The sequence below is a fragment of the Schistocerca serialis genome, chromosome 1, assembly GCF_023864345.2.
Source record: "Schistocerca serialis cubense isolate TAMUIC-IGC-003099 chromosome 1, iqSchSeri2.2, whole genome shotgun sequence".
NCBI lineage: Eukaryota > Metazoa > Arthropoda > Insecta > Orthoptera > Acrididae > Schistocerca > Schistocerca serialis.
In genome coordinates this window covers 358,949,227-359,021,315 of record NC_064638.1, presented here as the reverse complement: position 1 = coordinate 359,021,315, position 72,089 = coordinate 358,949,227, and positions in this window count along the sequence as shown.

Here is a 72,089-nt window from a genome sequence, read left to right as displayed (position 1 = left end):
TTAAATGGAATGTTGCATCGTCACTAAACACTAAGTGTGGAAGCTAGCCCCAGCCTAGTTAACCCCTAATACGTAGTATCGGTGTGTCTCCAGAATGTCATTCGCTGTATCAGTCACTGACATACCGTTTGAAAGAGCTCAAATTTTGAGGCCTGATTTGACCAGCACCTGCATTTTCGGGCGGTGCAGCAGGATTAGTATTCAATGTGAGATCAGCTTTGCGAAGTACGACAACTTTTAACTCTGCATCGCCGATCTTGTGATGACTTATTTCGTAATTATGCCCTTTCGTTTCAGTCGTATTATGTAGGGCAGATTACTTTAATCTTTTATAAGTCTGGAGTTTGGAATGTAATGACTTATACAATGTTGAATCAAATATACTTTTTGCTGGACAATGTTGTCATTTACGGAATCTTTGAGATTCGCGAAAAACGTTGTCTTAGTACACTGTGTGTGGCAGAACATTGTTGCATTAGTGAGCAGTCACAGCCAAAGCAGGAAATTGAACGTAAACAGCAGCATTTACAGAGCGAGGTGGCGCAGTGGTTATCACACTGGACTCGCACTCGGGAGGACGACGATTCAAACCCGCGTCCAGCCATCTGGATTTAGGTTTTTCCCGATTTCCCTTAATAGCTTCAGGCAAATACCGGGATGGTTTCTTTGAAAGGTCATGGCCGACTTCCTTCCCTAATACGATGGGACCGATGATCTCGCTGTTTGGTCCCTCTCCCAAATCAACCAACCAGCCAACACTAACGTTATTTCAGGACTGCGAAAGATATTGCAGGAGGAGGGAGCTACGACCCAGTCCGAAAAGGACCAAACAGAACAACTCCTTCACCTTGTGGTAGCCTCTGAATCACACATTTCCCGACAGACTGTGTACATTTTGGGGCATTGTTCTGAATGCTAACTCGTCAGATGCATTCCTCTCACACAAATGCAGTGCATAGCGTCACGAATGTGGTATGTTGCCCACTGTTGACGTTGGCGTAGTCTTCTGTTTATGTATATATCGTAGTTTAAGATGAATGAACTATTCATGTCATCTGTTCGTCTGGCACATCCGTATGGCGTGTTACAATCCTACCAGTAATGTGAAATGGGACCTACGTACTGATACTACTGTTCTCGCCTTCAGCAGCATTTTATCAGCAGCACATATGGCATTACATAAAATAGCTGTGCGGCTGCAGTATATAGGGTGGATTGCCTAATTAGGGACAAACGGCATGAAACTATCCCTGAGAGGATAAGGAGCAATAGGGGTCATATGGACATGTGGCTGGAAATGCTTTCCAGGCGAGATACACCCACTGCACAGTGGAGATAAAAGATATTTGACAGTGCAGCATTCAGTGACTGAAAGCGTGCATCAGAATACGTCAAGTAGCTGGAAATGTTCTGCCTGTACTAAACTGAAGCGACAAGGAAACTGGTATAGGCATGCGTATTCAAATACAGAGATATGTAAATAGGCAGGATATGGCGCTGCGGTCGACAACGCCTACACAAGACAAGTGTCTGGTGCAGCTGTAAGATCACTTACTGCTGCAACCATGGCAGGTTATCAAGGTTTAAGTGAGTTTGAACGTGGTGTTATTGTCGGCGCACGAGCGATGGGACACAGCATCTCCGAGTAGCAATGAGGTGGGGATTTTCCCTCACGACCATTTCACGAGTATACCGTGAATATCAGAAATCCGGTAAAACATCAAATCTCCGACGTCGCTGCGGATGGAAAAAGACCCGGCAAGAATAGAACTAGCGATGACTGAAGGGAATCGTTCAGCGTGACAGAAGTGCAACCCTACCGCAAATTGCTGCAGATTTCAATGCTGGGCCATCAACAAGTGTCAGCGTGCAAACCATTCAACGAAACATCGTCGATATGGGCTTTCGGAGCCGAAGGCCCATTCATGTACCATTGATGACCGCACGACACAAAACTTTACACCTTGCCTGTGGGACCGTCAACACCGACACTGGAGTGTTGATGACTCAAAACATGTTGCCTGGTCGGAATAGTCTCGTTTCAAATTGTATCGAGCGGATGGACGCGTGCGAGTATGGAGACAACCTCATGAATCCAACTTGAACAGTCCCCTGCATGTTAGCAGGGCACCGTTTGGGCTGGTGGAGGCTCTGTAATTGTGTGGGGCGTGTGCAGCTGGAGTGATATGGGGCCCCTGATACGTTTCGATACGACTGTGACACGTGACACGTACGTAAGCATCCTGTTTAATCTCCTGCATCCATTCATGTCCATTGTGCATTTCGGCGGATTTGGGCAATTCCAGCAGGACAACGAGACGGCCCCGAACGTCCAGAATGGCTAGAGAATGGCTCCAGGAACACTTTTCTGAGTTTAAACATTTCTGATGGCCACCAAACTCCCCACACATGAACATTATTGAGCACATTTGGGATGTCTTGCAACATGCTGTTCAGAAGAGATCTCCACCCCCTCGTATTGTTTAGGATTTATGGACTGCCGTGCAGGATTCATGGTGTCAGTTCCCTCCAGCACTTCTTCAGACATCAGTCGAGCCCATGCCACGTCGTGTTGCGGCAGTTCTGTGTGCTCGCAGGGGCCCTGTACGATATTAGGCAGGTGTAACAATTTCTTTGGCTCTTCAGAATATATATACTATTTTACTGGTGTGGTCCCAGCGAACAATTAGCACTGGTTGAGCTTCCATGTTTGGTCGGGGTAGACGTTGTCGAGATGCCTCCACACGGCAACGCAGAAGTAAGGTGGAGCACCATCATTTTGTAGCCACAATACCCTTCGTACCACCAAAGGCTCGTCTTCCAGCAAGGGAGGCAGGGCCACCCGGAGGGAGTGCAGATAAGCCTCCTCGCCCGTGTTTCTTTGTTGAAAGATGACTAGTCCCACGAGGCGGTCGCCAATAATCCCCAGCTATACACTGAAGCTGAAACAGTGCTGATGGTACGCTGTCACTGTACCGCTAAAACACTAGTAAAGAGAGAACATTCCCACTTGCCTGTTCTAACCATAGATTTTGCTGTGTTTCTTATGTCTGTCGATTCATCACTATGAGTCGACGACTACTCAGAGCGCCTTCCTGGATTTCATTTGCCTTTATATAAGTAAAGCGTCCTAAACCACATTCGAACTGTCACCACAAGTTATGGGAACACTTTACAGGAAGGGAAATAAAAGATCCCATTTCACTGCTGCAGTTATCGATTGTCTACTTGGAGCTTTCGAAATCACGTCAAAATATTTTCAGATAAATTTCAAAGAATTAGTGACCTGCATCTCTGTACAGAACATTAAAAGGTCCAACAAATTTGGGATCAACTGAATTTTCTGTATAAGTTTGCTTTTTGAATAACTGTTCGTATAACATGTATTTGCGCAGTATGACGTGCATTTTTGCACTGATTTGTCACTATGCTAAACATTTTGCCATTAAAAGCGATATTCTTAACTTTCCCTAAACTGATAACCAGCTCATACAGTTGTAAAGGTATCAACAGTACAATGTGGAATCCTAATCAAGGTAAAACTCGATTTTTCCTTATTATTAGCATTGCTAGAGAGAAAAACATAAGACTGACTGATAATCAATTACTTATTTGCAGAAATGCGTCCATTAAAGTACTCTTTATATGCATATGACATCGTCATACGCTAAATAAGTTAAATGCATTACGTTCTGTTCAAGTCAGTCAGTGAAGTACATACGATCATTCCAATGAACAAGGCAATTTTTAGAGGAGAGAATAACAGTGTTGGATCGTTTCTCGAATGGCGTTCACTTTTAACCGCCCGTTACGAATCCAGCCAGTGTTTAATTTCGGGCTGCGGGACTTGCGCAACGGACAGCGAATTTATTGGAACAAGCAAACGGTATGCTGACGCCACAAGTCGTGATTCAAGAGGCCTTGGCGATGTGCAGCAAACTGTTTAAATTAAGATCGCAGTTCTACACAGTAACTGCTGTGTCGAGTAGCGCGAGAAGGCATAAAAAGTTGTTCATTGGTGTTCCCAAAATACAAACTGAAAAAGTTCCCTGACAGTTAAGCGATGAGAGACGAGACATCGGGAGTACGACGACGCCTTCGAAAACGCGTTTGCACATGAAGCCACACGGAAAAACATTCCCTAATAGGTAATCACGTAGATAATATACGTTCTGGTAGCTGAACGGGGCAGCATGTAATCGAATATGCGCTCCATAGTCATCATCCTTGAAAAAAATATTTACTTCCTACCACGAGTGAGACGGAAACTAAACAAGGTAGGCTATTTGTCGCTTCTTGTATTTATGCACGGCACACACTGTTGCCATTATTACAGTAGCCGCAAAACTGGAAGGAAATATTAATGACGCCAGTGCGCTATGTGGGATTGAACTCCGTTGCAAGCACAGTGACCCCTAGTCTCGCTCTTCATCTCTTTCTACGAAGGAATACTCCATCTCTGTATATACATGAGGTTTCAAAAATTTGCTGACGGGAAAAATCGCAACACCAAAAAATAATTAACGTAGAATAATGAAATTTCCGAAATACATTTGTCTAGGTAACATATTTAACTGATTAATTCAAGATCCAAGTTTAATGTAAGAGCGAGATAGTCCATTGCAAAGGTGAATTACTAGTACATTAATAACTGGTGTAACAGCCAGAAAGTTGAATGCAAGCATGCAAACGAACATATATTGTGTTGTACAGGTGTCGGATGTTAGGTTGTGGCCGGCCGGAGTGGCCGAGCGGTTCTAGGCGCTTCAGTCTGGAACCGCGCGACAGCTACGGTCGCAGGTTCGAATCCTGCCTCGGGCATAGATGTGTGTGATGTCCTCAGGTTAGTTAGGTTTAAGTAGTTCTAAGTTCTAGGGGACTGATGACCTCGGAAGTTAAGTCCCATAGTGCTCAGAGCCATTTGAACCATTTTTTTAGGTTGTGGGATGGAGTTCCCTGCCTGTTTCACTTGGTCGGTCAATACAGGGACGGTTAATGATGTTTGTGGATGACGCTGGAATCGTCGTCCGATCATGCCCCTTTGTGCTCGATTGGAGACAAATCTGGTGATCGAGCAGTCCAAGGGGTTGGGGGCTGGGCTGATTTGGGGATCGGGACCAAAAAGCGAGGTCATAGGTCTCATTGAATTAGGGGAGGAAGTCGGCTGTTCCCTTTCAAAGGAACCATTCCGGCATTTGCCTGAAGTGATTAGAGAAATCACGGAAACCTAAATCAGGATGGCCGGAGGCGGGATTGAACCGTCGTCCTCCCGTATGTAAGTCCAGTGTGCTAACCACTGCGCCACCACGCTCGACAGTCCAAAGCAACATGTCGACACTCTGTAGAGCATCTTGGGTTACAACAGCGGCATGTGGGCTAGAGTTATCCTGCTGGTAAACATTCCCTGGTGTACTGTTCATGAATGGCAGTACAACAGGTCGAATCAATAAACTGACGTACCAATTTGCAGTCAGGATGCATGGGATAAGCACGAGACAGCTCATGCTGTCATACAAAATCGCACCCCAGACAACTCCAGTTGTAGGTCCATTGTGTCTAGCACGCAGACAGTTTTGTTGGAGGCCCTCAGCTGGCCTTGTTCCAATCAACGCACGGCCATTAGTGCCACCGAGTCAGAACCAGCTTTCATCCTCCCTGCTCTTCAATTAGTTCTCGTCTGACCCACTGAAGTCGCAAATGGCGGTGTATGGGGTCAGTGGAATGCATCCTACAGGGCGTCTGGCTCGGAGCTGTCCTTGAAGTAACTGATTTGTCACAGATCACTGTGTCACTGTGAAGCCAACTGCTGGTCTAATTGCTACTGTAGATGCACTACGAAGCGCCAGAGCCATAATACTCCGAACACAGTCTTCCCTCTCGGTAGTGCCACGTGCTCGTCAGAGTGCGCTCTTCTTGCGACCGTGACCACCAGTGGCAGCAGTCATGTACAGTGACTACATTCCTACCAAGTCTTCGTGCAATATCGCAGAAGGAACATCCAGCTGCTCAGAGCCCTATTACACAACCTCATGGAGATGTTGATAATGGCGTCTTTGTCGACTTAAATGCGTTCTTAACTAATATGAACTTACCACGTCGAATCTCGAAGGACACCGCGTCCAACTCAACGCTAAATAACGCTCACTACCGCTACAATGTGTATTAAAAGCAAATTTGATTTGCATCCTCATAGTGGCGCCACTAGTGCCACCCTTATGCGAATGGCATGAAATTTGAATAGACATCATATTTTGCATGTAGAAACACCAACTTTCCTTTACGTCGCACAATTCCTTCTTGGTGCTATGGCTTTTTCCCGTCAGTATACTTTGCCAGACTTTGGGAACAGTTCCCTTACAACAAAACAAGGAGAAACGTTCGTATAAACCTATGTCCGAAAAGCCTCCGTTTTCGAGTTATTAATGAACCTTTGCAATTTAGGCGATTCTAGTTCATCAACATACAGACTCATAATATGTGCTGGAAATATTCTCCTCTTGTATCTAAACGCGCATGCAACTGTCGAATCATGGACTATCATACCCTTCCAAATACTCCCTGACGGTTTCTAATGGTGTCGCAGGCTTCCATGACACGTCGATGAAGAGTTTCTCCATCCGGGTGTTCTTCTGCATAGACTGTGTTGTTTAAGGTGCCCTCAGATACAATAATCTAAAGGATTGAGGTCGGTGCAACGTGCAGCCCATAGAATTGGTCTCCACCATCTATCCATCAGTCATGGCAGATACCAGCCGGCGCATCTGTAACACTGAGCCTGAAATGTGCTGGCGCTCAGTCGCGCATAGCCTACAAGTTCATTTTTATTTGTAAATTGTAGGGGCACATATTGTAGTATATCTGGGAAGGTGTCCTGAATAAGATCCCCATAGACAACACCTGTAAGACGTGCTGAATGTAAGTATGGCCCTACCAGACAGTCACGCACACTTATTCCAGCCCACACATTAACCTTAAACTGATGATTTCTGGCTCATACTGTAGTATGAGGATTGCGGTCGGTCCATATGTGTCGGTTGTGGAAATGTATTATTCCACCTCTTCCTAAGGTTGCCCCGTCTGTAAACAAAGCCGGCCGCTGTGGCCGAGCGGTTCTAGGAGATTCAGGCCGGAACCGCGCTGCTGCTATGGTCGCAGGTTCGAATCCTGTCTCGGGCATGGTTGTGTGTGATGTCCGTAGGTTAGTTTTGTTTAAGTAGTTCTAAGTCTAGGGGACGGATGACCTCAGATGTTAAGTCTCATAGTGCTTAGAGCCATTTGAACCATTTGTAAACAAAATTGAAGAGACAAACAACGGATGGACAGTTTGTGAAACAAACCATCGGCAAAAGTTCTCCCGTGGCGTCTGATGATCGGGAGGCAGAGGCCCTCCACACGTTGAAGATAATGCGGAAACGTGAGTTGCATCCGACGATGTACGACATGCCAGGGCGACTTTTGACACTTCCGCCGCCATCTGCATCATATCTGACGCACATCGGTTTTTCCGTTTTCGCCATGTGCGTCATATTCGATCACGCGAGGGCTTGTGAGTATCTGCTTGTGGTACATACATGATCACACCTGCGTTGAAATGAAATGGGCATCACATTATACCGGCCAGTGGTAAAAGTATTGTGACCTTGGTATCGTAGTGACAGCAATTGATGACAGGAGATTGTTATCTGTTTACTACGTAGCGTTAGTAAGTGTTCCTTGCTGGTACTAAAATTTTGTTTCCATACGTGGCGTTGTGTAGTGCTTGTTTTCAGTAAGATTTTGGTGGATGTTCGGTGAAAAATGGATTCACAAGAGGAGAGATCCGAAAATGGTCGGAGGAATCGAGATTATCTGATGAATCACTGGAAGTGGTAGTGACTCCGACCCAGATTACCGTGCTCATTCCTTGAGCGAGAGTAGTAGTGAAGATGAAGTATACCCTTTGAGGAAACAAACGGTGCAAGTGTAAGTTATGAATAATACGTCTACAAATGTGGCAAACAAAGTTTCATCTTCGACTGACGAAGACAGTGAAAGTGAGCTGTCACCCGAAGAGATCTCTTGTCCTGATGAGCTCCTTACTTCACGAATAAAGTTAAAACTACACAGTTTTGTTTTTTTCTGGTAACTGTGGGTAAGCAATGCACTTTTGGTCAGTGTACCTGCAAATATTCGTCCCATTGACGTTTACAATTTTTTTCTTTATGAAAATTGTGCAGTTTCATAGTGAATGTACCAAACCATTATGCTGAGCAAAAGATTGCTAGTGGAATAGCTGCAGAAACATTACCATCATCATCCAGAACTTTATGGAGTGATATCAGCGTTGATGATTTGAGGAAATTTATGGGACTTATGTTGTGGATGGACTTGATCGTAAGCCAAGAATGGAGGATTATTGGTGCCGGAATCCGCTTTACAAAAACCAGGTATCTTCCATTATGTCCCGAAATATGTTTGATTTGTTCCTCAGTTGCTCTCTTTCGATTACGTCATTCATTTCTTAAAGCTTAACATTGTCGCAGAAACTCAATCAACTGAAATATTATTTTAACTTGTTCTATAAAGCCATGAGAACGAGAAAATGATACGAAAGAAACACCCAAGAAAACATAAAAAATTTAATATATCCAACGCTTACCACATAAAAAATTAAACGACAAAACAGCACAACAAGAGCAAGTGGCATTCTCAGTCAAAAGACGAACATCACGGCGTTGTTTAAAAAAGAAAACTAGGGCACTAAATCATTAGAAAGTTTACACAGTAACATACAAAAGAAAGAAAACGCAGTCTAAAGTTAGTACAAGAGTAAATACGGCAACATGTTTACAAATTAAAAGATATAAATAATCTGTCTTTCACAGAGGTGTTCACTTTCTTCGGTCGTGTATCAGTTTAGCTGAAGCTAGTAAAACGCCTAGCGTAAACGTGTCGGTTTATGTAGGTTTTCCAAGCTTTCAAGTCAAAAAATTTACAAATATTAGAGGAGCTTAAAACGATTAATTTGAGATAAAGAACTAATTGTCAGAATTGATTTTTATGTTTTTGTTGGAATTAATAATTCATACTCTCATAGACGGTCGAAGCGAGTTTGGGGGGTGGGAGTGGGGGGTGGAGGGAAGGATAATTGGATCCCCCCCTATACAGTACAGGCACCAGTGCTGAAGCTGCCCGGGTCCTCGTAACTCAGCCTAAAAAACGATGTAATTCTTTCGATTTTTTTCAATAGCCCTTTATGTCCTAAATCGCGTGAAGCACCATAAAAACTTTATACTTATGAGGTAATAAACAAGAGACACCTTCATCCTCTGGAGTCCATCCTAGATCCATCCCTGCATACCTTATGGTGAAAAATTCAGTCCATAGGAGCTGTTCAGAATGACGATCGCGTCGCAATACATTACGTGTTTTACAACTGCACATAAAATTTTGCCACATTGTTTCAAACATACTTGTTTGTTGCACAGTGAGACAGGGAGCTAGGACTACTCTACCTACCAGTTCCTATTCAGTTCGTACTGGAGTTTCACGCACCAACTACTCCGTGTAAATCCAGATGGGAAAAAAACGCAGTAAAATATCACATATGTTTCAGTGTTATGTGTCAAGAAACCGCTACCAAGTCGATGTAGAAACATAGGAAGTCTAGAATCACATGCCTCACGTTCATTACTCATTCTAGACCGCCAATCACCTGAAACGTTAGTTTACAATTGGTTTCTCATATCAAAATAATCAGCTGGAGATCCTCTGCAATTTGCAGATTAGATTAGATACATTTTTAGTTCGATAGATGCATAGTGAGGAGATCCTGAAGGGCGTAGAACGTATTATAAAACAGGAATACATAATACACATTTACAACAACACAGCTCCTAAGTGAAACGGCCCTCATGGATGTGGAATAAGTCGAAAAATCCCAGACATTACATTTAACGGACAAAGCAGTAACAAATTTCTCACAAAGTAGGTAGCACGCACAGTGGATATGATAATTGTTAGGTTATACTGTCACATCAACAAACAAAAAATCAGTTTACGACAGTTATTTGTACTAATTGCAGTGAAGATAGGCAGACGTCAGACTGTTTCGTAATATTCACGTTATTCGATATTATTAATGATTTATAGACATCTGTCGTTTCTGGTAAGAAGTTCGTCATTAGAGTAGTAGAACAAGAGGAGTTGGCTACCAGTAGGTTATTTGGTGCCCTCTTAAATTGAACTTCATTAGTAGCCTAATTGTTATGGTTGCTGGCAAGTTGCTAAAAATGTATTCTGGAATAATGGCCATCTTTCTGGACAAAAGGAAGTGACTTTAAATCTTTATGAAGATTAGCCTGTTTCTGCTATTGATATCATGAATTGAGCTGTTAGTTTGAGCTCATGATTGAGCGGAGTTTGGGATCCACGTGCGATTAAGGGGACTCGGCCTCTGATCATTAACTGCATCTTTATCATATTACTTCGTATCTTGTATTCACTTTTCTCTTATGTATTCACAACTGAAAAAGTCAATGTTAATGTAAACTTTACAGTCTTTCATAAAATGCGTCTCCCACCTCCCTCCCTACCTAGCTCTAGCGAATGCAATCACAAAACAACTATGTTGGCAACCCTAATCTAACCTCAATTACAGAATATGATACATGGGTATAGTATTGCAGGTAAATTTCTTACTAAAAGAGAGTGAAAACATAAAATTTTGAGAGAAAACTACGTAATTAGAGCAGGAGTTAGGGGAATATCAGGGAGGTTTCAGACCATGGAGAAGCTGTGCAGAGCAGATAATTAGTTTAAAATTGATTATGGCATACTACAAGAAACGGAACAAACCTCTGGCAATAACATTTGTAGATTTTAAGAAGGCATATGACTGTCTCCACAGACCTTCAGTATTAAAAATTTTAAGAAATCTAGGACTCCATCCAAAACTAATTAAAATTATACAACTCACTCTAACCAACACCAAATCAAAAGTGAAGTTTAGAGGAGAAATTTCGGAAGCATTCCTCATAAAAACAGGCATAAGACAAGGTGACTGCCTATCACCATTACTTTTCAACTGTGCACTGGAATACATAATGAGAGAATGGTACAAGGACAATCCAAAGAGGATAAGAATTGGAAGTGCAAAAGATGATATTAGCTTAAACTGCTTGGGATTCGCTGATGATCTTGCTCTCCTAGCCAACACCGTTCAAGAAGCCAGGCAACAAATGAAATCACTACAAGAAATAGCAGAGAAAGTAGGCCTTAGAATATCATTTGAAAAAACGGAGATTATGCTAACTGATCCACCACTTGCAAACAGAAATACAATAGGAGAACAGGAAATCAAAATTGTTGATAAATTTAAATATTTAGGCGAAATAATAACATACAATCTAAATGAGAAGCCATCATGGCAAAATAGAATAAAAAAACTGAACTATGCAAATTACATTACCAAAACTACATACAACAAAAAAAGCCTATCTATAGATTAAAACACTATAAAACAGTTACACAACCAGAAATAACGTATGCAGTTGAAACTATCTTCAAAACAACTAATACAGCAGAAATTGACAGAATACTAAAAATAGAAAGAAGAATAATTAGGACATGTATAAATAAACAGTATAAAATAAATGGACATTGGAGAATAGCATCAAATGAAACAGTATATAAGAAAATAGAACCAGTCATGAGCACAATCAGGAAGAAACGCATCTCATTCTTTGGACATCTGATGAGAACTCCAGAAAACAGAATTAGTAAAAAAATAATACAAAAATTGTGGAATAGCAAGAGCGACATTAAATGGATCACAGAAATTAAGGAAGATATAAAAGAACTTCAAATTACAGTAGATGACCTAAAAAACAAGACAGAGAAAACCAGAATACTGCAAGACCCGCAAACCAGACTACAAATGAAAATCAATAAAAGGAGTACAGGAAGAGTTGTCTCAGATGAAGAAAGAAAGAAAATATCTGAAAGAATGAAGAAATATTGGGCAGACAGAAGAGCAAAACATCTTTCATATAAGAATAGCCTCTAATAATTATATTACCTAAATATATTAAGTTATTGTCGAACCAAATTGTATCCATGTTTAATAACTTGTTTAGAACTTTGTATTTTTGACTACAGTGGTCCAATGAAGGCCATAAAATAAATAATAATAATAATTAGTCTTGCTAGCAACGAGGTAGTGGAGTTGATATAGCTTCGGCAAAGGTTGGCGCTTAGCATTCGCTAGCCGCTAGAGAGTTACCAGATCAGGAACGTTAACACATTCTGGTTACGCAAGAAAAACTGGTTCTAACATGTTTGGCTGGCAGTATGCTGAAAATTTCGCCGACTACAGCCGTACAAAACTATATGCTGGCCAGGAAAATTATAATAGCGGAATGGTATTAGCTGTAATATTCACGCCGGCCGCGGTGGCTGAGCGGTTCTAAGCGCTTCAGTCCGGAACCGTGCTGCTGCTACGGCCGCAGGTTCGAATCCTGCCCCGGGTATCGATGTGTGTGATATCCTTAGGTTCAAATGGCTCCGAGCGCTATGGGACTTAACATCTGAGGTCATGAGTCCCCTAGAACTTAGAACTACCTAAACCTAACTAACCTAAGGACATCACACACATCCATGCCCGAGTCAGGATTCGAACCTGCGACCGTAGCGGTCGCGCGGTTCCAGACTGAAGCGCCTAGAACCGCTCAGCCACACCGGCCGGCGATATCCTTAGGTTAGTTAGATTTAAGTAGTTCTAAGTCTACGGGACTGATGACCTCAGTGTTAAGTCCCATAGTGCTTAGAGCCATTTCAACCATTTTGTAATATTCACTTTATGTTGAAAAAAGATCATGACGCACTGCATTAGGTCTGTCGACATACTGTTCTTCAGTACTGTTGGCTGAACAGTTTGGTAAGAAACAGTTTCGCTTGTCAGTCCATGAATCATGTTTATAGCTCCGAATGGTAAGAGCCAAAACTGTTAATAACATAAATAAGTGGCTACTCAAACGCAGCCCTAGTAAAACAGAATGCTCGTGCTTCCATTTCAATAACAAGAGCGGGGGGGGGGGGGGGGGGGGGCAACCGTCAACTGCTAATCTTTCTTAATGATTCTGTAAAATACAAACCTCCTGTTTGCCTAAACAGCCACCATGTCAGTAAGCTCGACACCCAACTCAATACAATAGTGCATCGACTATCACAGAGTGTCTAAAAGTTACATCAACTTATTAGCTTCCAACACCCAGCTATATCTCTCTCCATATAAATTGCCGGGCGGAGTGGCCGAGCGGTTGAAGGCGCTACAGTCTGGAACTGCACGACCGCTACGGTCGCAGGTTCGAATCCTGCCTCGGGCATGGATGTGTGTGATGTCCTTAGGTTAGTTAGGTTTAAGTAGTTCTAAGTTCTAGGGGACTTATGACCACAGCAGTTGAGTCCCATAGTGCTCAGAGCCATTTGAACCATATAAATTCTGAATGCAGGAAGCTTTGTTACAGAAATATGCAATGAAGTGGCAAAAGTCATGGGATACTTCCTAATATCGTGGCCGGCCGGAATGGCCCAGTGGTTCTAGGCGCTACAATCTGGAACAGCGCGACTGATACGGTCGCGGGTTCGAATCGTGCCTCGGGCATGGATGTGTGTGATGTCTTTAGGTTAGTTAGGTGTAAGTAGTTCTAAGTTCTAGGGGACTGATGACCTCAGAACTTAAGTCCCATAGCGCTCAGAGCCATTTGAACCAACCTAATATCGTGTCGAACCACCTTTTGTTCGGCGTCTTGCAGCAGCTCGACATGACTTGGGCTCAACATGTCATTGGAAGTCCTCTGCAGTAATGATGAGCCATGTTGCCTTTACAGCCGTTCATAACAGCGGGAGTGTTGCCGGTGCAAGATTTTGTACACGAACTGACCTCTCGCTTGTGTCCCATAAATGTTCGCTGCGATTCATGTCGGGCGATCTGGTTGGCCAAATCACTCGCTCAAATTGTCCAAAATGTTCTAATGAATCTCGAACTATGGTGGCCCAGTGACACGGCGAATCGTCATCCATAAAAATTTCATCGTCGTTTGGGAACATGAAGTCCATGAATGGCTGCAAATGGTCTCCAAGTAGCCGAACATAACCATTTCCAGTCAATGATCGTTTCAGTTGGACCACAGGATCCAGTCCATTCTGTCTAAGCACAGCGTTATGGAGCCACCACCAGCTTGCACAGTGCCTTGTTGACAACTTGGGACCATGGCGCCGGCCGCTGTGACCGAGCGGTTCTTAGCGCTTCAGTCCGCAACCGCGCGACAGCTACGGTCGCAGGTTCGAACCCTGCCTCGGACATGGCTGTGTGTGATGTCCTTAGGTTAGTTAGGTTTGAGTAGTTCGAAGTCTAGGGTACTGATGACCTCAGATGTTAAGTCCCATAGTGCTTAGAGCCATTTGAACCATTTGGGTCTATGGCTTCGTGGGGTCTGTGCCACACTCGAACCCTACAATCAGGTCCCACCAACTGAAATCGGGACTCACCTACCCGCGCCACGGCTTCCGAGCCGTCCAGGGTCCAACCGACGTGGTCAGGAGCCCAGGAGAGACGCTGCAGGCAATGTTGTGCCATTAACGAAGGCACTCGCGTCGGTCATCGTCTGCTGCTATAGCCCATTAACGCCAAATTTCGCCACGCTGTCCTAACAGACACATTCATCTACATCTACATCTACATGGTTACTCTGAAATTCACACTTAAGTGCCTGGCAGAGGGTTCATCGAACCATTTTCATACTACTTCTCTACCATTCCACTCTCGAATGGCGCCTGGGAAAAAGGAACACCTAAATCTTTCCGTTCGAGCTCTGATTTCTCTTATTTTATTATGATGATCATTTCTCCCGAGGTAGGTGGGTGTCAACAAAATATTTTCGCATTCGGAAGAGAAAGTTGGTGATTGAAATTTCGTAAATAGATCTCGCCGCAAAGAAAACCCCCTTTGTTTCAGTGACTGCCACCCCAACTCGCTTATCATATCAGTGACACTCTCACCCCTATTTCGCGATAACACGAAATGGGCTCCCTTCTTTGCACTTTTTCTATGTCCTCCGTCAATCCCACCTGGCAAGGATCCCACACCACGCAGCAATATTCTAGTAGAGGACGGACAAGTGTAATGCAGGCCGTCTTTTTAGTGGGTTTGTCGCATCTTCTAAGCATTCTCCTAACAAAGCGCAGTCTTTGTTTCGCCTTCCCCACAATATTATATATGTGGTCTTTCCAATTTAAGTTGCTCGTAATTATAATTCCTAGGTATTTAGTCGAATTGACAGCTCTTAGATTTGTGCGATTTATCGTATACCCAAAATTTATCGGATTTCTTTTAGTACCCATGTGGATGACCTCGCACTTTCTTTGTTTAGTGCCAGTTGCCACTTTTCGCACCATACAAAAATCCTCTCTAGAACATTTTATAATTAGAATTGATCGTCTGATGATTTTACTAGACGGTAAATTACAGCATCATTTGCAAATAATCTAAGGGGGCTGCTCAGATTATCACCTAGATCATTTATATAAATCAGGAACAGCAGAGGGCCTATGACACTACATTGCGGAACGCCAGATATCACTTCTTTTCTACTCGATGATTCACCGTCTATCACTACGTACTGTGACCTCTCTGAGAGGAAATCACGAATCCAGTCACACAACTGAGACGATATTCCATATGCACGCAATTTGATTAATGGTCGTTTGTGAGGAACGGTATCAAAAGCCTTCTGGAAATCTAGGAATATGGAATCGATCTGAGATCCCATGTCTACAGCACTCATTACTTCATGGGAATAAAGAGCTAGCTGTGTTGCACAAGAACGTAATTTTCTGAATCCGTGTTGGTTATGTATCAATAAGTCACTTTCTTCTAGATGATTCATAATGTTCGAGTACAATGTATGTTCCAAAATCCTACTGCAAATTGAGGTCAGTGATATGAGTCTGTAGTTCAGTGGGTTACTCCTATTTTCTTTATTGAATATTGACGTGACCTGTGCTACTTTCCAGTCTTTAGGAACAGACCTTTCGTCAAGTGAGCGGTTCTATATGATTCCCAAGAAAGGCGCTATTGTGTGTGCATACTCTGAAAGGAACCTGATTGGTGCACCATTTGGACTGGAAGACTTGCCTTTCTTAAGTGATTTGAGTTGTTTCGCAACACCTAAGATATCTACTTTTACGTCACTCATGCTAACATCTGTTCTAGTTTCGAAGTCTGGAATATTTACTTCGTCTTCTTTCGTGAAGGAATTACGGAAAACTGTATTTAGTAACTCATCGGTAACATTTCTATCGCTATCGCGCAGTGGCGGTATTGACTGTATTTTTGCCAGTGGTGTGCTTTACATACGACCAGAATCTCTTTGGGTTTTCCACCATATTTTGAGACAATGTTTCATTGTGGAAACTATTAAAAGCATCTCGCATTGACGCCCGCACTAACTTTCGAGCTGCCGTGGAACTTAGCCAGTCTTGGGGATTTTGCGTTCTTCTGAATTTGGCATGGTTTTTCGTTACTTCTGCAACAGTGTTCTGGCGTGTTTTGTGTACCACGGTGGATCAGTCCCGTCTCTTATTAACTTATGCGGTATGAATCTATTGCCGTCGATACTGTATCTTAATTTGAGCCATATATGGTCTACATTTACATAATTAGCTCGGAAGGAATGGAGACTCTCTCTTAGGAAGGCATCAAGCGAATTTTTATCTGCTGTTTTAAATAGATATATTTTGCGTTTATTTTTAGTGGTTTTGGTTGATATGGTTTCGAGCCTCGCTACAATGACCTTGTGTTCACTAATCCCTGTATCCGTCATGACGCTCTCTATTAGATCAGGATTATTTGTCCCATATTGATCTCTGCGGTTATTCCACACAGTGTTACCTGTCTGTTAGTGCTGTCTACTCTACGCAAACGCCCCTGCTCTCGGTCGTTAAGTGAAGGCCATCGGCCATTGCGTTGTCCGTGGTTAGAGGTAATGCTAGAAATTTGGCGTTATCGAGACACTCTCGACACTATAGATGTCGGAATATTGAATTCCCTAAAGATTTCAGAAATGGAATGTCACATGCGTCTAGCCCCAACTACCATTCTGCATTCGAAGTCTGTTAATTCCCGTAGTGCAGCCATAATCACGTCGGCCACCTTTTCACATGAATCACCTGAGTACAAGTGACAGCTCCGCCAATGCATTGCCCTTTTGTACTTTGTGTACGCGGTATTCCTGCCACCTGTATATGTGCGTATCACTATCTTGTGAGTTTTGTCACATTCGTGTAGGAAAATGCTGAACAATCCCGGGCTTCCCATTCTTAACTACATCTCAAGTGCGTCATCTGAAAGGCAAAAATACAGACAACCAGTGAATCGCCGCATAACTTCTTGATGAAGAATCTGATATGCACTAGGAACGGGAGTAAATCGGATCCATCTCAGAAATATAAACCAACTTAAACACCCACAAGAAACCAGAAGGCTTCGATTTACTCCGACGTATGTGGGAAACAGCAAATAGAATCCAAATGACACTCGGAGTATGCATGGCCTCTCTTTATTAGTGGAAAAAAAGTGCTAGATTCACTTTGCATCAGCGGCGAAACCATCGAACCTGTTGTGCAGCACTGAACATCATATCCAGACATGCAAATGATGAAATGACCCTGGCTGAGTGTTCTGTTGTCTGGATTGAGAAAGTAACATTATAAGCTATTGTACCGTGTATGTAAGATATTTCCACACTTACGTTTTATCTGTTTTGCATTATTAGCATTGTTTTATATCTATAATATATTTCTGTGTGTTCTACCATAGCCCGCATCTCGTGGTCGTGCGGTAGCGTTCTCGCTTCCCACGCCCGGGTTCCCGGGTTCGATTCCCGGCGGGGTCAGGGATTTTCTCTGCCTCGTGATGGCTGGGTGTTGTGTGCTGTCCTTTGGTTAGTTAGGTTTAAGTAGTTCTAAGTTCTAGGGGACTGATGACCATAGATGTTAAGTCCCATAGTGCTCAGAACCATTTGAACCATTTTTGTTCTACCATAAGCTAAACAAATAACGTTAATAACACAGTTCGCTGTTTAATACACTCCATTTTACTGTACTAATATTCTTACAAGTTGTCATACCAAAGTAAAAAAAATTACATGCATACGAAGGATAAGCGTGTAATGAAGAAAACAGTCTGCCAAAAAGTATCTAGTAAGAAACATCGATTTAATACAGTGATCTGACGATTTGTCGCCAGGTATACAACGACACACAATCAATATTCTCGCGATACAAAAAGTTATGCTTTTTTCGTCTGGCTTCAGCCATTAGCGAAAGTGTGAGGAATCTCATTGTCTACACGCTGTCTGTTTACGTCCATATGACAATTGCACGTCCAACACATTCCAATGTAAAGCCTTCGTAATACGCCACTGTCAAGTTGTGAACTGAAAGAGCGAGGGGTATGAGAAGAGGGAACAATAGTTCCATTAGCTGCAAAACAGTTACGCTGCTGAAGGCAAAACATCCGTCTCCGACTGATGCTATAAAATGTTTATATTTCACCTTCCCCTCTCCGACCGGCTAGTGGTGGTGGACATAATGCGTCTACGTTGAACAAAAGTCAGCTGTTCTGCCGTAAACTACGGATTTCAGGGGGTCTGGTGGACTGCTGCGTCGTTTGCTGGAAAGTAACGGAACTACCGGCAGAAAGATGCAACAATGGAAAAATCCTCCTCTGTGTGTATCACCGTCACACATATTACTGCCCTGTGAATTGCACCAGGCACAATATTATACTTATTATACGTTATTTTTCTAATGGAAAATGTAACAACAGTAAAACGGCGGATAAGAACTGCCATTTATCAAAATACTCAACACTCAATGCATTTCACAACTCGCGACGAGACATTAGCGTTATAGCCACTTCCTAAATAATTCAATCTTGAAAACTAAATAAATTCTTTAGGTATAATCATTGTCACTATCACAAATAAACATTTATCCATCAAATCAGGATGTACCTCTATACTACTACAGGGATACAAGACGTTGTTTAACGTTGTTACAAAAAATCTCGAAACGTTCTGACCGAGATACTTCAAATTTTTACACGATACTCTAACAAATATCCAGCCAGACAAAATCTATACACTATTTTTTGTGATATGTTGCAATACAGCATCACTGGTCTATTGCGGTCTAACTGTGTTGGTGAGGCAGTAAATTTATCCACAGGGCAGTGACTGCGTCACTGCAATTCACTTTGGAGGTGCGGCGGTGGGACTTGTAGTCCTGTACAACCCTCTGACGGTGACAGTACTACGTGAGTCAGGCAGAAAAATTTAGCCTAACGTGGGCAGGTATGATTGGAAAGTATTGGACGTAGAATGGGGGCTAGTCCCGCCAAAGGATGCGTCCGTCGTGGGCGTGCCGCACCTATCGTTAGCCATGGTCGGAATCCGATTCCTCTAGGATGGTTAGGGGAACCGGATGTCGATGCCAGCGGCGTGGAAGTGTGGTCCCAACGTGGCGTAACCCATGGACAGTGTCCCGCAAGGCATCCACTTTCTCATAGAGCCGCCGCGCGTTGTTGCGTATGGTCGTCATTAGGGGGACGATATCCGCTTCCTCGTGGAGAGTGACAATTCTCGTGAGTGGCGGGGCGTGCAGACTCCACCTGAGCACCTTGTTCTGCGATGTCCGCATCCTGGTGACACTAATCGTGGCCCATGCAGCAGATCCATACGTGAGGACAGGCAGGATAACTGTGCGGTAAATGCGGAGCTTGGTATGCAGGTTAAGTTCCCTACTGCGGAAGAGGGGGTACAAAGCCCTGGTTAGCTTTTGCCCCTTGTTGGTGACATACTCCGCATGACAGTGGAAGAGCAACTTGTGGTCCATCTGGACCCCGAGATAGGTGGTTGTCGGGGACCAGGGCACCTGCACACCTGCAATCGAGATATTGCGGCGGAGGACTGGGCGCCGTTTTGTGAAGTAAACTGCCGTAGTTTTGGTGGCATTGAGAGCTATTTTGTTTGTCCGGCACCAGGTGATAGTGGTGTCCACCTGTCGCTGGAGGCGGGCGACGACGGCGTCGGTAATGCGGCCAGTGGTGTATAGTGCTGTGTCGTCAGCGTATTGTGGAAGGTGGCACTCGGGGATGACCAGCATATCATTGACATAGATATTAAAAAGGATGGGAGATAGCACTGATCCTTGCGGAGTGCCTGCCGACAATTGGCGAATGCCATAACGCATTCCCCGTTGAGCCACTAGGAAAGTCCTACCATGGAGGAAGTCATCCACGATCTTGGCATAAATATCTGGTATAGCTGTCTGTGTCAGCATCTTGTGTACGAGGTTGTCTTGCCAGATCTTGTCGTAGGCGTTTTGCAAGTCCAGAAAAACGGCAGCTGTCGACTTGGCAGTGTTGAAGCCTTTGCTGATGTGTTCAGTGATCCGTAGGACCTGAAGTTCAGCAGAGAGGTGCGAAGTGAATCCAAACTGTTCAGGACGGATCGTCCCAGCTGCCGCAAGAGGTTGGGAAAGTCGGTGAAGGATCACAGATTCAAGGACCTTCGCCATAGTGTTTAGGAGGCTGATGGGCCTGTTGTTGGTGGGGACTGTAGGGTCCTTGAATCTCTTGGGGATCGCAATCAGCTTGGCTTGTTTCCACTGAGGGGGGAAAAGGCCAGATGTGAGACAACAGTTTATAATCTTGGTGAACAAGATGAGTGGTGTGCGGGGAAGGTGGCAAAGATGTTCATTTAAAATTCCATCCAATCCAGGGGCCGACCGGCCACGATTCCATCGAAGGATGCGCTGAATTTCTGCCATGGACGTAAGAAGGGGAGCAGACTGGGGTGGGCGGTTGCGGAAAGCAGCATCAGCTGTCAGGACTTCATGTTCTTCCTGTAGTTCGTTCGGAGAAAGGTCCTGGACCAGAGGGCGGTTTTGGTCCTCGAACGCATCTGCCAGCGTTTCCACAATTTGCAGGGTATCATATGACAAGCCCACTGCTGTGCGAATAGGATGGGCAGTCACTGGCTTAGAACGCCGCAGGGTGCGAATGACAGCCCAGTCAAATTTTTGTTGGAGTAGGAAAGTGGACATCCTGTCCTCCCACTGTTCAGACCTCCATTCGGCGATCCGGTGGCTGAATTCGCGTTGGAGGCGTCTCATTTGGCGTTTGTCCTAAGGGTCACGAAACTGCTTCCACCTCCGACGGTAGCAGTTCTTCTGCACCTTCAGCTCTCTTAACAGAGGTGGAAAGTCGTCCAGGCGTGTTAAATTTCGAGGTGCAGCGGAGGTGGAGAGTTTCACTGCTTTCTGTATTTTGGCGGTAAGGTAATCCACAGCACGGACTATATTGGCCGGTGTTGTCAAATCGAGGTCGTGTCGAGTGGTGTTATTAAGTACCCTGGCAAACTTGTCCCAATTGGTGGGGGTCGCAGTGGAACGAACATCAAATGAAAGGGCAGCATTGGTGAGGTGCAAGAGTACTGGCTCATGGTCAGAGGCCAGTTCGTGGAGAACTTCCAGTGAAAACTGAGCGGTGATGTTTTTGAAGATGGCCACATCCAGAACGTCTGGCTGGCAGTTAGTACAGACTGGGATATGGGTAGGTTCGTGGGGGTCATAGACTGATAGTGGTAAAGTATCCTCCAGGTCAAGGAGGAGCCGGCCTTTGGGGTTAGACACGCGAGAATGCCAAGCTGGGTGCTTGGCATTGAGATCTGCCCCAATGATGAGCCTGTCGAAGGATGACAATGTGCGAAGGTCTGCTTCCAGCAGTGGCTTGTTTGGGCTCAAATACGCTGCTGCAAAGGTAATGGCACCAAGGCGTGTGGAGATGGTAACCGCTGTGGCCTCTATGTGTTCCAGTGGCTGGAGAGTCTCTTGGGTATGGACAAGAGCTTTGTCGTGGAATACAGCTGTGCCTCCACCACGGCGGTCGAGGCAGTCAGAGCGGTAACACACCATGTTGCGAAGGCGGAAATCGTCTGCCAGTTTGAGGTGTGTTTCTGTGACCAGTAAAACATCCACACGATAGTCATGGAGGAAGGTGTTCAATTCCGTCTTCATACGTTTTATGCCATTGGCATTAAAAATGCAAGTGACAAGATCCCGATGGGGCTGGTGGTGGTGTGGAGGTCGATTCGCCATTACAACAATATTTGACTAAGCCCTTGCACTAGGGCGATGACCTTGGAGAGCCCGTCCTCCGACTGACGGATTTTTTGTGCAGTGTCACGAATAACAGCCCAGATGTGGGGTTTCGTGAAAAAGAAGATGACCTGGAGGATTTCGTGCATGCCGCTCGAAAGGACGCATCAGTCTCCACCACTGGGGGAGGGTCGTGGGTGGTCTGCTTGCCCCTACGGCGTGCAGGTGCAGGTGTAGTAGTAGGCAGAGTGGGGGTAGGGGCAGAGGGCTGAGATATAGCCACAGATGGACTGGACGGAGCTGCAGCTGGCTCCTGTAGTTGGTGGGCAGTGAGAGCCGTCACGGAAGACAGACAATGAGGAGGAGACCAGGCTGCAGCAGCAAAGGATGTCGTGGGAGTCTGGGCAGGAAGGGGCACAGGAGCCACCGAACCATCTGGTGCCTGAGTGGCTGGTGCCAGAGTGGCTGCTGAGGACAGTGCACCAGGCTGACCCTGCAAAACAGGATAGTTGGTCATGTCCCGTAGAGGTGGGGGAAGTCGATTTGTTCTTGGTTTCTTTTTGGGCGGACGAGAAAGACCAGTGCCTTCTGGTAAACAGGGCACCCCCTCCAGGATGCCATGTGGTGGGGATCGTGCGTCGTTCCCAAACATCTGGCACAGGTAGGTTTCTCCAAAGCAGGGAGTGTGCAGTTCTCCACTAAATGTGGGCCAGCACACTTAACACACCGCAACGGCAGGGAGCAGTAATTCCCAGTATGTCGTAAACGTTGGCATTTGCGACAGATGGCTGGTCCGTTGCGGCCCTCGTACGATTCAATCCGGACTTTCGTGTACAGAAGATACCGGATTTGGTAAATCCGCTCTATGTCCTCCCTCCGGGATAGGGAGACGACGTGGGTAGGGCAGGGGATCAATGCCCTGGTCTCAGGATTCCTCTTGCTATTCTGGTGGACCAAAGGATCTTCGAAATCGAGTCGAAGTAGTTCCTCCTTGACCTCCTCTGCCGTAACCTCTGGTGGCAAGTCCTTGATGACGATTTTGGTGCGGCGATTACCCGATGTCTGGTGGGTAAAGTAAGACATCGCCTTTGATTTTACGAAATCGAGAATGGTAAGATAGTCGTCCCTACTGTCAAGCAGGTATTTCACATGATCTTTTTGTTAAACAGCTCTCAATTGGCCGACAATGAGCCGCTGGAGCTGTGTTCAGTTTCGTATAATTAGTGACATTATATACCTCAATGGGGGGTATCTTCTCTTTCTTCAGAGGGCTTGACGGGATCTCTTGTGAAGGAGGGTCGGGATCATGAGCCACTTCCTCATCCACAGGACCATCCGGTGCGGCGTCCCCCGGCAGGGGGGTATCGGAACACGATCCACTGCCACCACAGCCCGCGTGGGCGGAGGGGCGTCTCGAGCGACGGCCAGAGGACTTTCCGACTGGGTCAGGGTGTCCAGAAGACTCGCCACGGTGGCGGGACGGCGTAGAAAGAGGTGCAGGTGCAGCCGGGTGGTGGTCAGACAGAGCCGATGTGTTCGCCGCCTCACTACGAGAAAGATCAATTACTAGGCGGTCAGGTGAATCGTCGGACGACGACGACGACGCGGATGAACGGCCCCTGACACGCGACGGTGGACAGTCTTCATGATGACCGGTTTCAGTGCCGGTGGTGTCCACCGGCGATTTGTGGCGGTTGGCGCGATTCAAACGATCCTTCGCCCGTTGCGAGGTGGGCGGGGCATTGTGCGCGACGGGGCGAGCGGCGTTTCTGACGCGGTTCTGCCCGAGGGGCGGCGGTGCATGAGTCGGATGATCGCGAAGGCTGCACCGCGAGCTTCTCCATAGTGGACACGGGTCCGCCTGACATGGCCAGGGGCCCGGCACGAGGTGACTGCACACACCAAAGGCTGTCCACCGGCGATTTGTGGCGGTTGGCGCGATTCAAGCGATCCTGCCCATGCGTATCAAGGCCGTTATTACGGCCAGAGGTGGTTGTTCTGGGTACAGATTTGTCAGGATCTATGCACCAAAATTTCGTGAAAATGTAATCACATGTCAGTTCTAGTATAAAATCCAATGAATACCCGTTTGTCATCTGCATTTCTTCTTGGTGTAGCAATTTTAATGGCCAGTAGTGTACTATGAATCGTCCGAAACTTCGTAATCGTAACCCTTTACGCATTAAAGCGATGCAAAAGACTGTCATCGAAGCTACTATTGTCACAGCTCCACCAGGAGGAGAGACCTCTCATACCCTTATATATCAGTGATACCAACCGATTAACCGATACACGTTAATTTTAAGCGGCTTCAGGTCCCATTCAAGATTTCGTTGGCCACAACAATAAACAAGGCTTACGGTCAGAGGGGAGGAGAAGAGGCGATGGGCAGAGGGGAGGAAGGGGGTGATGGGTAGGGGAGGCAGGGGAGGGGAAAATGGTCATAGAGAGGGAGAGGAGAAGGTGAAGAGAGATAGGAGGAGGAGGTGATGGACAGAGAGAAAGGGGCTGAGATGGTGGACAGACAGAGGAAGAGGAGGAGATCAGGATGTACATCCAATTCCCATGAATTTTCAGGAACTGCAAAGCATTGCGTGGTTCGCTAGTGTAGCGACAGATCTGGTGAACTGAGCGAATTATTGACGTGTGTCCTAGCACAGTCTGTGGAATATTTTCACTGTTGCTACAGTAGAAGTTCCCTTGCTGTCCTGTGTAATTGTAAGGGTACATTGCTCTGCAGCAGTCCACATTGTAATACATACTGACGTTCATTCCTTTTGGCACCATTCGTGATGTGGGTAGGAGCAAGATGAGGAGCTAAGGATATTCATAAACCACTTACATTCTACTACCACCGCGGAACTGTTTCATTTCCTTGTGTTAAGTGTACATAATTCTTGTAGTTAGGATCTTTATTGAACATTTAAATACATATGAAGATTTCAGTATCGATTACGAAAAACATTTAAGCGATTTTTACCTCTGAGCATTACTTCTGCTTTCGTGGAAGCATAAGGTACACGCTAAGTTGGTTGTACTGCGGAAGGCAGGCAGAGCTTGTTACCCCCGCACGGCCCCTTACCCCTGTGGCGCCCTACACATCTGATCGAAAGTATCCGGACACCTATTAATGGTCGTTAATATGGGAAATGTCCATCCTTCGCTTTATAACTATTTAAACTCTACTGGAGACCCTATCAATGTCTGAATTTCTATGGAGGGATGGCAGTTCATTCTTTCTCAAGAGCCGAAACCAGAGAGGGTAGTGAGATTGTACGCTGGGATTTGGAGCGAAGTGGACGTTCTGACTCATCCTAAACGTGCTCCACTGGGTTCAAGTCGAGGCTTTGGGCAGGCCAGCTCATTTCAGAAATGTTATTGTCTACGAACCATTGCCTCACAGATGGTGCTTCATGACAGGCTGCATTTTCATGCTGATACAACCAGTCATCATCTCCGAACTTTTCCTCTGCTGCATGCAGTGCACAATGCTGTAAAAATTTTTCATATTCTTCTGCATGAAGCGTTTTCTTAAGAGCAATAAGGGGATCGTAAGCTAACCACAAGAAATTCCCATATCATAACACCACCTCCTTTGGCACTACATGTAATGACAGGTAACGTTCTCCAGGCATTCACCAAACCCAAACCTTTCCATCGGATTGCCACAGGGTATAGCGTGATTCCCCACTCCAAATCACACGTTTCTACTCTGCCTCTGTCCAATGGCGTCGGTTAGCACTGAATACAGAAATGTGTGGCTTAGGAGGAGCTGCTCAACTACTGTATCACATTCTTTTTAACTCCTTATGCACAGTCATTGTGCTGGCTGAACTTCCGACTTCAAGCGATTTTTTTCAACCTCCCTCCAGAGTGCTCTACATCCCCTATCCATCAGAATGTGATGTCTGCCTACTCTTGGTTTAGCTCTGCTTGTTTCTTTGCATTTACACTTCACAGTCATATCACTAACAGTTGACTTGGGCAGCTTTGGAAGGGTTGAATGTCGCTGATGGATATGTTACTCAGGTGACACCCAATGACTAGTGCACATACAAAGTCACTGAGCTCTACTGTCTACCCTACTGTACTTATAACAACTCTGCCAATCGACCACCTTGCAATTATCATGCTGTACTGAAATAACTGTGGGGCTTCTTCGTTTGAAGTTCATGTTTAGATATCGCTTTAAGGGCAAAGTAAGAGGCACATCAGTTGACATTATTTTAAAATATTCCTCGTTCAAGAAAGTGTGTTTTGTACTTAATTTTGAGAATCTAAGTGTATACCGTCAATAGCAACAACAATATGAACAGCACTATGAAATGCAGAGCAGCATCACCGAAACAGCATACTGAAAACGCTATATTCTAGAAACCAAGAACTCCTAGAATGAATAAAGAATTACAATGGTCAAAAAAATTTTTTTTCTTAGGTTAAGGAACACGAACACTGTTTTTGTTAGATAATTCAGCACTGGTCCAAGATCTAGTTTCAGAATTTCGTTTCTAACCTAGCGTTTAATGTAGTTAGGGTTTTTGTAAGTGCTCATATTCAAAATGTTCAAATATGTGTGAATTCGTAAGGGGCCAAACTGCTTAGGTCATCGGTCCGTAGACTTACACACTACTTAAACTAACCTATGCTAAGAACACACACACACACACACACACACATGCCTATGCTAAGAACACACACACACACACACACACACACACACACACACACACACCCATGCCAGAGAGAAGACTCGAACCTCCGGCGGGAGGGGCCGCGTAATCCGTGACATGACGCCTCAAAACCTTGCGCTGCCACTCCGCGCAGCTTTGTAAATGCTCTGGCACCCTATGTGCTGTACAGTGTGAGTCAAATAGGACTTAAACAACTTTGAAATTATATAGAAATTCAGTGAGATAACTTACAAAATTGGTAGATGTGTCATTTGGTAGCAAACAACCTCATCTTTCGGATAAGTGTCAAGCGTCATTTTTGTTCGTTGTTGACTACAGTTTGTTATGTGGCAAATATTCAGCCGATATTTAATTTCTTCCCACATACATTGCAGCAAATTGGGCATAACTTGTACAATGGCAACGTACATTCGCTTTTCCAGGTCGACTAATTTGTTTGGTAGGATAGGAACATACACACGTCCTTTAATGAAACCTCTGAGGAAAAAATCTAGTGTCAAGTCTGTGGGTGCGAGGTGGCCATGCAATGGACCCTTCACAGTCAATCCACTGCCCTGGGAAGCGATTATTGAGGAAGCTCCATCAGAAAATGAGGTGGAGCACTTTCTAGCTGGTAGTAAACCGCGCCGTCTCGGTCATCTTCATCTTCTTTAGTGCATTCAGTGAGAAATTTACACCTAATAGTTGTTGCAGAGTTCGTTTCGTGAAACCAAAACACACACCGAGCACGCTCTGCACCAATGACAGGAGGCATTTCAGCTGTGCGCTGCACTGGCGATCCTGGTGGCAGAATGAGGTACTGATGCACTACGTGAATCGAACTTGAGGTTGGTTGCTACAACATGACACATTTACCGAGTCTGTAAGTTATCTACACAAGTTTTTATTTCATTCCAAGGTTGTTACGTCCTTTCTGACTCATCCTGGATGTGTCAGGCAAAATAACACGCTCTCGCAAGGCTTCAGATACAACAGAAAAAAATATCTGTTGTTACACAAAGGATTCGAAGAAATGAAATACAAAAGTAAGAAAAAGTCAAGATCATACTTAATACCTAAAAATATTTCCTCCCCAATTTCCTGTGAAACTTTAGCTCTTGAACGTCGCATTTTAAGGGCCATTTTAAGGGCCATTTACCGCTACTCCTGTGCCGTAGCCAACTTCACACAAGCCGCAGTCTTCAGTGTGTCAACGTTGCTGCTATCAAATAGATGGTCAGCTTTCCAGAACAGACGTCTTGTTGCATGTTAAAAACAAAACTTTTTTACTTCATAACGTGCAATTGTATGATTACAGCATGCACAAAGGAACAAACCATTTACATTCTTTATATTTAAATAGCTATGAGTACAGTTTTAGCAAGTGTCGTAAAATGTAATGCAAGAAGACAGAAAATAGTACAAAAGTCAATTATATGGTAGGATGTGTAACATGCATAGGATGTTGATGTGTTCACATCGAGGTAATAGAATCTATCTCCTCTGGTTCAAAGACTTTGTAAGCTAGCCAGTATCGATTTTGTCTTGCGCTGGCTGGGTATATAGCGCATGTGCGAGGCAAGCCATGAGGCTGACGGAACTGAGCGACCGGGAGGCGCCACTGTCGTGCGCTGCGGCTGGAGCACAGTGTGCGAGAGAGGCGAGTGACGGCTGGACTCCGGACGTTGAGCTGCTCTCCGGCCCTCAGACGTTGTTTATGGGGCTCCGTTTCCATCTGCCGGAGTTTGTCTTACCGATAATCTTTCTAGTGAGCATCATTCCAACAACTGTGGCTATCGCAAAAATTAAAGAATTGCGCGGGCTCGTTCGTCGTATAAAAACTTCCTCACTTCAGATTATGATACTGGTACTGCTCATTGCTTGTCGTTAATTAATATTCGACTAAGCTGGGACATGCTAATTGGTTGCGAAAGAGGCATTTTCGTTTTCGTATGTGTATATCAGTGAATGTTCTTTTCATTAGTTAAAGAGAGATGTGTAATTATTAAGGTTTTTTTACTCGTAATTAAGTTGCGGAGTTGTTTTCTTAATAGTATGGCCACTGTTTTATTTGTATGTTAAAGACTGCAACGTATGTATTAGGCCGTGGGTAGAAATGTTTCTAATAGCAGATTTCTGTGTGTTTTAGAAGACTTCCTTGTTCTGGTTTCAATGTTTATGTAACTTGGCCCGGACGAGTACGCGGGTCGTGTGGGTCCGTTCGGAGAGCAAGAGGGGCGTGTGTCCAGAGCAGGACTGTAAAATTCTAAATTGTATTTTCTGCCTGTAATTTAGCGCTCTTATTGAGCTACAGTTGTCTGAGAAGCTTATGCTTAAATGTGTGGTAGTTAAGCTTGCAGAAATTTTGCGTTGTTCAAGGTTTGCTAAGATAATGTTGAACGTTCAATAATGTTATTAATTGGGTAAATATTGTTTTATTTTTTTAAATGCAATTATGCTTGTGTCTTTTTATAGCGTTGTGTTTTTTGGTATGTTTTATTAAAGGGAAAGGTAAACTTTAGCCTGATTGTGAGGCGAGTTTCTTTCTGAGTTCACTTCGAAAGCCTTTGCTTAAATTTTTTGTGTTACTGAAATGGTTTAAAGAGAACTTGATAGTGATCGTACTTATTTCAAAATTTGTTTGCTGAAGGATAAAGAGTGTAATGAATGTAAATTGTACAGTATATTTTTTTGAGTACCAAGGAATGTGAACACGTGCTGAGGAGCCACACTATAATAAAATTTATTATATGTGCAAACTTGGGCTTAGTCCTTCCTTAATCAAAAGTGAGAGCCTGTTCTAAAGATTTTAAGTCACCGCTACAGAAGCGCATGTTACACACATGCGCTTCAATTAGCACAAATGTACGATTAATACCAGTGTGCAAAAACAAATCACTACTACTCTTCCCATTTAAATGTCGAGGAGTGGAATTTTAGCGTAGAGAAAGCTTACCATATACATGAAAAAAAGATATTGTGCAGCTTTATAGGGCAGCATGATCAATACTTACTTACAAATTGAAAAACGAGTTTTCCACGGCAATAATTGTAAAAGATGACAGTAAGTTGCTATTATGTGCTGAATTAAATGTGTATCAAGTGATTTGTAACATTATTACACAATCGATTTATTCATTAGAATTTCAGTGGAAGTTTCCTCAGTGTTTACTGTAGCAGGCAGTAACGTCTCTATTTTGATGATGAAAAGCAGCATACTTTCGATGAGCTATTTTGAGAGATTTCCTGGTATCTGTACATCCATTTGCAATTACGCAAAACAAAGACTCACAAATTAGGGAATGCAAGGAAAAGACGCCATGTGAATACAACTTGTCTTTACGTATTCCCCTGATAACTTAGTGGCAGGAAAAATCTTACATAGAGTAATTCAGATTAAAACAACCTTATAGCACACTTTTTAAATCAGGAGACTAAAGGTAAAAACGAGAATCAGTTATGTAAGAGCAAAGCATTAAATTACTCGGATACAGGACTACAGCAAAAATAGAACCTCACTGTGTAACTAAATTTTTATTGTCTTTGAACTAAATTAAGCTTCATTGTATTTTTATTTGCTATTGTTTTGATAGTATACAACCATTTTCTTTTTGATATAATTACTCAGCAGAAAACTGGAAACTGTATTGGCTATATCTTTGTGACTGTCACTTAGAGCATAACCATACAAACATGTATCATGAAGGAAGAAGTCTAAACTGTCTAAACTTGTGTCTGTCTTTTCAAAATTAACTTTATAACCTGCACTCATTTTTTAAAAGTGTGATTCATAGGAATCTGATATCATTACACAAACAATGCTCCAAGCCAGGTGGCATAATTGTATAGCTGCTGACGATGGAAAAGTTATACTACCACTATTGACAATCTCAAAATAAAAGTTTCAAAATTCATTTGACTTTACAGCTACAACACAAGTTTCACAAGACCTTTTTTTTGTAAAGCCTTCTGTGCTACATACCCACAAACATAAATAAAGGCAGGTTTTTATTATTAGTTACATCAATTTTGTGTATTACTTTGTTCATGAATCTTCAAAGTTTGGGTTTCGTAGAAAAATGTAGTCATCCTCATCACCACAACCACACTGCACCATTCCAAAATCATTACTCAGAATCTGGTGATTAAAAGAAACGCTTCCACAACATGATGACCGTAAACCAAGTAAACTCTTGACACATTTTTGCCCCCTTTTTTCAGATTCTAAAATGAGCATACAAGATGTGGTAATTTGCTCCAGACAGTTGTCTGTACAATCCAAATCTTGCTTCTAAATTATCTGTCTGGAATTTTCCAGTCAGAATATACTGCATTTTGAAATTATTAAAATATAACTAAATAATGCAAAGAAGAATTTCATCTCTGTGGTACAAAGAGATGTGTGTTTCTCTTGAAAATGACTAACACTTTACATTTAATGACTTTCACCTGATTAACCAACACTTAAAATTTTCCAAAAACTATAACCTAATATCCTCACAAACAAAATTGCGAACTGAGTTTGTTGCATTTGCTATCTTACATCAATCTGTAATTATTCATACAAACTGGGCTGTACCCTCACTTTGCACTTCTGTACAAGTCCAAGCGGCAACAGTTGTGTCATGAAAAACATTGTTTGCCAAGTTTACATTTTGACATTCAGTGGCATTAGGATACACACTTCTGTAATTGGGCTTTGGAGCTGCTTTTATAACGGGGGTGTGTCTACATTCTGCTCTGTACAAGTTAACATAGGAAAACTTTGCTTCCAAAACGTGTTCACAATTCTGATGAAAAGAGGAGAATATAGATATCTTGTCTGCAACTTCTAAGCTTATCCATTTCTTTCGTATGTTCTTAAGCAGATGCACAGTATCATACATGACAATATCTTTACTGTCAAAAGAAAAATGCAAGTGCTGACTGCCTTCAGAGTTTTCTGCCAGTTTCATGAACAAGTTTCCATTTACAGCATCATTATCACAGATTATAGTTATGACTTCACAGTTCCTAATGAATTCTCAGCAACTAAAATTTTGGATTAATATAAATCTCATCCAACTGTAAAATACATATTCTTTCCTTTTCGGTCAACGTGACTGCCACAGCCTTAAGAAAATGACAGTCACTTGGCTTATTTTATGCTGAAATGTTTAATGAAGCAATCAGTTTTTGTGTTTGTTTTGGATGTGGTAGATGCAGAAGACAGTCTGAATGATGAGTAGTGTATGCTGAACTGAACCTTTCAAAGATTAAGGAGTACAGCAACATTCTGATCGAATACGTTCTCTTTACATATCACATAACATAATTTGTTCATGCAAGGAGTTGAAACGAGTGCTGTTTCCATTATCATCAATGAAATTTTGCTCCAAATATTCAATAAGGTCTTTTAGTTTTGTGACGCAATCATGCTCACAACTTTCGCTGGATGTTTCAATGGTTACATATCTCTTTAGTACATTCTATAGCATGACCAAAGATTTATCTCAAGTTTAGAAGCATTGTCATTTCAGATGGGCACTTACAATATTATTCGCAACACACATTTGAACACACATACAACTGTCAGTCTTTACACTAAATTGAATTTTTGGAATGACTTCCACTGATATCCTATAGAAACATATAGAATCGTTAATTACAGCATGGCACCACGTGTCACTTCACACAATTCTATTTGCGTGTTCACACAAGTCTATAATACTTTTAATAACACCTTCTGCAAGGTGCTCTTCATTTCTCTTACGAAGATCTTCCTCTGGTTTTCGCTTTCTTTCATCTGGATCTTTTCTAGAGTCAGATTTAAATGATTTGCTTAAATAATTCGCGAAAACTCTGGGTATTCTGCCGTCACTTAATTTTGGTATTTTGGTATTTCTTCTCGTTTCCTAGCATATCTTTAAATGCATCGTAGTTTGTTATCATCCCCTTCTTCGAAATGCTCAGCGCAGACCACAGATCTCTTGGCAAGTAACCAGTCTTTTCGTGGAATGACTTTTAACAATTCAGGGTACATATCCACATCTCTTGGGAATTGGAACACCACACGGCGCCAGATCGGTAATTATTTTAAGCGAAAAAAGTGGTCCAACTAAAACATTCATATTTCTTTACGTACTACACGAATATGTAATAAAAATGGGGGTTCCTAATTTAAAAAAACGCAGTTGATATGCGTTTGACCTATGACAGCGCCATCTAGCGGGCCAACCATAGCGCCATCTGGTTTCCCCCTTCAAGCTAGACAAGTTTCGCACTTTGTAGGTTTTTCGTTTGACGCTTATTTCGTGAGATATTTGGCCCGGTCACGATCAATGGATCATCCTGTATAGTTCTTCTACAATATCAAGAAAGTTTTTTACCATATAGCTGCATAAAAAGTTTCTGCAAACATCTCCAAAAGACAGTCTTCTCATTCTTCCAGTATTATTCAACTAATCAAGGAAATGTTCGTCAGGAATAACTTCTCTAATCTGTAGTCCTGAAAATATTCGTTCCTTTATTTTTGTTACATTAATTCTTGGGAAGTCCCCTCGCTTGTAATGAATCCAAATAAAGTTTTGTCCATAGCTTTCACACAAAGCATTTAACGAGACTGAATTTAATGTTTAGTAGAGATAGATACAAATTTTTTGGGTCAACAAGAGAAGTGTTCACGATGTTCCAGGCCATAGTTCATTCAGAGAAAGCTATTTTCCCGCCATAGCAGAGGTTCTTTCTGTTCTTGGGGAAATATTCAGAAGAAACAGTATAGCGGTAATGATAAAAACTCACTTTCGTATTGCGAAGCAGAAGAACACCTCCTTTTACTCGCGAATCTTAAAGCTCAGTCTGTTCCTTCGACAAATTTAAATCACGGCAATATAGTTGAGGTTCCCTTGAGTGAAGAAGTATGGTTCAGTTGATCCATAGTGACACTGAAGTGTTATGTTGGCTTTTGCATGTCCATCACTGCATTCGCCTTCATTTCAGTAGACAGTGGTATCAGCAGTTCTTCACTTGACATACAGGCCTTAAAGAGGATGGTAAATTAGGATGCTACATAATTTTACTTTTTTTCAAAGAGCGCGATAAGCGGTCTGTTGATTCCCCCCAAAATATGGGGACAGCATAGGACATATACATGACAGCATATCTGAGGAGCCCAACTATTATCCTCGCCACGCCTTACGTCTGAAACCGAGTCCTTAGCAATTCTTTACAAAATGAATAAGTTTCTATTTTTTATGATTTCAGGGTTAATTCTGCACACATGCAACCAAAAAATACGCTATTTACACAGGCGAGAGTATAGCATCGCTTCTTGAAAGAAGTACTATAAATCACTTTATGGATATGTGACTACAATGGAGCCGCTATACGTGCTCAGAGATTTGTAATTACTATTATCTCTGTATCGTAGTATATAACAAAACATTTCATTGTCTTCTTTTGTCCTCTTCTTCTTCTTTGTCTACCATGCCTGGTTGGTTCCGATGTTGCATTCAGATTAGTCTGTAAAAAATTATTTCTACTATATGTAGTGTATTTAGAATTTATGCTAAATACATATGTTAGTATTCAATGCAGTATGTGTTTTTGTTAGTAGCAAGAAAGTACCTTCCTGTCCCCTTCATTTAATTAATTACGCAACAATTCAATGTTGCCTTGGCCATTTGTAAATGCATTGTTGAAGCGACGCCATTGCTGTTAAAATCGATAAAAATTTCTTCATAGCTGTTAAATTCTGAAAGTATTGAAAGGATTTAATCCCAATAAATGTAAAACGGCGTTTCATAATAATTTTTATTTCATTTTTAGGCCAGAGGCACAGTTTTGTTGAAAGGAATTATTTTAATTGTGTACGCTGCCATTGCACGTAGGCAGCTATATTGGAGCATCAAGCCTCACAGAGAAAAATAATTGTTTGAATATTATATTAAATTTGTTTATCACGTAACATTAAGGAAAGATCATTTTTTTATCCATCATAATACGGATGATATTTCTGGCTGGAATACGCCTGATATTTCTGGCCATAGCGCCCTGAGAAAATTTAGCCGTGTGTTCTAATGAACGTAAAAGAGATTTTCTTTAATCAGACATTTTCATTCCAAATTGATGGAACATTTTTTCTCTCTTTCAAAAAAAGTAAGTTACATGATAACTGGCGCCCAACGTGGGGCTCGATGTTCCAGAAATTTAGGTAGCGGTATATGTAAAGAAAATATTTTAAGATTATTATTATTATTAGGATTATTAATTTCAAAGTAAAGAGAAAACTGAAGACTGGGAACCCACCACATTGAATAAAAAGAATAAAGTTGACAATAAGAACGAAGGTAAGGGCTTCTGAAAATATCTATTGCTTTCATGTGTCGTGGTGTGTGCCAGTATTCATGGTTCGCACCGAGCGGTAGTGTTTGGCAAACAGTAATTCCAGTAGGCAAGCAAATTTATATTTGTTGTAGATTTTGTGTAGAATTAGAAATTGTAGATTGTATTATTATTATTATTATTATTATTATTATTCTTTACTTTCTCAGACGTTAAGTCTGGTTAAAAATGGAAAGTGACGCGGACCTTGATCAAGCGTCACTTCCTTTTAACTGTATGGTATGTGTTATATTGCATTGAGGAACTTTCGGGTAATTGAACATGTATCAATAATTACTGATTTCTGTAGTTGTACATATAAATTTGGATGTAGCTGTATTGCATTGATGTACTGGTGGATATTGTGTGGTATGACTCCTGTAGTTGATAGTATAATTGGTATGATGTCAACTTTATCCTGATGCCACATATCCTTGACTTCCTCAGCCAGTTGGATGTATTTTTCAATTTTTTCTCCTGTTTTCTTCTGTATATTTGTTGTGTTGGGTATGGATATTTCGATTAGTTGTGTTAATTTCTTCTTTTTATTGGTGAGTATGATGTCAGGTTTGTTATGTGGTGTTGTTTTATCTGTTATAATGGTTCTGTTCCAGTATAATTTGTATTCTTCATTCTCCAGTACATTTTGTGGTGCATACTTGTATGTGGGAACGTGTTGTTTTATAAGTTTATGTTGTAAGGCAAGCTGTTGATGTATTATTTTTGCTACATTGTCATGTCTTCTGGGGTATTCTGTATTTGCTAGTATTGTACATCCGCTTGTGATGTGATCTACTGTTTCTATTTGTTTTTTGCAAAGTCTGCATTTATCTGTTGTGGTATTGGGATCTTTAATAATATGCTTGCTGTAATATCTGATGTTTATTGTTTGATCCTGTATTTCAATCATGAATCCTTCTGTCTCACTGTATATATTGCCTTTCCTTAGCCATGTGTTGGATGCGTCTTGATCGATGTGTGGCTGTGTTAAATGATAAGGGTGCTTGCCATGTAGTGTTTTCTTTTTCCAATTTATTTTCTTCGTGTCTGTTGATGTTATGTGATCTAAGGGGTTGTAGAAGTGTTTATGAAATTGCAATGGTGTAGCCGATGTATTTATATGAGTGATTGCTTTGTGTATTTTGCTAGTTTCTGCTCGTTCTATAAAGAATTTTCTTAAATTGTCTACCTGTCCATAATGCAGGTTTTTTATGTCGATAAATCCCCTTCCTCCTTCCTTTCTGCTTAATGTGAATCTTTCTGTTGCTGAATGTATGTGATGTATTCTATATTTGTGGCATTGTGATCGTGTAAGTGTATTGAGTCCTTCTAGGTCTGTGTTACTCCATTTCACTACTCTAAATGAGTAGGTCAATATTGGTATAGCATAAGTATTTATAGCTTTTGTCTTGTTTCTTGCTGTCAATTCTGTTTTCAGTATTTTTGTTAGTCTTTGTCTATATTTTTCTTTTAGTTCTTCTTTAATATTTGTATTATCTATTCCTATTTTTTGTCTGTATCCTAGATATTTATAGGCATCTGTTTTTTCCATCGCTTCTATGCAGTCGCTGTGGTTATCCAGTATGTAATCTTCTTGTTTAGTGTGTTTTCCCTTGACTATGCTATTTTTCTTACATTTGTCTGTTCCAAAAGCCATATTTATATCATTGCTGAATACTTCTGTTATCTTTAGTAATTGGTTGAGTTGTTGATTTGTTGCTGCCAGTAGTTTTAGATCATCCATGTATAGCAAATGTGTGATTTTGTGTGGGTGTGTTCCAGTAATATTGTATCCATAATTTGTATTATTTAGCATGTTGGATAGTGGGTTCAGGGCAAGGCAGAACCAGATAGGACTTAATGAGTCGCCTTGGTATATTCCACGCTTAATCTGTGCTGGCTGTGATGTGATATTATTTGAATTTGTTTGGATATTAAGTGTGGTTTTCCAATTTTTCATTACTATGTTTAGGAACTGTATCAATTTAGGATCTACTTTGTATATTTCCAATATTTGTAGTAACCATGAGTGGGGTACACTATCAAAAGCTTTTTGGTAATCAATGTATGCATAGTGTAGTGACCTTTGCTTGGTTTTAGCTTGATATGTCACCTCTGTATCTATTATCAGTTGCTCTTTACATCCTTGTGCTCCTTTGCAACAGCCATTTTGTTCTTCATTTATAATTTTGTTCTGTGTTGTATGTGTCATTAATTTCTGTGTAATGACTGAAGTTAATATTTTGTATATTGAAACTTCCTGGCAGATTAAAACTGTGTGCCCGACCGAGACTCGAACTCGGGACCGTTGCCTTTCGCGGGCAAGTGCTCTACCAACTGAGCTACCGAAGCACGACTCACGCCCGGTACTCGCAGCTTTACTTCTGCCAGCTGTGAGTACCGGGCGTGAGTCGTGCTTCGGTAGCTCAGTTGGTAGAGCACTTGCCCGCGAAAGGCAAAGGTCCTGAATTCGAGTCTCGGTCGGACACACAGTTTTAATCTGCCAGGAAGTTTCATATCAGCGCACACTCCGCTGCAGAGTGAAAATCTCATTCTGGATTTTGTATATTGTTGGTAGGCATGTTATGGTGCGATATTTTGCTGGGTTTGCTGTGTCTGCTTGATCTTTAGGTTTCAGATAAGTTATTCCATGTGTAAGTGTATCAGGGAACGTGTATGGGTCTGCAATGTAACTGTTAAATAATTTAGTTAGATGTGAATGTGTTGAGGTGAACTTCTTTAGCCAGAAATTTGATATTTTATTTTTTCCAGGGGCTTTCCAATTGTGAGTAGAATTAATTGCTTGGATGACTTCATGTTGCAAAATTATCACTTCAGGCATTTGTGGTATCATCTTGTATGTGTCTGTTTCTGCTTGTATCCACTGTGCATGCCTGTTATGTTGTACCGGGTTTGACCATATGTTGCTCCAGAAGTGTTCCATGTCTGTTATGTTTGGTGGATTGTCTATTTTAATGTGTTTGTTATCTATTGTCAGGTAAAATTTATTTTGGTTTGTGTTGAATGTTTGGTTTTGTTTCCTTCTATTTTCACTTTTTTTGTATCTTCTAAGTCGTTTGGCCAATGCTTGTAATTTCTGTTTCTTTTCATCTAATTGCTCTGTCGCTTCTTGTTGTGAGATTTTACCTAACCTTTTTCGTTTTTTTCCTGACATTTCATTTCTTATAAATTGTGTTAGCTGTCCGATGTCCTTTCTCAGTTTTTCTATTCTGATCTGTAGCCTGTGTTGCCATGCTGGTTTTGTGGGTTTCTTCTGTGTGTTGGTTGGTTCTGATCTCTGCCTAGTGTGTATATTTAGTGTAGTGAGTGCTCCTATACAAACCAGTAGTTGTAACTCTTCCATAGTTGTGTTTTCATTTATTTTGTTGTGTATGATTGTGTTGATAGTTTTTATTGTTGTTTCGACTTGTGGGTTATCTGGCGGTCTTTGCAAGAATGGTCTAATGTCTGTATTTGTGTCTTTGTATTCTATATATGTCAGCTGAAATTTTTCTTCTATATCTAATATGTGTGTCACTTCGTGTTCTATTTGTGCTTGTTCTGGTGGCTGTCTTAAGATTTAGTTTTCCTCTGATTGTTTAACTGATGCGTGTTGTTCTTTTTTTGTTTGCTCTGGGATGTTTGAGTCCATTACTGTATTTTCTTCTTCTTCTGATTGCACATTATTTTGTTCCAGTATTTGTTGTACTTTTTGTTTGATGTTTTCTAATTCTGACTGGGGTATCCTGTTGTTTTTGATTATTACACGGAGCTGATCAGCTAGTCGTTGTTCTGTTAAAAATTTTAATTCTGGGTATCTGGTAATAAATGTTGTGTATACTTGTGATCTGTATCCAGTTGTGTTGGTTCCTAGGTTTGTTGCTTGGTAATAACAGAACACGAGGTGTCGATTAACTTCATCTGACCATCTCATCCTCTGTCTTTGTTTTCCTTCTAGGGTGGTTGCAGGAAGCATATCCTGCAAAACATATCTATTTGGATTTAAATCATTTTCCAGTTGGCTAGCAGTGTCATTACCATTGTGGGCGGGCATAGGGTTCAAGCGTCGTCCCCAACCATGACGGCGCTTGTCCGAGGCTTCTTTAGTTCTGTCCTGAACCAACTTTATTATTATTATTATTATTATTATTATTATTATTATTATGGTGATTACCGTGTGAAGATAGTTGTGATGAAATAATGTCTCGTTCAGAATCCATGAGATTACGTAGCAAGACTAGGAGAGAGGTCGATTTCAAAGTTCAAATGTGTGTGAAATCTTATGGGACTTAACTGCTAAGGTCATCAGTCCCTAAGCTTACACACTACTTAACCTAAATTATCCTATGGACAAACCACACACATCCATGCCCGAGGGAGGACTCGAGCCTCCGCCGGGACCAGCCGCACAGTCCATGACTGCAGCGCCTGAGACCGCTCGCCTAATACCGCGCGGCAGAGAGGTCGATGTATAAACAGATTCACGAGATTATAGCGATAACGAATTAGAGGAAATCCCCGTGGGATCAACCTCGCATAGAAATATGCAAGACAATATTACGAATTATGATACAGAAACTGCACATCAGCACGCAGAGATAGAGCGTAGTGCTGATGGCAGTGCGTTGCCAACTGTTGCGGGTGAAACTGCCGCGCCCGCAACCAAGCCAACAGTTACGTGCGCCGCGCAGGGCTACGACGCCGTTAACTGCTATTTTGATGAAACTAGATCTGTTCCAAAAGCAGCAGGAAGACAGAGATAGACAGAGGGAAAGAATACAGTTAGAAAGAGAGAGACAACAGGAGGAAAGAAAAAGAGAGAGGGAGAGAGTACAGTTAGAAATGTGGAGACAGCTGGAGGAAAGAAAAAGAGAGAGAGAGAAAAGGGAAAAGGAAAATAGAATATGCTAACAACTGAAAAGTTTCGATGTCATGAAGGCAGGCATCGCTGACTTAAAACAAGCATACCAAGAATTTCCAAATTTGGTAGCCAGTCTAACGACAGATTTTCGAAATCTGCAGATAGACCAAAATAGAATGAAGGAAGATATCCAAAACATAACAGAAAGAGTAGAAATCATAGAAATAGGGAATGAAGAAAAAATACAAAATTGTTTAGTAGACCACACTAAAAAGGTCGCAGACAAAGCAGAAAAATGGATCGATGAGAAAGACAGAATGACATGCGCTATTCGCGCAGTTCACTCAACTGGTACGATTAATCAGACACAACAGGAAAGGGGAAACCACATGAGAAGGGAGGACAATGACATACCTGCTTCACATGTTTCACATGATAATCCACCGTTCGCTGCCACCTATAACACACATTGTGGGGTACCTGCAGGAAAGTGTAGCCCTAGCAGTGAATTATTGAGTGGTGCGGGGGCTGTGCCTACTTATCTTCAATAATGATGGAGGAGAGTTTAATCAAACCATCTCCACCGATAAGAAAAACATTCACCCTGTAGTATTCATAAAAAGCTTTTGAAATATACTGGCCCGAGCATGGACCGATAATTTTTCGTCTGTCTTAGATTCGATAGACCTAATCCAGAAAGACTTAAAGTTGCAAAATAGCAATGGAAATGGTTACGAATATAAAGAGAAGAGCAATAATAATAGGCAAAATAATTGTGGTAATTGTTCTAATGGGCGAAAACACAATGGTAAACCTATAAATGGAAATAAGTCGTTTAACAGTCAACCGAACGATGACAAAGCTAATAACAAAAGCCAGGCTTGGGGAATTAGTTCACCTCAATACATACGAAAACGAAGATTTGAGGAAAGGTTTGGCCCAGGAAGTGTCAATCAACAGCCAATGCGAGACGCAGGGCCCCAGGGAAAGAATTGGTTTGTAATACAATATTATTCGAGACAAGATAATCAGAATAACCCCGAAAGATACGCAAACAGTAATAATATTATGAACGAACACGGTCAAGCAGGTACTTCAAACAACCCGGCTTGGCAGAACCAGAATCAAAGTGTGGGAATCGTTGATGTGACGAATGATAATCGTCCTACATCAACTGATTCGACAAACTAAGGAAGGGTGCAATTAGCTCTCCATTGTTTGCCATGGGACGGAGGGAGAGCTCACAACAGAGGGAGGAGAAACAGGATGTAGTCAATATGTTCAGATATAACGATGGTTAGAATGAAGGAGAAACTTTTATCTGAGAATAAGAGATGCGACCACGTAGATAGTGAGTTGATACAGGCTTTGGTTCAAGCTAAAGTTATTACTATACCTGTTCAAATCGTAATTGATACAGGAGCCACTGTAGACGTGATGAGTTATGATTTCTATAGGAAGTTGTGCCAATTGCATAAATGAACTGCATAAAGGAATTGAGAGTCGCCTGTATTCTGGGTTGGGAGTTTTTGAGAGAAAGGAATGCCTTTCGCAAGGGATTTGCAGTTTAGAGAATGGAGAAGTAAGAGTGCAACTTGAATTCCTGTGCACTAAAGCTATACATGTCAAATATTGTCACAATGTTAAAGTGTACCCTGCCAAAGATACTGCACATGCAGCAGTGTTTTTGGGGGCGATATTATAACCATCACAGCGGAAAGAATGTTGGTACCACAGAGCCTTGGCAAGCAGTAACAGATAAAGTAGAGGAATCCACATATCTGACACCAGAGCAACAGCTGCAGTTATCTAAGCTATTGCTGGAACACATAGATTTATTCTCTGACAGACCAGGGGTCAGCAGAGGTTATATATACAATATTAATGTAATACCACACAAAACATTTTGTAATGCTACATACTCCGTTTCATGGTCGAAAATGGATGCAGTAAAATTAGAAATATGTGAGATGCTAGAATGGAGAATAATTGAGCCGTCAATGTCACCTTACAGCAGCCCGTTACTAGCAGTTACAAAAGATAGTGGGAAAATGCGTCTGGTGTTAGGTGCTCGTGATATTAATAAAATTATTGTGCCAGTAACGACTAGGCCAGAGGAACAGTTACAAAAGTTCTTTGGAGTAAAATATCTTTCCTCCATTGATTTGCGGTTTTCATATTGGCAAATCCCCTTGACAGAACAGTCGAGAAAGTACACATCCTTTATTTTCGCTGGTCGGCGTTACCAGTTTAAAAGTACTCGCATTCGGTTTAAATAATAGTGCTGGAGTATTTATAGCAGCTCTTGATTCGGTGTTAGGTGCCGAGTTGCTTGAGAGAGTATATGTAGATAACATCTTAATCGCGGCTGCCACATGGAAAGAATACGCGGAGATAATATACAGAATATTGAAGAAATTCGAGCAGCCTGGAGCCTCTGCCAACGTAGGAAAATCAAAGATCGTGAGAAAGAAAATTAATTTCTGTCACATTTCATCTCACCTTTAGGGACTTGTAGTCCGGGGTGATACGTTATAATACAGCATCACCGGTCTATTGCGGTCTAACTGTGTTGGTGAGGCAGTAAATTTCCACAGGGCAGTGATTGCGTCACTGCAATTCACTTTGGAGGTGTGGCGGTGGGGCTTGTAGTCCCGTACCACCCTCTGACGGTGATAGTACTACATGAGCCAGGCAGAGGATTTTGACTAACATGGGCGGGTGAAGGTGTGGCGGTGGGACTTCCAGTCCCGTGGGAGGAGAAGTGAGATGTCTTATACCAATTATTGTTTGCTTACAAAGAATATAGCTTGGCAGTGAAATTCTACCGGCGAGAGGGAGTTCACCAGAATCAAACAAGCATTAATCAACGCAGGTATCCTATATTACCCCGACATAGAGAAAGATTTTTGCATTGTTGCTGCTGCCTCTTTTAAAGGACTAGGAGCTCGTCTGTTCCAAGTGGATGAAACAGACGGCAAACAACAAATTAAAGTAATTAGTTTTGCGAGTCGTGTCTTAGAACGTGAGCGATCATACTCAGTAACAGAACTTGAAGGTTTGGCTGCAGTTTGGGCTTTCAAGAAATTTCATTTTTACGTTTATGTTAAAGAAGTAAAAGTGTTCTGTGACCACCAATCATTAAGTTTCTTGTTAACATGTAAACTGTTACACGCACGCTTAGCGAGATTGGCTTTATCGTTGCTAAGTGTCGCTTTCAAACTGTATACATTAACAGAAAGGATAACATTATTGCTGATGCCTTATCTAGGTTCCCACAGGGCATGTCAGAAAAAATGCAGAACTTATTGAAAAGGCATCAGAGTACGAAGTACTGTTGGTTAAGGATCAGACGTGCAGACGTAATTTTCTTGACATGAGTAAACGTATGTCGGAATTACAAATGAGTGACAGTAAGTGGAAAGACATTATGCAATTGGTCACTCAGAATCCGAATTCGGAATTAGCCAAACAATTCAAAATAGAAAATGGCATTTTATATCATAAATCTAAGGAGGAGGAAGACCGGTGGTGTGTATGTATTCCGGAAAGTTGTCTAAAAGACTTTATCTGGTATACACACAAAACTTGGGGGCATTTTGGCATAAACAACGGTTTTGCTTTACCCGAACTCAGGAAGGAATGTTCACAGAATTTTTGAGAACTTGTCCCACATGTCAGAAAAACAAAACCGAGCAACCGTTTAGCAAGAAACGAATTACATACAACCATACCGATGCACCCATTACAACTAGTTTCGTTGGATTTAACTGGACCATCCCAACAGCAAGAGGAGGGTGCAAATATATTTTAGCAGCTTGCGACGTATTTTCTACGTACCTGAAGATGTATCCGTTGAAATGTTCCACAGCCACAGCTATAGTTAACAGGATAGAAAAGGATTATATACCCACAATTGGTAAACTGGAAGCTGTCATTTCAAATAATGCTTCATATTTTACGGGTTACAGGTGGAAAAATTTTCTAGGAAACCATAGGATAAGACAGATTCTGATAGCCAGGTTCCATCCTGAAGCCAGTCTGGTGGAACGCATATTCAAAGAGTTCTATAGATTCATGTGGACATACGCGTCAAATAAGCATACAAAATGGACTGAATATGTGAACCTATTTGAAAACATATTTAACCATTTACCACCTTCTGCCACCCAATATACGCCAGCAGAATTGATGTTATCTGGAGAGCAACGGGTGGATAACATCATTGCCAAGGCTAGACTGTCGGGAGCAGACTAGAGAAGAGAAGATCAACAAAGCCTTGACCCCTCGTCAAAAATGAACAGAAATTAGGAAATGAAACTATGACAGACAGCTAAGGAAAGTACAAGAGTTTGTAGTAGGAGAGGAGGTACTGCTAAAGAACCACTCGAAGGCCTCTCTGATAAGTAAAAGAAATAAGAAGTGGCAATTGTTGTATAGAGGACCATATGTCATCAGAAAAATACCTTATGGACGTAGTTATTTTCCGATTAATCCTGAGAACCCGAAACAAGTGGCTTTATACTCATACAAGGACTTGAAAAATTTTTTATGAATAATGTGTAAGTTTAGACTTAAAGATGTTTAAGTTCTTTAGTGAATTTTCACTTTGTTTGTAGTCAGAATGAAAGTTTTTTCCTAGTATTTAGTCAAAAGTTTTATGCACTTAATGCCATAATACAATTTCTTAAAAATATGTACTGACAAATGCAAGGGCATATCTAGAATTTTTGAAGAGACTAAAAAAATTCATTAATCGGTCATGAGCGTAGTATACCTAACGGTTCAGGCCATGAATCAATTAAAGAAGGATCAATAGGTAGAACCTAGATAGTTTTACCTATCTAATATATAAAGATACGATGTCACTAAGAACCGTTCACATTTTCAGTGAACCAAACTGTCCAAAACAGTGATTTTAAAAAATAACGCAGAAGCAGGGACATATTCAGAAGTCCTGCATTCAATTAATATTCATATTTATTTGTATATATCCTAAGATGTGACAAACTGAGTTATTGTAGAAACCAGACCAGTGTCGGAAAGACACCCCCCCCCCCCCAAAAATGGTCTAATTGAACCAGCACATGTAACAGGGAGGTACTTCTGCTACCACTACCCAATGTGCATCTGAATACACTGTGTGTGTATTTCGTAATATAAACCAAATGTTAAAGTTTTCATGAACAGTTTAATGTACCACAAAAGACTGTGACAAAGAATAACGTTATTCATGGGAAATATAGCGATGAACAGTGTTCATGAAACAATATGAACGCCAAAGACGTTGGTTTCATTATAGTGTATAAAGTTTAAATGTAGTGAACAGTTTACAGACCGTGACGAACTAAAAAGTGTGTTTCAGACAAAGACGTTGTTTAACGAAGTCGAGACACGGGTGATTTAAACGGACGTCAGCAAATCAATCAAAGGACTGGAAGAAGTCAACAATGGGAATCCGCCCGCGCAAGCGAACAGAACAGCTGATCTGTGCAGGCGTGTCCGGAGGGACCTGTTTGTGACCATAGAAACAGTATGGTGTGTGACCGACGTAGTGAGACGGTATAAACAGCCTACTCTGGGACACAACTGTGCAAAGCTAAAGTTAACGTGTGACAAACTGTGCATTGGAACAGTGTCATACAGCAAAACGAAACTGAAATGTAAACCTCAACAAAAGTGTGAAAAATTGTGCTTAAACAGTGTCATACAGTGGACGTCGTATGTCTTAATAAATAAACAATTAATTCATACAAAAACCGACATAAGCTGGTGCTGGAAGACACAATAAAACAGGACGAATAATCATGTGTTTTCCCACATCCACAGGAATAAACATCTATTGGTTTGTAATGAACTGAGGCTGCTGCTGTTTTTTGAATTCCATGAAATTTTGCTGTGGATCGGTCGCGAAGCACACCGGGACGGAGGGGCAGAAGACGCACGTCGGGTAGCGGTTGTGTGCGACCCGTCGGTGTCGCGCATCAACTGATCGCTCGCCTCGGTGACGTCACAGCCTGCAGTACCGAGGCCTACGAGAAAGACAGGTCGCGGTGCGTACGTCACGAAGGTAGTCTTGAGCTAGCTCGCTCAGCTCAGCAGACAAAATGCGTTTCTAAACCTGTTAACTCGCAGCTGAGCGCGTAAGTACTAACGAGAATTGCACCTTCCATTGGAATCTGCTATTATGAAGACTTACTGATTAATAGTACTACAGCAAAATTTAATTTAAGATCAATACTCGATACAAATAGTATGGCGGCTTGTTTATAGCATTTAGTCTCTTCTGCTTAACAGTACTCATTACATGCTGGGAGTGGTGCCTTATGCAACTGATAATAATTTTAGCATGATTTTATTTTATTGTACGTCAGTACAGCCTTAACAAATTATAAGTAGGCCCATGGACTTCCCATCATTGTAGGACTAATAACAGTAAGATTCCATGGTAGCGGATTCCAGTAGAAGATTCAGTTTTCGTTTGTACGGACACGTCTAGTTACGAGTTAACAGGTGTAGAAATGTAGTTTGTCTGCAGTACGCGTTGACGGGGGCACACATAGGCGCCCACTCCCTCACCACCTCACCATCTCACCGCGAAAGGGGATTGAGAATGAATATTTTGATTTTTGTAAACCATGAACGAACATTCTCATTTTTATAAAACAACAATGAACTGAAATGGCACTGATCATGTATACAACCATGTCCTTAAATGTTTGATAATACAATCTTGTAGCTCTGCACTGGTTTTCCCTCGGTTTCCCCGTGACTTTTACCCGAATGGGAGAGTATAAAGCAATTATTCTGAGGAAAGATAATAACAGACTGCACTTCATAATAAAAATCATCTGCATACAAAAACTGCGACTGCCAGAAAGTACGTATGTTATCACAACTATGAATCTTATAAACCTGTCGTCACCTGTTTGGACACAGGCATACTTCAGACTTATCAATATAGCTCTGAGCACTATGGGACTTAACAGCTGTGGTCATCAGTCCCCTAGAACTTAGAACTACTTAAATCTAACTAACCTAAGGACATCACACACATCCATGCCCAAGGCAGGATTCGAACCTGCGAACGTAGCGGTCACGCGGTTCCAGACTGAAGCGCCTAGAACCGCACGGCCTTACCGACCGGCTCTTATCAATATAATGATCAATCCGTCGTCACCTGTTCGGACGCAGATGAATTCAATCACTGAATAACAATAAAAAAGTAAATCAAATAAACCTGTCGTCACCTGTTTTGACGCAGAGAAACTTAAAATCTATTAACACACTGATTAAACCAAGTACGTCTACCGTCACCTGTTTGGATGTAGACCTATTAAAGAGAAATATGCTATCGTGGAATGCCATTTCCAAAACTGGATGCAATTATGCAAATGACATTTCGGGTAGCATTTCTAACATCGCTTCTTAAAGAAAGTAACGTAAATCACTTTATCGATAAGGTGACTACAATGGAGACGCTATACGTGCTCAGAGAATTGTAATTACTATTGTCTCTGTATCTTATTATATAAAAAAAAAGATTTCATTGCCTTGTTTTCTTCTTCTTCTTTGTCTTCCGTGCCTGGTTGGTTCCGATGTCGCATTTAGATTACGGTCTGTAAAGAATTATTTCTACTATATGTGGTGTATTTGGAATTTCTACTAAATATATATGTCAATATTTAATGCAGTATGTGTTTTTGTTAGTAGCAAGAAAGTACCTTCCCTGTCCCTTTTATTTAATTAATTACGTAACAATTAAATGTTGCCCTGGCCATTTGTAATTGAATTGTTGAAGCGACGCCATTGCTGTTAAAAATTGATAAAAATTTCTTCATAGCTGTTTAATTCTGAAAGTATTGAAAGGATTTAATCCCAGTAAATGTAAAACGGCGTCTCATAACAATTTCCATTTCAGTTTTAGGCCAGAGGTATAGTTTTATTGAAAGGAATTATTTTAATTGAGTACGCTGCCATTGCACGTAGGCAGCTATACTGGAGCATCAAGCCTCACAGAGAAAAATCATTGTTTGAATATTATATTAAATTTACTTATCATGTAACATTAAAGAAAGGTAATTTTTTTATCCATCGTGAGTAAGATGGATGTCTTCACGTTGGAGTACGCATATTACTGGACATAGCGCCCTGAGAACATTTAGCCGTGGGTTTTAATGAACGTAAAAGAGATTTTCTTTAATCAAACATTTTCATTCCAAATTAATGCAACATTTTTTTCTCTCTTTCAAAAAATGTAAGTTACGCGATAAGAGGCATTTCTGCTTCTGAATTAATATAAAACACTAACCTTCACGACTTAGAATACTAACTTACTTATAACGTGAGAACTCTCAGAGCTGGGATGTAAGTGGCATCGAACCTTATGTGATTCTACATGTTCAAGTATGATTGAACATGTTCAAGTATGCTGTCAAACTATGTTCATTTTGTGGATGTATATTTGTAGCTGAGGGGCTCATGTGGTAATTCCTTGCACATATTTCCATTATTTTTCAGCAATTAAATCTGTGTGATATTTAAATTGCATAAGAATAACCAAATGCAAGGATTTCTAGAGATAGAGGGTAATGTGTCACAAGATAACTGGGCTCTATGGCCAAAACTGATTTGATTTTCCCATTCATAATCGATTTGGCGATGCACAAAATTGAGTCCTTTTAACAAAAATGTTGTTGGCCAGTGTTATCAGAGGGCTTATTAAACAGGAAACAATTTCTGCTTCGAAGAATACAACACACTGTTCGAGATGCGACTCATTGTAGAGTGTACATGTTACCAGCCAAATATTCAAATATTATGGGATCTGATAGGCGGGCAGAGGGGATCCCAGTTGGTAGCATTTGGGAGGGGATTTCCAGTTCTAGCATTTGCGTTATAGCCAAGGAAAATGTCCTGTAATCCTTTGGCAGAAGAGGAATTGGAGCTATTTTTACTTTATTTCCAAGAAGATGTGCTACAGACGAAATGTGAAGTGTCAGTGCATATTGAACTATGTAGGTGTGTTTGTAACTTATTAGAGCTGATAACTTGCTTGACATGTACAGTGTACCTACCATACACTTCGAAAAATACTTTTTTTGTACATTTGATTTTCTACATCAAGGAGAAGAGTGGGTCGAGCCAAGCAACAGCCAGGAGAGTGAGTCGATCCAGCCAACTGCCAGGTGAGCTGGTAACAGTAGTAGGACAGAGGTCATTTGCACAAGTGGGCTTTACTTCTGTGATGTAAGCTGCAAAGAGAGATGAACACAGATTTAAAATATTGGGCACTGTAACGTTACTCATATGTAAACAAGTTAATGAGCTGCCTAGGATTGGTATGAGGTGAATTGGTTTGTACAGTTGAACGCTAGCAGGCTCAGGGTGCAGCGTGGCCGGCTCAGTCAAAGTGCTGCATGCATGACAGTCGCAGCAACCGCTCCAGGTTAGTCCAGGTGCTGAGGTGTCAATGAATGGCCAAACGTGGGTAAATTCTAATATGAGGAATTTGGATGACGGTCGTTCACTTAAGAGGGCCACAGATGCCCAGCAATATCCGAGTGTCAGACAAGCTGAAAGATGACTTCTCAGAGCTCGTAGAAATTCGACAGTAAATCACAGTCAAATAATCAAACAAATCTGAATACATTTGTGATCTCAGAAAAATGAGGTGCATCCAGTGATATAACAATATTTTCAATATCTTTGAAACTACAGCAGTTAATGTTTTACAGCAACAAAACATTTTCACTCCCAACCTCGATATTAACAACTTTTAAATGCATCAAGTGCCTTCAACAAACGATATCTCAGATTGCACTATAGCTATCATCTGCATCTATTTTATTTCTTGATTTATTGTTTTTTATATCTTTTCATTATGCAGATATTTGTCAGGACGTCATATTCTCCACAATAACACAGCAAATGAATACAGCTTGAGCACCTCATATCTTGTCTTGCTTGAATATTTATTTAACGATGCGTAGTTATTTAATGAACATGTTACCATTTTTGCCAAATATTGATTACAATTGCTGACACAAAATCATGGTAATTTAAGAAGTGGTCAATCACATTTGTTAGCTAACACCACTATTGAAAAGAGAACCAAAAGACGCTTCTATCAAGCAGATGCAAATATTTGTTTAAATGATATTTAATGAAAATTTCTTGTCATTTAGCTTGATTGCACTTGCATAAAAATACTAGCTTACTTATTTATAAAAAAAACTTTATTTGTAATTATTGTGAATGGTCAGAGTGTGATGGAATGTTTATAACATTTCTTTACTTAAATATTGTTGTAAGATATTAGTTGAGTGTGGAAAGTGCCAACTTGAGTCAGATCGTGTCTGTAGAACTTCAGAATAACATATTTTTGGTGGGGACGGTGTTCAGCCAATGGGGAAGCAGACAGTGGCGGTACACCACTCGAGTCAGATGTTGCCAGAGACTTCTTGAATGAAGAGCTCATGGGATCGAGTCTAGAAACATTTATGTTTGTGATGGAAGAAGGCTGACCTGCCTGTGGTAACATGTGTACTTCAGTTGTATAGGTGATTGATACTGGGTGGTGAACAGCCACTGTGATACTCTTTTTTCCGATTGCATAATGAAATAAAAAAGAGACAGAGTATGAGCCGGTGAATATTTCATGAATTCTGATCCTGAAATGCACTCAGTTTTCATGCATTCTGGATGATTATTTTGCTTGGGGATTCTGTTACCATTCTCCTAACACTCTTAGTACAACTTTACTTCAATTGTTAATAATGTTCAATATCCTTGCAAAAGTTATGTACGGAAGAATGGAACTAAAACAACTACTACTACGTTAGCAAACCTTGCTGGGACTCGAGCAAAATATATACATATGGTTTCAGCTATACATTTAGAGGCAGCACAAAACACAAAAAGGATTTCCATTTCAAGGAGAACAGTAATAATCAGCTCTGAGAAATTTCTGGGTCAATGATAACTAGCAGTTACTGCCAGCAGCTGTGGTCAATGACTCACTCATACAGCAACCCCAGCAGCTGGAAGACGTTTCTGTGCTGAACATCTGCAAAGTCAAAGGCCGAGTCTGGGACACTGATCAACTTTGACAAAGCTACCATGATTCGACCCACTACCATGTGGCAACTGCCATGCTTCAGTTACTGGGCCCATTAGACATTTCCACACAACGTGGGAACACGGTTTCTTCAGTGTGGTCAGCACCAGACACCTGTATTGAAACTCATGCAGCCTGCCTGTCATCACTGGTACAGTTGGGCCATGCTTTGACACACTACCCCTGTCAGTCGATGCCATACTTATGATGCAGCCATGTTAGCCGTCATCAGGCTGCGAACCACCGATCGTTGTCTTAGCCAGGCTCCTGGAAGTCCACACTCACCGGCCACCTCATGATCCGAGGCATATAGTGAGATCCAGCCAGTTCCTCACCATGGGAGTTCACAGCTGCTCTCCAGCTTGTGGTTCCATGTCCATCAGCCTGGGCAGTACCGCTTGGCGACCCTGCAGAGCACCAGCTACCAGTCAAGATGCCGTGCTTTGCAATCCTGACTTAGCAGCAGCTGTCTCATGCAATGCCGAGGCTGCAAAGTTGTACACCACGTTCATGAGGAATGGCTGCATCAGTGCGCCTGTGCCTGTGTGCTCGGGTTGTCGCCTGACCATTCCAGACACAGATCCCTATGTATATCTATGGTTGTAAATAAAAGGTTTTAGTAACAAATTCGCTGCCTTTATCGTCTGCACTTCCAGGTGAGAACTGCTCATCCACACCTTCTTATCAACACCCTTTATTGACGTCATGAGGAGGAGGAGGACAGGCTCTCATTAGCGAAGGATGGAGAAGGAAAGCGGCCTTGACCTTTCGAAGGAAGCATCCCGGTATTTACCTTAGGCAATTTATGGAAATCATGGAATACCTAAATCAGGGTGACCAGACGCAGGTCTGAATAGTCATCCTCCAGAATGCGACTGCAGTGTGCTAACCACTGTGCTTCCATACTGATGTCAGAACAACTGTTTGAGACGTAGGGCAGAAATGAAAAGGACGCTAAATCAGTGGCAGCCAATGCAAGTATACAGGTAAGTACCGACATCAAACTTTTGGGCCGGTCTGGTTGTAGTTCTTTTTTCTTTTCTTTCTTTTATGTTTGGGTATATTCTTTGCTTGTAGTAACAGCCCAGGAGGCTATCCAGAGCTTCTTAGTTCAGGCATCTGGGGTTCAAGCCGGTAAAGAACTCTGCAGAGGGAAATAGATCGTTTAAAGGGCGAAAGAATGGAACAGTCAAATCCTGGTGTGTATGTATCAATCCTCGATGCTAGTACTACCTCACTGGTGGTACCATTTTTTGGTAGATCTTCGGAAGATTTTTTTTCATGTACAGGGTTTTTCAAAATTACACAGACAAACTTGGAGGGTATGTAAAGGTGCCTTGAGAGACAAAACGAGGTTAGGAACCTGTGTCCGAAACGTGATCCAACGGCGTTAGAGGGTGTCGAGCTTACAAGCGCCGACACTTATATGCGTATGTATATAAAGGGCAGTCCCGTGATAATGTTACGACATTTCAGAGATGATGAGGAAGAGTAAATCTACACTCCTGGAAATGGAAAAAAGAACACGTTGACACCGGTGTGTCAGACCCACCATACTTGCTCCGGACACTGCGAGAGGGCTGTACAAGCAATGATCACACGCACGGCACAGCGGACACACCAGGAACCGCGGTGTTGGCCGTCGAATGGCGCTAGCTGCGCAGCATTTGTGCACCGCCGCCGTCAGTGTCAGCCAGTTTGCCGTGGCATACGGAGCTCCATCGCAGTCTTTAACACTGGTAGCATGCCGCGACAGCGTGGACGTGAACCGTATGTGCAGTTGACGGACTTTGAGCGAGGGCGTATAGTGGGCATGCGGAAGGCCGGGTGGATGTACCGCCGAATTGCTCAACACGTGGGGCGTGAGGTCTCCACAGTACATCGATGTTGTCGCCAGTGGTCGGCGGAAGGTGCACGTGCCCGTCGACCTGGGACCGGACCGCAGCGACGCACGGATGCACGCCAAGATCGTAGAATCCTACGCAGTGCCGTAGGGGACCGCACCACCACTTCCCAGCAAATTAGGGACACTGTTGCTCCTGGGGTATCGGCGAGGACCATTCGCAACCGTCTCCATGAAGCTGGGCTACGGTCCCGCACACCGTTAGGCCGTCTTCCGCTCACGCCCCAACATCGTGCAGCCCGCCTCCGGTGGTGTCGCGACAGGCGTGAATGGAGGGACGAATGGAGACTTGTCGTCTTCAGCGATGAGAGTCGCTTCTGCCTTGGTGCCAATGATGGTCGTATGCGTGTTTGGCGCCGTGCAGGTGAGCGCCACAATCAGGACTGCATACGATCAAGGCACACAGGGCCAACACCCGGCATCATGGTGTGGGGAGCGATCTCCTACACTGGCCGTACACCACTGGTGATCGTCGAGGGGACACTGAATAGTGCACGGTACATCCAAACCGTCATCGAACCCATCGTTCTACCATTCCTAGACCGGCAAGGGAACTTGCTGTTCCAACAGGACAATGCACGTCCGCATGTATCCCGTGCCACCCAACGTGCTCTAGAAGGTGTAAGTCAACTACCCTGGTCAGCAAGATCTCCGGATCTGTCCCCCATTGAGCATGTTTGGGACTGGATGAAGCGTCGTCTCACGCGGTCTGCACGTCCAGCACGAACGCTGGTCCAACTGAGGCGCCAGGTGGAAATGGCATGGCAAGCCGTTCCACAGGACCACATCCAGCATCTCTACGATCGTCTCCATGGGAGAATAGCAGGCTGCATTCCTGCGAAAGGTGGATATACACTGTACTAGTGCCGACATTGTGCATGCTCTGTTGCCTGTGTCTATGTGCCTGTGGTTCTGTCAGTGTGATCATGTGATGTATCTGACCCCAGGAATGTGTCAATAAAGTTTCCCCTTCCTGGGACGATGAATTCACGGTGTTCTTATTTCAATTTCCAGGAGTGTATTAATCAGAGGTAAGGGACTGTGGTCCGGAAACGACCGAGTCGGAAGTTATTAGTGAAAAATATTCTGTTACCTCTGACAGTGTAATAGATGTTCTGGTACTGTTGTTGCTTAGACTGTGGGATAGGAAATTTTACGAAGGTGTATCATATATCAAGACAGGAAAAAACTCCACTAAACATGGGCTCTAAAATGCATCCCTGAGGAGCTATGGACACTTGTTCATTATCGCTGCTGTGAAACACATCTCCTCTATTCAACAAGTGCTCATAGCTCTTAAGATATGCACTTTAGAGCCCATATTTACTCGCCTTTTTTTCTTTTTTGTTACACGCTACCACATCTAAAAATTGGCTGCTCTACGATCTTAGCAACAACAGTACCGGTACAAGTATTCCACTGTCAGAGATATCAGAACGACTTTCGCTTATAACTTTTGACTCGTTTGTTTCCGGACCAGGATCCCTTAACAGTTAAGGCTTAACTCCATCATCCCTGAAAGTTTGTAACATCATCACCTTATCACCAGTACGTATAAGTTCGACGTTCCATAATGTCTTTGGATAACAACTGCGGGCATGGGTTCTACCCTCATTTTGTTCCTCAACATACCTTCTATATCCCTCGAAGTTTGTCAGTGTAATTTTGAAACACTCCGTACATAGTTTGCGTGCAACTGCGAATTTAGCAAACTTGAATAACGGTCACTTGTTAAGTGCTGCACAATCAAAATTATTAGGGGACGCAAGAACACTTTTAATGTGTAGTGAGAAGTTACGGTATCCTCAGTCCTTCGTGGACTTACAGGAAAGGTTAGTGGACAGTTACATAAGAAAAAAAAAGTGTAAGTACTATCGAGGACAGCTTAATGGAGTAGCTGAAAAACAAGGGGACTCAGCTGACGGTTTTGTAGTTCTTATTAGGAAAATCAATATTAATATGTATTAACTAACTGATTATGACAGTGCCAAAAGGCAATTTTGCAAGAAGCAGAACAACAGGCGCTTGAACCGTTTTTGGAGGGTCTACCAGCTGAAATGTCATGAAAACGTTGGACAAAACAATACCAACCGTGGCAGCCCTAGATGAGATTGGCACAGTGACTAGTCTGAGAGAAAGGAGAGTAGTACAAGTTGCTTCTTGCAAAGAAGAAAACAGTAACCAGCACTGTTATTATAAACCTAATATTTTATATTCAGCCAACATGTCAAAATGTCAGTTTTCGACAAAATAGCACGAGGAGAGTAGTTTTAAATATAGACGGCATGTGTCACAGATTGTAACGTTATGCGTATGTAGGCAAGTGATTTGGTCGCCTGGAAGTGGTATGAGGGAAGTGAATTGTTGCACGGCTGAACGTTAGCTGGTCCAGGGCTCAGGGAACGACGCAGCAGATGCGACCAGGTGACCGACGCGGACGAGTCCAGGTACACAGACTTGCAGTGTCGCTGGAAATGGGTGAATCCCAAAGCTGAGAATTAGGACGGCTGTTACTCGCATGGCCTTCTTGTAGGAGACTATGCTCCAAGAAATGGTGGAGTTTCAGAGAAGCTGAAAGATGGCTTCTTACAGATTTCCAAGAATCTATAATAATTCACGGTCAAGTATTAAAGTAAATCTGAATATATCTGCGACATCAGAAAAATTGACAAAACAATATTGAAATATCTTTAACCTCTGAAACAACAATTTTTAAACGCTTCATATGGTTACAACATACGGTATCTCAGATGTATCTGCGACCTCAAAAAAAATGATACCCAACCATTGACACAACAATATTTCAATATCTTTAACGTCTGAAACAACAATTTTTAAACGCTTAATATGGTTACAACGTAAGGTATCTCAGATGGTAGCATTGAACTACAGTTATCATCTCTGGAAGATATGTACCTGTTTCTATTTTATTCCTTGATTTATTACGTTTTTTATAACTTTGCATTATGTAAATGTTTGTCAGGTCATCATATCCTCCATAGTTACACAGCAAAAAAAAAAAAAAAAAAAAAAAAAAAAAAAAAAAAAAAAAAAAAAAAAAAAAAAAGGTTCAAATGGCTCTGCGCACTATGGGACTTAACATCTACGGTCATCAGTCCCCTAGAACTTAGAACTACTTAAACCTAACTAACCTAAGGACATCACACAACACTCAGTCATCACGAGGCAGAGAAAATCCCTGACCCCGCCGGGAATCGAACCCGGAAACCCGGGCGTGGGAAGCGAGAACGCTACCACACGACCACGAGCTACACAGCAAAAGAGTGAAGCATGAACACCTCAAATTTTGTCATACTCCTATACTTATTTCATGAACAGATTACTATTTTCTCAGTAACTTTATTTAAATGTTGATTGCAAGTGCTAATTTAAAAGATGGTCAGTCGCATGTGTTAGCAGACACCACGATTGAAAAGAGAACCAAAAGATGCTTCTGTCAAGAAAGTATAATTAATAGCTTAATCAATATTCAGCAACAAGTCGTTGTCATTTAATGGGAGTGCACTCTCACAAAAATACTAGCCTATTTGTTTATGAACAAATATTTATTTGTAATTATTGTGAATGATCTGAATGTGACCGAATTTTTATAATATTTCTTTATTTAAATATTGTTGTAATACATTATGAGGGTTGTCCAGGAACTAATGCACTGCATTTTTTTCTTTGACGGTTCTTTATTGAACATAATGAGAATCACACACACGAAAGAAAGGTGTTTTATGTACACACTCCATGTAATCTCCATCCCGTTACATGACCTTCCTCGAGTCCGAAACAAGGGCGTGTATGTCCTGTCAGTTCCAATCCTTGTCCTGGTGGCGGAGGCAGTGCTTCGCTGTGTGAATCACCTCATCGTCCTCATGTCTCCCAGGAATGGCATCCTTTTTAATGTCCCAAACAAGTGGACGTCCAAGGGGGTTAGGTTGGGGCTATCAAGTGTGACAACCGTGGATGGTCTCCCCGAGCGCTGCAAATCGTGGAGCTCCACCAAACCGCCTTCTGATGGCCATACCCTCCATGCCAACTGACTAACTGTACTTCAGTGGACAGCAGATACGCCATAGCCTTTGCACAAGTGTTTGTGAATATTCTCCACAGTTTCTTTCTATGCAGTGAGAAATTCCATGATGGCACATTGCTTGTAACGTACATCACCTACAGACGCCGTTTTGAAACTGTCCTGCAGCTATGTCATCTGTCGGAACTGATGGAAACTTAGCGCACTCACTCAGGAGACTTCAAATAATACACATATAAAATTACGCATTCGTAGTCTTGTTTTCGGATGAGAAAATAATGCGGTGCATTGCTTTCCGGACAACCCCTGCAGTTTAGTCCAAGAGAGTTAAGATGAGTCGAATCATGTCTTTAGAACTTTAGAACATTGTATTTTTGGTGGGGACGGCCTTCAGCCAATGGAAAAGCAGACAGTAGCTTAACGCTCTGGGAGTCAATTGGAGACAGGGGCTTTTTTGAGTGAAGACCTCAAGGGAGCGATTCTGGGCACTTCTATGACTGTGTTTGAAGGAAGCAGACCTACCTGTGGTAATTTAATTATGTAGCTGATGGATTCTGGATGCTGGATGCCCACTATTATACTTTACCTTGTGCGGGAACTTTATATTTCGAGAGGTGTGAACGAGTTCCAGTGTAGGACTCTAATTGCTTCTGCTTGTATTACGTAACTAAGGATAGACAGAGTATGAGTTCTTCCTTGTCATCTTGCATGTGTTAATTTTTAAGTCATCTTGTTAAACTCTGAACTGTTTTGAGCTGGTGAACATTTCGTGTATTGTGATTACGAAATGGACTTAGTTTTCGCCTATCTTTGAAGACTATTCAATTTGGAGGTTTTGCTACCATTCTCGTAACACTCTCGTCGTAACTTTGGTGCACTTGATGAGGGTAATTTCTGTCTGTAGTTTTATTGGTGTAGAACCACTTCCCATTTTTTTGATATGTCCTTTCTCGAGTAAACATTATTCAACATAATTCTTTGTCATCTACATCAATTACAGAGGTTAGGACAGAAATCTTGTTATTTAATTATTCATTTACCTTCTATTTGTGTTTCTGTGTATTTTATTAACTCGCAGTTCTAGCTAATGCATAGACTATTTGACTGTAGGATGACAGTTGCCAAATATTATTTGCAGCATTTAAGCTGTGGAGCATGAAAGCAGACGTACAGGCTCGACTCTTTGACTACATCGAGCTATTATTTTTAAACGGAGCCATTCATAGCTCAAATACCTAAGGTATGAGTAATAGCAGGTAAAGACGCAACTGGTTTGCTTGTATGGGATTATGTCTGGAAGAGCAACTACACTAGCATTAATAGTGAGGTATCTTCGTTGTATCTTTTCTCGTCTGGGATATGAGTGCAGTCCCTTTAGAACTGATAGGAAGTGAACAGGGCTTACTATGTCAGACTTTTAATAGTTATCCAGTCAATATTTTTATGATGGTAGAATACTGTTATACATTAAATGGCAAGCAGTGCATCCAAACCACACCCTTTTAATTACTAATATGGGTATGGATGTAGGAAACCTCGAAAACACCACGACATTGGTCGGTAAAACCAGTTCTTAACTGCCTAGGGTTGAACCAAAACGGTCCACATCCTCCTAGCTTGACACGTTCTTGTGTAGTGGTGGCAACTGGACTACACAGGTCATAACTCTGGCTGGATGCCGCGCTGTATTGCACCTCATATAGCTTAAGAGCAATGTGGCGCCAGGAGGTCCAAACACTTTTTCGACCTTTATATATTTCACGATTTTTTTTCCTCTTGCGGCGCAGAAATTAGTGTTTCTTCCGCATTTGGGTCCACAGATGAAGGTGAATATACACTGAAGAGTCAAATAAACTGGTACATCAGCCTAAAATCGTTAGCCACCCCCCCCCCACCCCCCACTCCAAGCACACATATACCATGAATCCTGCAGGGCTGTCCATTAATCCGTAAGAGTAAGAGGAAGTGGAGATCTCTTCTGAACAACGCGTTGCAAGGCATCCCAGATATGCTCAACAATGTTCATGTGTGGGGAGTTTGGCGTCCAGCGGAAGCGTTTAAACTCAAAAGAGTGTTCCTGGAGCCACTCTGTAGCAATTCTGCCCCTGTAGGGTGTCGCATTGCCCTACTGGAATTGGCCAAGTCCGTCGGAATGCACAATGGACATGAATGGATACAGGTGATCAGACAGGATGCTTACGCACGTTTCACCAGTCAGGGCCGTATCTAGACGTATCGGGGGCCCCATATCACTCGAACCGCACACGCTCCACACCATTACAGAGCCTCCACGACCTTGAACAGTCCCTGCCGTCCTGCAGAGTCCGTGGATTCTTGTGGTTGTCTCCATACCTGTACACTTCCATCTGCTCGATACAATTTGAAACGAGACTCGTCCGACCAGGCAACATGTTTCCAGTCATCAACAGTCGAATGTCGGTGTTGACGGGTACAGGCAACGCATAAAGCTTTGTGTCGTGCAGCCACCAAGGTACACGAGTGGGCCTTCGGCTCCAAAAGCCCATATCGATGATATTTCGTTGAATGGTTCGCACGCTGACACTTGTTGATGACCCGGCACTGAAATAGGCAGCAATTTGCGGAAGGGTTGCACTTGTGTCACGTTGAGCGATTCTTTTCAGTCGTCGTTGGTCCCATTTTTGCAGGATCTTTTTCCTGACACAGCGGTTTCGGGAATTTGAAGTTCTACCGGATTTCTGATATTCACACCTCGGAGAGGATGTGTCCCATTGCTCGTGCGCCGACTATAATGCCACGTTCAAACTCACTTAAATCATGATAACCTGCCTTTGGAGCAGCAGTAGCCGATCTAGCTTATTGTCTCATACAGGCGTTGCCGACCGCAGCGCCACATTCTGCCTGTTTACATATCTCTGTATTTGAATACAGATGCCTATACCAGTTTCTTTGGCGCTTCAGTGTACAGAGTTTGCATCTCGCCGTGAGTCATGCACGGATAGCCAGATGGCAAGCCGACCGCTCGCGGTTAGTGGGGTTCAGCACAAATTTTCATCGTCCTCATTCCATTGTATAGCTGATGGTTGTCCAAATCCGCAATTGCGAATACATTTAATGTATTTCATAATTGCTGTAGTCGCCGCAATGCCTCTTCCTTTTGGCACCCAAGCAGGTCCAAAGGAACTTTGCATCGTAATTCAGAATAACACAGGCACTTCAGTATCCTATTTATCTGCCGAAACCAGGCACGGGATTTCAAGTAAAATGTCTCACCCGTACGGGAATATACGTAATGGCTATACGAGTACTGGTTGTAGACGCATGGTTGACGACGCACCGAAGTTTGGCTCTGGCCTTGAGTTGTGCACAGATAGGTAAGGCGACCGCTCGCGATAAGCGGTAAATCCGGGTTCGAGTCCAGTCCGGCACAAATTTTCATTGTCGTCGTTCCAGTCTACTGCTGATGGTTGTCCATATTCACAACTGTGAATACGTTTAATGTATTACATAAGTACTCTGTAGCGTGTTGTATAAGGATGTGGGTTATGGAATCGAAAGAGGCAAATTCGTATCTCACAACGTGCTAATATTCCTCTTATCGCAGCGTTGTTAACACATTCTTGGTCTTTTTTATGAATGTAATACCTGTATTTCTCCAATATTGGATGTTATTCACCTTTTTCGTCTGATTAAAGAACGAAAGATGAAATAAATATTTGGCTGTTTATTTCCGAATATGTGGTGACTTCCGAGTGTACTGTTAGGCAGGAACCTAGGACAGCTTAAATTGCACCCAGTGAAATGATGAGCAATAACATTCATATTCTTCCTTCGCACAAATATTTCGTGAGCAACAATCATTTTCCAACTGCTCCTGCAAATCAGTGGCACTTCCAATTGGTATATTTCTGCCGTTAAGGACGTAAGTGAGCTGCCGCCCGTGCGACAGAGGCCCACAACGAACGCTAAGCAAGATGATAGCAGTTCTACGGTCGTCGATATCGTGCGTGACGTCAAAATGACGTCACGTTTGCAGGAAGTAGTGTGAAACGAGCGTTATCGGTAAACGTACGTTCAGTTTGTGCTGTAATTGTCAACGTTCTTTTGGTAAATGTACTCACATGGTGTAGTTCAAATCCACAGCATTTTGAACAGATCTTTACTATTTTGTGTTCATATTTTGTGCATTTGTTCCCCAGAAAATAATTCCATTGCTAAAATTTCTGGCCGATAACGCGAGTAAATTGTGGTTGTATGTGAAATCGCTAAGCAGGTCTAAGGCTTCTTATCTACTGACTCGTTGACCAATCTGATGTGGCAGCACAAGAAAGAGAAAGGGAAGTCGAAGTTTCAAATTTCGCGTTTAAGAAATCGTTCACGCAGGAGACTCGTACACACATACCAACGTTTGCCCAACGCACAGAGTCCCATGTGGACGACATAGTAATAAGCATCCCTGGCGTAGAGAAACACCCGAAAGAGTTCAAAATAAATAAGGCGCCACGTCCGCATGGAACCTCAACATTGTTTTACAAAGAGAACTCCCTTACTTAGCTTGCATTTATTGCGAATCTCTTGACCAGTGTAAAGTTCCAAGCGACTGGAAAAAAGCGTATATGACTCCTGCATACAAGAAGAGTAAATTAATAGACTGGCAAAATTACAGCCAATGTCCTTAACATCGGTTTGCTGCAGAATTCTTGAACGTATTCTCAATTCGAATATGGTACATTTCCTAGAGGCCGAAAAGTTTATGCCCACGAAGCAACACGGTTTTAGAAAGCGTCGCTCTTGTGAACCTCAACGTGCCCTTTTCTCACATGATATACTGCGCCATAGGGATGAATGGTGACGCGCAGAGTCCATATTTCTAAATTTCCGAAAAGCATTTGATACAGTGTCCCAACGCAAACCGTTAACGAAGGTACGAGCATGCGGATCAGGTTTCCAGATATGTGAATGGCTCGAAGACTTCTTAAGTAATAGAAACCAGTATGTTGTACTCGACGGCGAGTGTTCATCAGAGACAAGGATAATTTATTACGTCTATACTATTCACTCTATTCACAACACATTTTGCAGACAATATCCACATATGCCACTAAGTGTGTGTACAAAATTATATCATATCACGACATATACACTCCTGGAAATTGAAATAAGAACACCGTGAATTCATTGTCCCAGGAAGGGGAAACTTTATTGACACATTCCTGGGGTCAGATACATCACATGATCACACTGACAGAACCACAGGCACATAGACACAGGCAACAGAGCATGCACAATGTCGGCACTAGTACAGTGTATATCCACCTTTCGCAGCAATGCAGGCTGCTATTCTCCCATGGAGACGGTCGTAGAGATGCTGGATGTAGTCCTGTGGAACGGCTTGCCATGCCATTTCCACCTGGCGCCTCAGTTGGACCAGCGTTCGTGCTGGACGTGCAGACCGCGTGAGACGACGCTTCATCCAGTCCCAAACATGCTCAATGGGGCACAGATCCGGAGATCTTGCTGGCCAGGGTAGTTGAGTTACACCTTCTAGAGCACGTTGGGTGGCACGGGATACATGCGGACGTGCATTGTCCTGTTGGAACAGCAAGTTCCCTTGCCGGTCTAGGAATGGTAGAACGATGGGTTCGATGACGGTTTGGATGTACCGTGCACTATTCAGTGTCCCCTCGACGATCACCAGTGGTGTACGGCCAGTGTAGGAGATCGCTCCCCACACCATGATGCCGGGTGTTGGCCCTGTGTGCCTCGGTCGTATGCAGTCCTGATTGTGGCGCTCACCTGCACGGCGCCAAACACGCATACGACCATCATTGGCACCAAGGCAGAAGCGACTCTCATCGCTGAAGACGACACGTCTCCATTCGTCCCTCCATTCACGCCTGTCGCGACACCACTGGAGGCGGGCTGCACGATGTTGGGGCGTGAGCGGAAGACGGCCTAACGGTGTGCGGGACCGTAGCCCATCTTCATGGAGACGGTTGAGAATGGTCCTCGCCGATACCCCAGGAGCAACAGTGTCCCTAATTTGCTGGGAAGTGGCGGTGCGGTCTCCTACGGCACTGCGTAGGATCCTACGGTCTTGGCGTGCATCCGTGCGTCGCTGCGGTCCGGTCCCAGGTCGACGGGCACGTGCACCTTCCGCCGACCACTGGCGACAACATCGATGTACTGTGGAGACCTCACGCCCCACGTGTTGAGCAATTCGGCGGTACGTCCACCCGGCCTCCCGCATGCCCACTATACGCCCTCGCTCAAAGTCCGTCAACTGCACATACGGTTCACGTCCACGCTGTCGCGGCATGCTACCAGTGTTAAAGACTGCGATGGAGCTCCGTATGCCACGGCAAACTGGCTGACACTGACGGCGGCGGTGCACAAATGCTGCGCAGCTAGCGCCATTCGACGGCCAACACCGCGGTTCCTGGTGTGTCCGCTGTGCCGTGCGTGTGATCATTGCTTGTACAGCCCTCTCGCAGTGTCCGGAGCAAGTATGGTGGGTCTGACACACCGGTGTCAATGTGTTCTTTTTTCCATTTCCAGGAGTGTAGTTCACGAGGTATAACTTCATAATCAGTGAAATATGCGATAACCTGGCACATGAGGTATGATTTTTTAATTTCTTACTTCTTTACTACTATCTCTATTCCCCGCTGCCCCCGGGAAGTGTGATGGGACCGCCATTGTTTTCTGTATACATAAGTGATCTGGCGGACAGCGTGAGCACCAGTGTGCGGTTGTTTGCTAACGATACTGTGGTGTATGAGAAGATGCCGAAGTTGAGTAACTGTAGGAGGATACAAGGTGGCTTAGACAAAATACCTAGTTGGTGTAATCAATGGCAGCTAGCTCCAGATGAAGAAAAATGTATGTTAATACGGATGACTAGGAAAAACAGTCCCATACTCTTCGAACAGAGTATTAATGGTGTCCTTCTTGACACAATCACGTTGTTTAAGTATCTGGGCATAGCGTTTCAAAGCGATATGCAACGAGCTTGAGAAGAATGTAGTAGGGAAGGCGAATGGTCGACTTCTGTTTATTGAGAGAATTTTAAGAAAAGTGCAGTTCATCTGTTAAGGAGACCACATATAGGACTCTAGTGTGACCCATTCTTGAGTGCTGCTAGCGTGTTTGGGATCCGCACCATGCTGGGTTAAAGGAAGACGTCGAAGCAATTCAAAGGCGGGCTGCTAGATTTGCTAGCAGTACGTTCGAACAAGACGCAAGCAGTAGAGAGATGTATCGGGAATCAAATGAGAATCCCTAGAGGGAAGGCGACGTTCTTTTCGAGGAACACTAGTGATAAAATTTAGAGAGCCAGCATTTGAAGCTGACTGCAGGACGATTTTACTGCCGCCAACATACATTTCGCGTAAGGTGCACGAAGATAAGGTACGAGAAATTAAGCTCACACAGAAGTTTTTCCCTCGCTATATTTGCGAGTGGAACAGGAAAGGAAATGTGGTGGTACAGAGTACCTTCTGCTGCGCACCGTACGGTGGTTTGCGGAGTATACAGGGTGAGTCACCTAACGTTACCGCTGGATATATTTCGTAAACCACATCAAATACTGACGAACCGATTCCACAGACCGAACGTGAGGAGAGGGGCTAGGGTAACTGTTAAATACAAACCATACAAAATTGCACGGAAGTATGTTTTTTAACACAAACCTACGTTTTTTTAAATGGAACCACGTTAGTTTTGTTAGCACATCTGAACATATAAACAAATACGTAATCATTGCCGTTTGTTGCATTGTAAAATGTTAATTACATCCGGAGATATGGTAACCTAAAGTTGACGCTTCAAACCTCCGACGTTCAGTTGCGTGTTGTAACGAACACGGGCCGCGGTCGGCGAGCAGCATCGGCAGGGACATGTTTACGATGACGACCGTGTTTACGAGTGTGGCTGTAGTGCACTGTTGTGGTTTGGTCTAGCTGTCGCAGTGTCCGCGTATAGCGCTTGCTGCTATTGTTATTCTGCATTCGTCTCCGCACGCAGACCAACTGTAGTACACCGTGTTACCAGACGTCTGTGATAGTGTAGTGTTGTAGGAACTGTGACCATGGTGTATTCGAACTCTGAGAAGGCGGAGATGATACTCATCTATGGCGGGTGTCGACGAAATGCAGCTGAAGCCCGCAGGGTGTATGCAGAACGGTACCCGGACAGAGAGCATCCAACGTGCCGCACATCGCAAAACATCTACCGCCAACTGTATGCAACAGGTATGGTCGTAGCACGCAAGCGGGTCCGTAACAGGCCCGTCACAGGAGGAGCGGGTGCAGTTGGTGTGTTAACTGCTGTTGCCATGAACCCACACATGAGTACACGGGACGTTGCGAGAGCCGGTGGACTGAGTCAAAGTAGTGGTATGCGCATACTGCATCGTCACCGCTTTCACCCGTTTCATGTGTCGCTACACCAGCACTTACATGGTGATGACTTTAATCATCGAGTGCAATTCTGTCAATGGGCATTAACAGAGAATGCGTTGCAGTTCTACCTGTTTACCGATGAAGCGGGTTTTACAAACCACGGGGCAGTGAATCTACGGAACATGCATTACTGGTCCGTGGACAATCCTCGCTGGCTCAGACAGGTAGAGCGACAGCGACCGTGGACTGTAAATTTATGGTGCGAAATCATTGGCGACCACCTCATTGGTCCTCACTTCATTGCAGGGGCCCAAACAGCTGCAACATACATTGCGTTTCTACAGAATGATCTGCCAACGTTGCTCGAAAAAGTCCCACTGGAAACGCGTCGACGTATGTGGTATCAGCATGATGGTGCACCTGCACATTCCGCAATTAACACTAGGCTGACCATTGACAGGATGTTCGACGGGCGTTTCATAGGACGTGGAGGACGCATAAATTGGCCAGCCCGTTCTCCTGATCTTACACCTCTGGACTTCTTTCTGTGGGGTACGTTAAAGGAGAATGTGTACCGTGATGTGCCTACAACCCCAGAGGATATGAAACAACGTATTGTGGCAGCCTGCAGCGACATTACACCAGATGTACTGCGACATGTACGACATTCATTAAGGCCAGAGATTGCAATTGTGTGCAGCAAATGATTGCCACCACATTGAACATCTATTGGCCTGACATGTAGGGACACACTCAATTCCACTCCGTAATTGAAAACGGAAACTACGTGTGTACGTGTACCTCACCCCTCATGGTAATGTACATGTGCGTCAGTGAAAAAGACCAATAAAAAGGTGTTAGCATGTGGGCGTAATGTGCTGTTCCAGTCTCTTCTGCACCTAAGGTCCATCACCGTTCCCTTTGGATCCCTACGTAATTCGGTGCTCTCCGATACACACGATCGAACAGCGGAGTGGTACTCAAGCGTCAACTTTAGGTTACAATATCTCCGGATGTAATTAACATTTTACAATACAACAAACGGCACTGATTACGTATTTGTTTATATGTTCAGATGTGCTAACAAAACTAACGGGGTCCATTTAAAAAACGTAGGTTTGTGTTAAAAAACATACTTCCGTGCATTTTTGTATGGTTTGTATTAACCAGTTACACTAGCCCCTCTCCTCACGTTCGGTCTGTGGAATCGATTCGTCAGTATTTGATGTGGTTTACGAAATATATCCAGCGGTAATGTTAGGTGACTCACCCTGTATATGCAGATGTAAGCGCAGAAGATTTGAGTGTACGAGGGGCGTTTGAAAAGTCCGTGCAAAAATAAAAACTACTTAAGTGTTTGGCGTAAACCTTTTTAATTTTTCGACATAGTCTCCTCTTATACTTATACACTTCCTCCAACGCTGTTCTAATACGTTGATCCCTTGCGAATAATAGAATTGTCCAAGTCTGCAAAATAGCTATTAGTTGCTGCACTCATCTCTTCGTTTGAATAAAATCTTTGTCTCATCAGCCATTTCTTCAAATTGGGGAACAGATAGTAGTCCGAGGGAGCCAAGTATGGAGAACAGGGGGGGATGCGAAACGAGTTGGAATCCTATTTCTATTAATTTTGCGACCACAACTGCTGAGGTGTGTACTCGTGCATTTTCGTGACGAAAAAGGACTTTTTTGCGGTGCAATCGCCGGCGTTTTTCTTGCAGCTCGGTTTTCAAACGGTCCAATAACGATGAATAATATGCACCTGTAATAGTGTTACCCTTTTCCAGACAGTCGACGAGGATTATCCCTTGCGAATCCCAAAAGACAGTTGCCATAACCTTTCCAGCCGAAGGAATGGTCTTCGCCTTTTTTGGTGAATATTCTCCCTTGGTAACCCTTTGTTTAGATTGTTTTTTGGTCTCAGTAGTATAGTAATGTATCCATGTTTCATACACAGTGACGAAACGACGCTTAAAGTCCTGCGGATTCTTCCTGAACAGCTGCAAACAATCCTTGCAACACTTGACACGATTCCGTTTTTGGTCAAGCGTGAGCAATCGCGAAACCCATCTTGCAGATAGCTTTCTCATGTCCAAATGTTGATGCAAAATATTATGTACACGTTCATTTGAGATACCCACAGCACTAGCAATCTCACGCACCTTAACTCTTCTGTCATCCATCACCATATCATGGATTTTATCAATGATTTCTGGAGTCGTAACCTCCACAGGGCGTCCACAATGTTCAGCATCGCTTGTACCCATATGACCACTCCGAAAATTTTCAAACCACTTATAAATTGTTCTAATCGAAGGTTCAGAGTCACCGTAATGTTTATCAAGCTTCTGTTTAGTCTCCTGAGGCGTTTTGCCTTTCATAAAGTAATGTTTAATCACTACACGAAATTCTTTTTCGTCCATTTTTTGACAATCACTCGACTTCCTCGATTCACACGAATGCCAAACACAAAGAAATAGTCCTGTATGGCTCAAACTTGGTGTGCGTTCTTTCGAAAGATGCTACTAACTAAACATGACCTCGATACGCGCCGATGGTGCCAGCTCTCGGACTTTGCACGGACTTTACAAACGCCCCTCGTACATATGAATAGTATATAACTAAAAGACACTGGCTGTTAGATACTGATAAAAGGACTCTAAGGGAATAACATGCTGAGGACATTCTGTTCGCAGGTGTCTTTGTGTGATCACACCACTTCAACTGACTTGAGAATCAGACTTGAGAATCAATATTCATCCGTATAAATTTTGTGTTTCTCACGCATTATGCAGATGTTCCATCTATATTCAGTTTAACAGTGGCATTTTCCATCTTCGAACTGTAATTCAGAGCACTTTTTTCTTTACATTCAATTTCACTTTACTGCATACTGACCAATTGTAAGCTTCCTTGAGGGCTTATTTACTTTCTGTGCAGGGAGTTCTTTGTTTCTTCAGTGACTATAATATTGCCGTCATCAGCACGAGAATTTTTCTCTATGACGAACACTACTGGAAAAGTCACGGATGCATATCAGGAACATCTCGTATCGATATAAAATGACGTTGCGGTTGTTAATGGATGCAAGACTGAAGATTAATCAAGACATGTTCACAGGAACTGTCGACCTGGAAAATCCGTTCGACAATGTCAAATGGTGCAAACTGTACAAAAGTCTGAGAAAAATATGGGTAAGCTATAAGCCAAGATGCGTAATATACAATATGTAGAAGAACAGAGAGGGAACAATTAGAGCGGAAGACCAAGAAGGAAGTGCTCGGATTAAAAAGGATGTTAAGACAGTGAGTAGTCTTTCGCCATACTGTCAATCTATACGTCGAAAAAGTAACGACGAAAATAAAAGAAAGATTTGAGAGTGGGATTGAAATTCAAGGTGAAACTATATCTATGATAAGATTCACTGACGACATTGTTATCCTCAGTGAAACTGAAGAAGAATTACAGGATCTGTTGAATGGAATGAACGGTCTAATGAGTATAGGATATGGTCTGAGAGTAAATCAAAGAAAGACGAAGGTAATGAGAAGTAGCAGAAAAAAAGAACAGCGAGAAACTTAGCAATGGAATTGGGGATCGCGAAGGTAAGGAATTATGCTACCTAGGTAGTAAAATAACCCACGACAGATGGACCAAGGAGGGCACAAAAAGCAGACTAGCTTTGGCAAAAAGGGCATTCCAGTAAAGGGAAATCTATTAGTGTCAAATATAGGTCTTAGTTAGAGGAAGAAATTTCTGAGAATCTACGTTTGGAGCAGAGCATTGTATGGTAGTGACACATGGACTGTGGGGAAAACAGAAACAGAAAAGAATCGAAGAATCTGTGACGTGGTGCTGCAGAAAAATGTTGGAAATTAGGTGGACTGATAAGATAAGAAACGAGGAGGAAAGGAATATACGGAAAACATTGACAAGAATAAGGGGCGGGATGATAGGACGTCTTTTAAGACATCAGGGAACCGTGGTTCTAGACGGAGCTGTAGAGGGTAAAACCTTTACGGGAAGGCAGAGAAGGAATACATCTTCAAAATTTAAATGGGTAATAATCAATATTTTGTCTTTTGTAGACACCATGTAGGAGAGATGAAATTTTTATTATTTTATTTCTGATTTTCAATCACTGCTCGGCAGCTAGCTGTGTCAATATAAATTTCTGAAGAACTAGTAGTTACTGTAAATGACGAAAGAGGGAAGTTTGTACTTAGTTGTTGAGTGGTAGCTTTTGTTATTGCAGCAGTGCATCGAAGTATAGAGTTAAGTACACTGTGTCATTTGTGAGGTGACACAGCTCCTCATAAGAAGCGACTTTCTTTGAATTTTCTATTTGCTCTTTAGATAAAAATCCTAAATTTCCTGCTTGTTTATGTATTTATGAGATTCATTTGCACGTTTTAATAACTGTCTAGAGTATGTTTCCACTGTTTTTAGAATGGTAGAAACTGTCATTGCGGTGTTAGGGTGTGAGCTGAATTGGCAACCCTTCGTTCACAGCTCCAGGCTTGGTTGGCTTTGGTCACACAGCTTCATGCTGTTATCAGTTGGCATCACTGTCGTCCCATGTGACCACCAATTGGTTCACTACCGTGGTCGCACCGGGTATTACCCTTACCGCGATTGACCCCTTACTTGTGGTCAAGTGAGAGGTCATTTCAAGATGTGGCAGGCAGCGAAAGACTTTCTGGAATGTGAGGGGGCCGACAGTTCGGCAAAGGAACAGGTTTGAGTTATTGTCTGTGTCTGATACACATAATCAGCAAGATCCAGTTGCTTGCCCTGTTTCACGGCAAGATGGAGGTTGTGCTCATCATCTGTAGCATTGTCGACAGGACTGGCTGCGGATCTTTTGTACAGAGAGGAGTGGAGGGTCTAGATTAAAGGCTCAGACAGTTCTGCGACCGTGTAGGCTGCAGATTCTTCGACTTGCGCCGTAGAGTGATGGGTTTACAGGTTCCGCTTAATCAGTCATGGATCCACTACACACATGAAGCGGTTGCATGGATAATGAGTGTGGAGAGGACTAGGCGAGTTTTTAGGTTAGAAGATCTTGGGAAAGTCCAGGAAGGGCTTCAGATTCGAAGGGTGCAGGACGGACACAGGAAGAGGGTAGATTTAGCAGCAATCAATACTGTAAACAGTTGTAGCTGTATTGGGAAAGAACCGGAGCTCCAAGTGCTAATAGAAAGTACTGAAGCTCAAGTCGTTAAAGGTGCAGAAACCTGGGTAAGGCTGGAGATAGGTTCAGCCTAAATTTTTACAAAGGACATAGCCATGTTCAGAAAGGATAGATTGAATACAATGGTGGTGGTGGAGTTTTTTTTTTCGAGGTAGTTTACCTGCAGTGAAACTGAAGTGGATAGTTCCTGTGAGTTAGTATGGGTAGAAGTTATACTTGACAGCTAGACTAAATTAATAATAGGTTCCTTTTACCGATCCCCCAACTCAGATGAGACAATAGCTAAACATTTCAAAGAAGAGAAATACCAACCTTCAGCAGCATGCGGGCATCGAAATAATTCAGTGATGATAGATGAGAACCTGCGCCGGTCGGGCCTCGAACCCGAATTTCCCCACTTCGAGCCCCGGTCCAGTACAGGTTTTCATTTGTCACCACCGAATTATATCAGTGCTCTCATGCCGCTGACGTCAGTATTTCTCTTCCATCATATGGGCTCTATACATACGGCTGTGGAATTATGAATGTGTGGTGTATTTTCTATCGGACATGTCCAAAAGACAGACATGACACATATAATACACTCCTGGAAATGGAAAAAAGAACACATTGACACCGGTGTGTCAGACCCACCATACTTGCTCCGGACACTGCGAGAGGGCTGTACAAGCAATGATCACACGCACGGCACAGCGGACACACCAGGAACCGCGGTGTTGGCCGTCGAATGGCGCTAGCTGCGCAGCATTTGTGCACCGCCGCCGTCAGTGTCAGCCAGTTTGCCGTGGCATACGGAGCTCCATCGCAGTCTTTAACACTGGTAGCATGCCGCGACAGCGTGGACGTGAACCGTATGTGCAGTTGACGGACTTTGAGCGAGGGCGTATAGTGGGCATGCGGGAGGCCGGGTGGACGTACCGCCGAATTGCTCAACACGTGGGGCGTGAGGTCTCCACAGTACATCGATGTTGTCGCCAGTGGTCGGCGGAAGGTGCACGTGCCCGTCGACCTGGGACCGGACCGCAGCGACGCACGGATGCACGCCAAGACCGTAGGATCCTACGCAGTGCCGTAGGAGACCGCACCGCCACTTCCCAGCAAATTAGGGACACTGTTGCTCCTGGGGTATCGGCGAGGACCATTCTCAACCGTCTCCATGAAGATGGGCTACGGTCCCGCACACCGTTAGGCCGTCTTCCGCTCACGCCCCAACATCGTGCAGCCCGCCTCCAGTGGTGTCGCGACAGGCGTGAATGGAGGGACGAATGGAGACGTGTCGTCTTCAGCGATGAGAGTCGCTTCTGCCTTGGTGCCAATGATGGTCGTATGCGTGTTTGGCGCCGTGCAGGTGAGCGCCA